Source organism: Pseudopodoces humilis, chromosome 13 (genome assembly GCF_049639895.1).
Source record: "Pseudopodoces humilis isolate 2021_Gansu_Grassland_sample_001 chromosome 13, ASM4963989v1, whole genome shotgun sequence".
NCBI classification, from domain to species: Eukaryota; Metazoa; Chordata; class Aves; order Passeriformes; family Paridae; genus Pseudopodoces; species Pseudopodoces humilis.
The window spans coordinates 10,827,099-10,889,978 of NC_142212.1; the positions used below are offsets into that span (position 1 = coordinate 10,827,099).

At 48.0% G+C, this 62,880-nt stretch overlaps 1 protein-coding gene across 1 annotated transcript; it reads left to right on the forward strand.

Annotated features, from left to right (window-relative positions):
• Positions 1-27,285: 27,285 nt before the first annotated feature.
• On the forward strand, positions 27,286-57,034 carry CHST13 (carbohydrate sulfotransferase 13). Its single transcript, XM_005522065.3, has 3 exons — positions 27,286-27,382; positions 51,512-51,588; positions 54,895-57,034. The coding sequence occupies exons 1-3, from the start codon at positions 27,289-27,291 to the stop codon at positions 55,738-55,740; spliced, it is 1,017 nt and encodes a 338-aa protein (XP_005522122.2). The 5' UTR covers positions 27,286-27,288; the 3' UTR covers positions 55,741-57,034.
• The last annotated feature ends 5,846 nt before the right edge of the window (positions 57,035-62,880 follow it).

The following is a 62,880-nucleotide window of genomic DNA, read 5'->3' on the forward strand; positions in this document are numbered from 1 at the left end:
TCCCAGTGAGGTCGACACCAGACACTCACTGCTGTAACCATGGGTGTTTTCCACAGCAGCCTCTGTTTGCTCTTGTGTAGGATGTGAAAAAGCCCCTGATACCCTCAGCTGGACAACCAAAGAATGTTACTGCTGAAGAAAGCTCCTGAAAGATGATGAAACAGAGAAACTCACTTTAAACTGCTCCTTTCCTAGGATGTGACTCTTGGAATGAAGTCACACTGGAAAGGACTTTAAAAGCTTTGATTTTATAGCTCTTGAAAAAAATCATGTTTGTGTATGTTTTGGGAGTATTTTTGGGGAGTTTTTTGTGTGCGGTGTCTAAAAATGTTTAACATTTTTTTAATGTTAAAAGCAAGTCCTACAGATTTCTTGAAATTGTCCATACTGAGAGAATTCAGAAAATAGGAAACTCCTGAGAAATTCTTGTGATAAGAAGAAAGTTCCTGTGATCCAGATGGACTATTCTATCCTAGAATAGGTACTTTCCACAATTGTTACTCACTCAGTATAACTTACAGGGAATGACACATTAGTCACTGTGCTGGGACTCTAATGACCCTGAGCAGGATAAATTATGCTGTATGCTCACACAATTGTTTCCTTGAATTATGTTTATTTTTCTGTGAATGCAGACTGGGATCACATGATGGTTAGAGGCATCAAGACTGTCTTGTGAGCACATTTAGCTATTCCTGCAGGCAAGGTCAGCTGTCTTTGCCAAATTTACACACAAATTAGTAGAGTTAAGAATTCATTTTCTCATTGCAATTTGTGAGAAAATTAATGAATCATCTCTTGGTAGGTGTTTTAAATGTGAACAAGAAAACTTTTGTAATTAACTCACTATGGAGCCTGTCTACACTGAAGGTCCTAAAATCTAAGGAAGTTATATACCTGGGAAGATGGGCACTGTGTTGTGTGATGGGAAAATCTGAATATTTGCTGGTGTTTTACATCACTTGTGTTCCTTGTCCTCTTTCCTGCCACGAATATTTACTTTGCTCTTCCATTCTTTCCTCTGGATAATTCTTTGCCATCTCCTTCCACTGTCTGTCAGTTTTTCTACAGAGCTCTTTCCCAATGTCACCCCATGCTGAGAGGATCAGGTATCCCACATCAGGAGAATTTGAGCTTCCTCTCCGCTTGTGACACTTTCTGATGACAGCATCATGCTGAGGTACCTTGAAAACCAGATTATAAATAAAATGAAAAAATAAATAGTGCTGCAGATTTGTTAAATCTAGGAACAACAAACAATTTCCTGCAATACTGATCTTTGCAGAGGATGCTTTTGTGTGTATATATATCTTGGTGTGTGTATTCATATGTATATTTTAATATATTTTTTATGCTTTATATACATATTAACTTGTATTTGCAGGTTTAAAATTTATATAAATAAATATATTATGGATTTTTAATATTTTGATGCATAACTATATTATATATATATATTCTCTTTATCCCCTTTTTACTTCCCCACCCAAGAAAGGTCAGTATTTTGAAAAGTCATAGCAGTTGAGGCTCTGTGGCTGAGATCCCGATTTTTCCAGGGGTTCTGGCAGCTGGATCCCCGCAGTGCTGTCCAGCAGCCGGGAGGTGGGGCACGGCCTTTGCTGGCTCCTGCTGGGCACGGGCACAGGACCGATGCTGAACGCCAATCTTAAGGTTTGTAAGGTGCAGAAGAGATAAAGTATCAATAGATTGCCGATTAAAATTGCATAAGTGAAATGGTAGAAAGTGAGAATTTTTAATATCAGCCTCAAAGCTGAAGCTGGTTGGCCATGAGGTCTCTTGGCACTCCTGAAAATGGCAAATCCAGGTGGCAGAGGTAGGGAACAGGGAAAAATAGAAGAGCAGGGAATTGAACAAAGGGAAATATCATGCAGCTCTATTTGCCACCGTTTCTGAAACTGTTTGGGGCAGCAATTAACTAAGATCACTGACTGTACAGATTTCAGCTTAAAATGGTTGCATTTTCTATGTTCACAGCAAGGACCAGGCAAAATCTAATATAAAAGCTGTGTTTGAGTATAAGGCAAAACTTCATTTTCATTTACATTGAGGTAAATTTAGATCAAGCCCACAGAAGTCCTCTAGCAGAGTTGTTAGGAGTTTATTCTGCTGTAATTGTGATCAGAGACATCTCCAGTCTCTGGACAAGCTGTGAGAAACTCAGCCTGAGCTTCATCACATACAGGAGACACAGCAGTACTTGGCAGCTTGCAGGAGCCCTTAGTTCTAGGTTGATAAGCACATAATTGTAATTCAATTAAACTCAGAATAACACTGCATTGATACCCACAAAGATATTTTTCCTTCCCTAAGCTGGTTCCAGCACATCCCTGTTTATGAGCACCTAGTAAAAGGTGCATTCAGATATTTGGAAAATTCCATAACTGCCCAGAAACAGCTGCTCTGAGACAGCATTGCTATTAATTTATCAAGCATATTTATCCACTCTGAATGGACTGAAAGTGCTTATTTTGTAGTTTATAGAGTTGCATCCTCTGGATATACTCCTCAAAATACTCTGCAGGTAAAGAAACACATTGTTAGTACCATGTCCTAAATAACAATGGACTTGGGCTCTTCCCCAGAGGAGGAACTTGACCCCCACCTTGCTACAACCTTCTCAGGGAGTTGCAGGAGCCATAATGTCCCCCTTGAACCTCCTTTTCTCTGGGCTAAACAACCCCAATTCCCTCAGCTGCTCTCACCAGACTTGTGCTCCAGCCCCTTCCCCAGCTCCAGTGCCCTTCTCTGGGCACACTCCAGCACCTCAATGTCTTTTGTGTACTGAGGGGCCCAAATCTGAACCCAGGATTTGAGCTGTGGCCTCAACAGTGCCCAGTGCAGGGGGACAATCGCTGCCCTGGTCCTGCTGGCCACACATTGCTGATACAGCCAGGATGCCACTGGCCTTCTTGGCCACCTGGGCACATCTGGGCTCATGGTCAGCTGCTGTCAACCAACATCCCCAGGTCCTTTTCCACCAGGCAGCTTTCCAGCCACTCTTTCCCAAGCCTGTAGTGCTGCATAGGGTTAATATATAAATGCATTGCACAACTCATAACCTGCTGATAATTTACACAACACTTTTACTTGCCATAATTTGTCCTATTAAAAATTACTCATGCCCTAGAAACTGTCATCTTCCTTCACTCCTCCCATTTTTCTGGTGAAGAAGAGAATGAACATCCCATGTGCAGTTACCTGTGCCACAACACTAGCTCTGACATTGCTGCTGGTGCTATCAAAGCAGGTCAGTCTCCCTCAGCTTTGAGAGCCTAATCTTTGGGAAGACTGAGTAAAAGCACTCCTCTAAGTCAGGTAAGGTCCTTCCTTCTCAGTGCACTGATAATTATAATTGCTACCATCTTCCTTCTTTGTGAGGACTGCAAATCCAGTTGGGTATCTGGAGAGCCATCTCTGACAATATCAGATGTTCTCAGAACTCTTAATCGAAGGCAGCCCATGAAAGCACCCCGGGGAGTGCTTTATTCTCTGTGTTTAAAAGGACATGAAAGTACAATAGTTCTCTTTATATGGGTACAAAGCAGCCAATTGATCTTGTCAGTTTAATAAATAATACAATTGCTTCCATCAGACACTGTTAATAGACTCCTGTCTGGACTAATGTTGTACAGAATTGTACAAGTAGAGAAATGTTATCTTCCTTGGGCTGCCTTGGATTAACCATCTCCCCCTTTATCACCTAGAGGCAAAGCTTCCAGCCGTAGCCCCTGAAGGGCATCAGGTCCCCTGATTTTCTTCTATTTCTTCATTTTAATGTGTGTTCTTGGAAGAGATGAGCTAATTTCCTGATGCATCTGTTGTCTGACTGGATTCAAAGAAGCTTGAGAATGTAAAATATGCAGCAGGTTTAGGGGGTTTCTTTTTGTTTATATTTAACCCACTCACTGTCTGTGAGGTCCCAAGATGCAAAATTTGGATCATGCCCTTCAAACACTGCAAAGGCGTAAGGAAGCTTGGATGCAGCTTCACACCTGGGGCATTATGAACACAGGGAGTGGGCATCAGCAGAATTGATACAAGGCTTTGGTTCAAGAAGCTCACAGCTGTTTGGGATGTTTCTTGTTCAGTGTCAGCACAAGCAGCTCTTGCCCTTCTGTAGATGCCCCACTCAGCATTTTAAGCAGGCCCTGAGTTTTACATTATCAGCATTTCTTTCTAGGTGAGCTTTAGGTGGAATAGACACGCCGGTGTTCACCAGTGAAGTGCTGGTAGCATAAGCAAGGCTTGTTTTTAAACTTCTCATTGTCTTTGGCTTTAAATCTTCCACTGACTGCTTTTCTCTGCCATGACACAAAGTGGTTCTGGGTTTTTCAGCTCACTGATGTGCCAAACAGGGGAAAAGAGAAAGTATTTGTCAGAGAGAATAGGTGTCCAGGGGTTTTGGGATGTTTTGCTTTGTAGATAGTTAATTTTACAGCAGTTATGGATGTTACATTTTTACATCTTTCTGTCAAATACACACCTAAATATATGTTTACGTATGCACAGAAGGTCTGTAAATATAAAACTATAACAATAGAGGTATGGTTTGTATATATGTACGTGTGTATGAGTATGAATCTAGTGTTTGCTGTCAGAGTCCCCGCAGGCATTTTCCCCAGATGATGATTAGGGTGCTTTCTCCCCATGCCCCCCTTAGAGTATCAAAAGAGATACTGTGGTGAGTAAAACAATGGTTGATCCCCTTCTGTGTGTTTGCAAGGAAAACAATTCTGGTTTTAATGCTGGAATCAGTTGTTCAGTTGCTAATATCATTTTGCTTCTCTATAATAACCTGGGTGAATAATGTAGTGACCAATGAGTAAAAACCACTGCTGTTGACCAGGTTTTTAGATTCCCTCTACCTTGGCTTTCCCTGCTGTAAAAGGAAGGTAGCAGCAGTGCCAGAACTTAGAGGGGCATTAGGAGGATAAGTACATGATTTACATTGAGCAGTTCAAGTATTTCAGGTGCTGGGACAATATATGAAGGCAAGGGATTTGCAGCTAAGCAGAAAGATATTCAGGTTGAGCAATGAGGTCCTACAGCATGAGAAGCCACCAGACCTGGAATTCTTATGGATCAGCGGGAAAAGTAATTTCTGGGAATTGAATGCTTCATCCCATAAGTCTTTTCTCTGGATCCCTATGGGATAAAGTCTGTCTTTGCAACAGTATTGTTTTTGAATTGTTTCACTGCTTGCAGAGAAAACACATTGCTGCCTTCCTACTAAAAGATGAATTCAAATGTTTTTACTTTAAATTCAAAACCTATTCAAAATTTAGATTCCTTGGCTAATTTTAGATTTAACTTCAGAAAAAAGGAAAACCAGTACTTCAAATAATAAAATGCTTATGTTGAAAATCAGGGGTTTTTTTATTCCTACATCCATTTTGAACTGAGGTTACTGTGTTTGAAGGGACCAAATAACGCTTCTAAAGTCACAATCGGTGTTTGAAAGGCAGCTCTGTGCCCTCCTTTGAGCGCTATTGATGCTTTCAGCTGGGGCATGAAAGACCTAGAACTCTGATCTCTGGTTTTGGCAAGTCAAGTCATTCAGTTCAATTTCAGAACTGTGCAGCTGTGAAGCTTTACAGTTTTTGATGTTTAAAAAGGTAGGGATTATTTCTGTTCTCTGTGATTTCTGAGAACTGCTGCTTCTGTTAGCAAGCCCAGGAAGAAACCTGTCTGTCTGATGTGCGTGGACTGTAAACTGATACCTGGCAAACACCTGAGCAGATATTACACATCTGGCTGGCATCTCTGAGATCAAAGCACTCCCTGATGCTGTGCTGCCCTTTGAACAGCATTTAATTGGCCATGAGACCACATTTTACGACCTGGGACTGAGCTTTGCCTCTTTGGGTCACGGGATGAATCCAGTTTGGGTCTGCAGGAGCATGGACAGTGTTCTCAGCCTCCTTTCTAGCGCAGAGCAGGCCATGTGCTCAGCTTCTCTCACCTGCAGAGTTTGCAGCCCCTGCTCTGCCCTGGGGGCTTTCTGCTGGAACACATCAGCACAGACTGTTGGGTGGGGATACCCCTGGTGTCCCCTGCAGAGATTTCAGGCAGGTTTGGCTGGCCTTTCTCAGCTTACAAGGCCTGTGCCAAACCCCTCAAAGCCGCATTCCCTGGGGAGCAGAGAGGAGGAGGAGGGATACAGGCAGCAGGTCCAAGGATGAGGCTGTGGCAGGGAAGCAGCACATGGTGGTGGCTCCTGCTGCTCACCCTGCTCAGGCCCACCTTGCTGGTGCATGGTCCCTGATGGGGACCCCCAAACCCAGTTGTCAGAGCCCCAGGACCCAGGTGTGGGCCTGGGGGAGGCAAGCACTGTCCCCTGTGCCCACCATGACCCCTTGGCCCAGGCCCATTGGAGCCAGCAGCCCCACTGACCCAGACAGTGATATGGTGACAGTGATAATGGATGGGTGGCTGTTTCCCCAATCATAATGAACTTTTTCTGCCCCTCAGGGGACCCTCAGCTGGCCCCAATGTGGGGCATGGCCTCTGGTCCCATCCCATGCCATTTAGGGGGTCTCAGGGGCTTGTGCTTGGCTGTGCCAGCAGTTGTGGCCCTCTGTCTGGGATGCTCTAAAGAGTTAAAACCTGCTTTTCTGCAGAAACTTTATTTTGTGCAATTCATCTCTTTCCTCTTTGGTGTCTGGGGAGGCAGGGAAGGGCAGAGGGAATGCCTTTTGTCTGGGATCTGGCAGAGCATTGGCCCTGTTGTTTCCACTCTTTCCTAGAGAAAAAGGATCTGGCATTGTAGAGAGGGCATTTTGAGTGGGGAAGGAAGGACTCTACCCCCACATGATGGATTTATCAGCTAACTGGAGTAGTGTGCACTCCGAGTGAGCAGCTCCCTGGGACTTGTGACAAGGACACGGTGCTCAGGGTACCTGCTGGCTATTTGGTGTCAGAAGGGTCCTTCACAGACAGCTCTGGGACCCAGGACACCTCCATGGTGATTTCCCAGCCAGGACAGATGCTGGGTGGATGCACAGCAGGGAGGTGGGGGCGGCCAGAGCAGCCTGGACTGGTGGTGGGTGTGGGGATGCTGACAGCACCTCCTCACTCCACTGGTGAGCAGGTGAGGGGAGGAGTGTGGGACGTGGGCAGATGTGCACTTGGGGAAGTGTAGAAGAAGGAGACATCAAAGCCATCCTGCAGGATGTTCCTTCTGAGCAGGGGACTGTAGGAGGGCTCGATTCAGCTGTGTGCAGCACTCCTGGTGCCTGCAGCCGAGTCCAAAGGCAATGAGGATACCAGTGCCTCGCAAGATTTAGCTCTTTGATTCCAATCTCTTCAGCTACAAAGCATGTTGTTTTATCTAATGCTTGTCCCTGTCTGTTTTAGGCTGTGGTGCCTGCTGAGAAAAGGTATGCATAATGAAATGATTAAATCATGCGTTTGCAAATAATCAAAGTCATCCTGTTTCAGTTATGCAGAAATCCTGTTCCTCTTATGAGACATCTAGCCAGATTCAGAATTTGTTTTGGATTTTACATTTCTTAGAAGGTCTCAGAATGAAAAAGAGAATCTGTTTAAGGCCAGTTCTGCATTCCTGTATGCCCAGGGCCAGAGATGATGGCATTCATATTCTTCTTGTGTTGCTGCAGAGAGAAAATAACTTTGCAGTCTGATTTTATGCTCTAAAGAAAATCATTCACACTGTGACAGCACTTCAAAATATTTCAATCCTTATTCTGTATAAGCTGCTGGCTATGACTGCAGTGCAGAATAAAAACACTTCACTGATTCAGTACTTATGGGAAGGGGTAAAGTTTCCAAATCGCTCCTTTCCATCTTAATTTTGTAACTAATTCCTCATCCCTGCTGCATCTCCAGTTTGAGATGTCTCCCCTGTAACTGCACAGCTCCCAGCTTTGGCATCCCTGACACACTTGGTTGCTCAACGCTGCTTGAATATTGTGCAGGGTAAGGTCAGATGGTGCCATGTGGGCTGCTGCATATGGAATCACTCCTGGCTGGGGGAATCTCCCCAGGGAAATGTGCCCTGGAGTGGGTGGTGAAGGAAGCGATTCACAAAGACACTTATGGTGCAAGTACAGTGCGTCCTACCCATCCACCAAGGTAAGGTTTCTTTTAGAAAGGATACTGTTCAGGTTTTCTTACCTAAAATAAAACTTTGTGTGCTATTTTGAGTGATGGTGGTATGTGTTCCCATAATATACTGTTTGGGGTCACTTAGAGGAGCTCGTGAGAAAGCAGCTGGAAACAAACAGGAAAGTTGTTATCAAGGAGGACATTGACTTGCCAAGGCCAGGGAAGTGACTGAACTGATGGACATTAATGGACTTCTTTTAATGAAACAAAATTATTTTTTATTATTTAAATAAAAATAACATTATTTAAATAAGATTAAATCTATCATTATTATTTATAATTATGAGGTAGCACAGCACATATAAAGCAGCTGCACTATAAGTCTTACTTGTAGGTTAATTTTTGCAGGTCCTAAATAGAGCCTCAGGGAAAAGAGCAGTGAACAAGTCCCTTCCTACCTCAGTGTGCCACATTTATGAAATTGAGTAACAACAGCAGTCTGTCTAAGAAGGCAGAGATATTTAATCAAAAAACAAAATATCAGATGCAGACTTCAAACAGAGAAATGGTATTTTCTGGGGCCAAGGGGAAGAGTTTAATTTTGACGAAATAATTTGTAAGAACCCATCTACTTTACCATAATGAAAACTGCCACCACCAGTCTTGTTTTTATTACAGAAGTGTCGTTCCAAAAGACTCCAGATCCACATGTGCAATTCTCCATCTGAAACTCAAAACAGCACAGGCCAAGTTACACCTGCAGCTCCAGAGAGCCCCAGGGAAAGAGCCAGTGGTTCTGTGGCTGCACTACTGGGATGCCAGCCTTGCTCTGCAGCTCAGATGATGGGGACATCATGGTGATAAGACAGAAGGCATTGCTCCAGCAGGAAGTGTTAATCAGGGACAATGGAAATGCCAGAGTAGCTATATGCAGGCAGCAGATGGAGATGGAATAAAAGGAAATAATCAAATTGTGCATTAAGACCGAGCTTGCTTAGATGTCTGTTTACATTTGCACTCATCTTGTGAGATGAATTTGCTATTTTCCTCTAGATATAGATTTCCTCAGATGACAAAATTTTTAAAAAAGGCAGAACTCCCAGCTTAGCAGCAGTGCAGAACAAACTCCGAATCTGAAAACAAAGGAGCAATTTCTTGCCCCTGAAAGAACAAAGCTGGATGGCAATGCTGGTTGCCTCCAGCTTTAAAATGCTGCTGCAGAGCAGAACCTGACACTATTTTCTTTTGCTCTGCCTGTGGTGCTCTCTGGGACAGGACATGATGCTCTCACACAGAAACCCACCAGGACAGAAGAGTCTGGCAGGTATTCACAGACCTTCATGTCGAGCTTAAAGCTTTTCCCAGCTAGGAGCTGGTCAACAGTGTCCATATTCAACCTTTCCTTTGTAGAGGTCTGCCTCATCCTCTTGGCTGTTGTACATCCTACTTGAACCTAAAATTCCAACCAGCAGCCAAGAGAAGAGGTGTATGTGGGTTTTAGGGGCTTCAGTGCAATCTATTTGAAAAATGTCTGTTACTAAATGGTGTAAAGCCTTTAGCAGTCAGGAGTAGAACAACTTTTTGTCAAAAACAAATTATACCAGTCCATATTGATTTTTCTTGTCTGAGCAATTCACAGATCAAATGTGCTCTTTCTACAAGTCAAAGGGTGATATTTCTAACTGCAGTCACTCCAAACTCTGAAGAGCTAAACCCCAAGTTTTTCTTTCTGTGCTCCATCATTGCTGTAAATAAAAACTCTACAGTGAAGACTCACCATTTTGCTGCTGATCCATAAAGCTTACTTTTTAAACAAGGAAAAAGCTTCCCAGCTCCATAAACTGGACATGGCTGTGAAGAGCAGTTGCACATAAAAGACACAGTTGTGAGCAGCTTTTATGCTCCCAAACACCCCAAGTGCTCTGATGTATCCTGCCCCCTGCTCCCACTGTCTGACCTACGTGCTCAGCTTCCAGAGGACAGGAGAGCTCGGAGTCTGAATTCTTCTCACCAAGTTCCCTCTGCTTGAATCTGACAGGAGCAACTTGTGCACACAACAAGGACAAGAAAGAGCAGAGTGAAGCAAGGGATGAAAATGCCCAAGCTCTTGGCATCAGATGAGATTGGCACCTCAGTTCCTTGCAGTGTTTACATTTAACTCCTGTCCTCCTCCTCCTCCTCTTTGATGTTTGCCAAGGAGATTCTGTTTTTGCCAAGTGATCAGTGATGCTGATCTGATTTGAGATCTGGCAGAGCTGACAGCAGCAATACCTTCAGCTCTCCCCAGGGGTGCTGGCTGAGAGCAGGCCTGGAGTGAGCCCCACACACCCCTCCATTAGTGCCGCCCCAAATGAGATTACAAAGCCAAGATGATGGATTTTAGGAAATTAATAAATCAACATTTATTCATGAGTGGACACTGGGAGGATCCTTAAAATCCATTTCACTAACAACAACAATAAAATTGGAATTTCAAAAACCAGAAAATACGTCAAATACCAAAGGGACATCTTATTGAAGGAGAGGAAATCAAGTTGGCTTGACTCCAGAAACAAAACCTGAATACTTTGAATATTTCTCTGTGTACAACTGATACAATGACTTTTGTTTTTCCAAACAAAAACTACACTTCCATTTTTTTTGTCTTTTTTAAAAAATAAATATTAGTCCAATATATTTGTCACGAAGGTGGAGTGAATGGTGCTGGCTTTCATTCTTGGACCCTCCTGAGGAAACAAACTTATCAACAAAGAGGTGATGGTGACCAGATCCAGACCAACACAGCTCTCATAACACATTGTTTGAACCTATATCAGAGCACAGCCACCTTTTCTGTCTGACCTCAGCCTCCAGTCCCTGTCCCAGGGTGGTGGCACAGCTCTGTGGTCCCCAGGCTGCCATCAAGAGCAGAGTTGTTGATCAGACTCAAGTGTGCAGGCCCCAGAGCAGAATCATCCTGAAGCCCTTCAACTGGCAACGAAAGCCCTTTTGAGCACACCCTCTGTAAACAGCACACATTGCTGCTCTGTGGGCTTTTTTGGTGTCTGGCACAGGCTTTTTTTGTCACCCCAATGATTCTTCCTTCAGCCTTCTCCTGTTCCAGATCTCCCTACATATGTTTCTGCACGTACTCTTCTCCTTTGATCTCCTTCCTTCCCAGCCGGAACTGGCAGGGCTTGCATCCTTTTTCTCCTGATTATTGTCAGTATGACAGATGTCCTAAATACCAGGTTAAAGCTGAATACCAGACATTTTACATCTGCAGGAGAAAGGGCACTGCACGGTTATTTCCCATCTCCATTAAGTGTGCGGTGTCCTTCGCATTCAAACAGAGCACTCGATCTTTCTTGGACAATTTATCTCTCTCATTCTTTTCTCTTATGGTCTCCCACAGCAAGGTCCCCAAAGTTATTTAATAAACATAGATGTTATGACATCCACCCACAATAATTCTAAATTTCATACAGGAAACATCGCCTAATAAATGATATAATTACTGTGAAGAAGGAAACCAGCACTCCTGAAAATTCACTGCTCTTTATCTTGTTGTAGAAATTGTTTCCATTTCTTTTCCTGAGTGTGTTTTTTTGTCCTGCTTTGCTTTTCAAACTCCTCTTTTGCCTCAATGCTTGTGATCGTGTGCAAGAAATGTATATCTCCAGGCACAGAAATACAAAGTGCAGTCATTCTGAACTGGCACGGGAATACAGGTCCACCCAGTTAATTTTTTCCTATTGTACTGGGTGGAGTAGCTCTGCAGAACCACTCATATACACACCCTTTCTTTTTTGGTATTGTTAATTATTTTAAACTGCTGTTCAGGTTGGTAGCATAGCTTATTACTAGAGAAAATGGGCAGTTTCTCTCCTTCTGTGGTGACTTGCAAGTTATGAAAAGCTTTTTAGCTTGATTTATTCTGAATTCTGACGTGTCTTGCTGATTTATCTATTATGCTCTAAAATAAGGCCAATTAAGCCCAGCAGTTAAGCCAGACAAAGAGAAAGACATGCATTTCCCTACCCAAAAGGTACTTTTGAAACAAAAAGACAGTGCTTTAAGGCAGTAAATGGTATCTTTTGCTTTGAACTAAGGACAGCACCATAGGATTATCACTGACTCTGTTGTCATGGGCACCTCACATTATTACTCCACTTTGCTTTGCTACCACATTCAGTCAAAGCAGTGACACACAAAGGAGAAGGCAGCGCTGTCAAGTGCTCCAAGGACGGCATTGCTGAATGCTGTATTTTAATAATCTGACTTGTTCACATGAGCCACGCCAGTCTCAGCCAACAGGAGCTGTTGTTGGCCAACCAAAACACAGCTGTTGTAGCTCATTTTGAAGCCTACCAGCCTTTCTGCTGTCCCCTTTCAGAGATTAAGCTTAATCTTCTGTATGTGAGGCTTATGTCACCTTATTCAGGAAGGGTTTCACTGACAGCCTTGGCATTTTTTTCCTCTTCCCCTCATCCTTTGTGGTTCTGGCAGGGAAGAAGATTTAATTTTTTGTAAAAAGCAAAACAGTGTGAATGCCATGGGTTCTGCCTCACAGCCAGCCCGTGGCTGTGCAAGGGCCCAGGGAAACACAAGGTTTTTGGGAAAAGTGTGAGCTGTATTTTAGAATGTTCTCCATACTGGGGGAAGCCAACCCTCTAGTGTGGCTTAAGCCAGTGGGCACATACCCAAAACAGAAGCTGTGTTTTAAGTTGAATTTTCTTCTTTTTTTTTTTTCTTATTTTTTTTAGCTTTCCCTGAAACCCAAGTGAAATTAAAGTGTGGGAGGGGAGGCAGTTGTCTAATCTGTATGGATCAGAATTTCATAAAATCTTGAGTAGCAGCAAAACAAGGCAGCTGAGCCTCCTCAGCCCGCCGTCCTCTCCCCATGGCCTCATCTGTGCTGTGCAAAAGCCAAATCAGAGCTATAAGTGACTCTGCTCCACTGCCAAGGACTCATCACATCGGTTTGTGCAGAAGGGCTTCTGCACCAAAGATAGCCTCAGACATGTGGGTTACATTTCAGGTCTGCTTTTAGAAGAGGGCTGTTCCCAGGGAAGCTGAATGTTGCTCTTCAGACCCATGATTGTTATAAAAGCCTAGGTTTGAGCTTTTTTTTACTGCCTGAGTCGCAGTGCTCCTCTAATGACCACTGGTTGTTGCCACATTTGAATAAGTTTCCCAGATTAACCAGCAAAAAGAGAAACCCTCCACCCTTGGTTCTTTTTTTTTTTCATTTTACAATTATCTGCTGTTTCTCTACACTTGCTCTTTTATCCTTACGTTTTGCTCCTGCCTGGATGTGCCCAGCACCTTGCAATTAAAACGGAGCTGCTCTATACAGTTCACAGTCTAAGATCACATGCTGCCAACCCTTGCTCATTAGAGCAGTCCCACCGGAGAGAATAAGGCTGTTTCACACCAGGCCTGCCTGCTTGGTGTGGTTAAGTTCTGACCTTAAGTTAGGTATTTTAAGACATCAGCAAAACGTTCTCTGACTCACTGCTAATAATATAGCTGCTAATGCGATGAATCTCTAAAAAATACATCCAAATATTTTTATATAATAATCAGAAAACTTTCATTCCCAAAGGGAAGGAACGGTTGCACTTTCAACATCTCTTGTGTTTTGGCCTGGAGGCGTCCTACATGCTGTGCCAAAAAGTAATAATTAAAGGGACACAGTCAACATAAAACTAAGTTTATTGAAATTCCTAACCTGTGCTCCTTGGCAATGCAGTAGGGCGTTCAGAGTGAAGAGTTTTTTAGTATAAGTTTGTTTTGCACCACTCAGGTTCTTTGTTCTTTCTGCAGTGCTCAGTTTTAAGTATAAAATCTGTTTTTTCTGGTTTTGCTTCTAGTTTGTGTTCGATCACTCAGTGTTTCTGTGCTGTATGTGTTCTGAATTTAAAAGACATCTGCTTCACTTCAGCTGGATCCCCTACTGTCAGTCTTTGCTTCCTCCTGTTATGTGCCTGTTAAAATATCACTGGCATGAATATGCAAGGAAACTAAATGCAAAGCCAGCACCACAAATAATTGCTGATCCTTTTAAAGTGTCCAAGCCTCTCATGAGGTCTTTGATGCAGAAGCTGTTAAGCAAGACAAAGATTTGGACTGCTCTCTTTGCAAGCAGTAAGAGTGAGCATCTGCAATTACTTTATGAAAGAAACCGCTGGTGAGAATTACAAATCAATACAATGCAATGTGCCTGGTGTATTTTATTTTAATGAAAGCCTGCTTCACACAGTGTTTGGAGTTTCTCAGCTGCCTTGTTCATCCCTGGCATCCAGGCAGGGTGGTAAAGGAGTGAGCCACCCCCTCCCCAGCTGGGGTCATGCGGCAGATGCTACAAGAGACCCCACAAACTTTGCTGATTTCTTTTTTTTTGGTGGGGTTTCCCCTGACTGGATGGTGTTGCAATTAATTCACTGTAAATCACAATTCGCTTGGTTGCCAAGGGTTTGCAAAATTGCAAGAGATTGGAATGAAAAGCAAACAAGAAGTATAAAAATGCGTGGCTGCGAGTCCGCGGGCGGGCGTGCCGCCCTCGCCCGTGTCACAAGCAGCCGTGCCAAGCAGACATTCCCCAGCCAGATGTTGGCACCCTGCCCTGCCCAGGGAGTCTCGGGTGGAGAGACAAACTCCCACCCCTGGGTTTGAGTGTAGGGGCTCTGCCCCCCATGCCAGGCTCAGGGCCTCGCTCATGCAGCCCCACAGCTTCTGGCCAGGAGCCACCTGCATCTGGCCAGCAAAAACACTGAGCCAGAGGAACTTGTGTCCATCTGCACCCATGGCCTGTTCCTGCTCAGGGTGCAGCTGGAGGTCAAAGCTAAACCAATCTTGCTTCTAGGAACACTGCCCTGAGCAAGGCCTGTCTGATCCAGAAGATTTGATGTTCTCAAGATGAAAAAGAAAAAAAAAAAAAAAACACAAAAAAAACAACAAAAAGAACAAGAGTCTTTATGTCAAAGCTGTGCCATTATTTCCCCTCTTACAGGGGTCAGAACAAAAGGGTCTGGTGATCTTACAGGGACAATCACAGCCCAAAGGCTGTGCAATAGCCTGCTCTGCCAGTGACTCCTTTTAACATGTCCAGAGATGGGGAAAAAGCTGAAAACAAAAATTCTATCAGAAAGTGCAATGGATAGACCTGAGAAATCCATAGGCTGCCCATCAGGTTTGCTCAAGCTGGAATGGAGGATCTGGATACCACACTCACCTTTGCCTGGGAGAGCCAGCCCTTCCTCTGCAGCAGCAGCAGTAGTGAGGACATGACCCAAACAAGAGACACTGCACATTTCCAAAGATCCAAGAAAGCACTGGGAAATAAGTACTATAAATATTTAGGTTGTGTGAATGCTCAGACAGGTCAAAAAGCCAAGGGGAAGAATGAGAGAGGCTCCCAGCAGAGCAGCACTACTGGGGAGAAACCCTCTTCCTCCCAAGGACTGGGGGCTTTGTTGTGCTGCTGAGCTGCTTCTCTTTGGAATTTTATTTAATTCAAATCTCTTTGGGTCTTGATTTGTAATTCGCCATGAAAACCAGTTGTTTTTTACTTCTAGGGCTCAGTAGCCACTTGGCTCCTTTCCATCAGATGCTCCCCATGCACAGCCAGGGCTGTGTGCTCCTCTGTGCTGCAGCTTTTATTTATATATTCCCTCCCTTGAACGCAATGAAGAGGGGTTTGTCTGCACAGCACCGGGGTGAGAGGGGGAGCCTGCAAAGCCCACAGGGTTCAAGGGTGAATTTAGACAGAATTACAGCCACGTGCAGGGGCTGCTCCCGGGAGCACGTGGGGCCTTTGTGGATGTGAGCAGACTTGGCAGCTCCGGGTGGCTCTGGCACAGCTGCTGGGGGCTCAGCCCTTCTGGATGAACGAGGCACTCCCTGGGACAGGCTCCTGCTGCTCCTGGGGGCCAGGGCACTGCAGAGCACACTCTGCTCCTGGCTGCTCTTGAAAGAGCAGCATAACCTCTCTGCAGAGGGAAGTTGTCTTTGGACCGGGAATAGCATTATTCCCTCTGTCCTTTTGCAGCATCCTGAGCAGGTTTGGGTATAAACACCCAGGCTGAACAGCTTGGCCTTGATCTGCACTCAGCTTGGCCCCCTGCTGCAGTGGGCATCCTGGAGAAAGTTTTGGGCTTCTGGGCTATGAGTGTTCCCAGGATGGGGAGAAAGCTCAGTGCACCCCTTTAAAATGCTGCAGCTCTCCTGGTGAAGGTGTGGCCCCCAGGAAGAAATGCCTCATTTGCTGAAATTCAGATGCTTTCTCAGCCACTTTTGGGATGTCCAAATCCTATCCAGAGAGGCTGGCCCATGTGCTGCAGTGGGGAGATCAATCCCTGTGAGAGCTTGTTGGGACTGCATTGTGCATGTGCACAAGGGAGAACCTGCTGAGATGATAAAAACCTGGGCTATGTCCCCATGCTGGTGTTTGGCTGTGCTGATAATACAACAATTCCTGGGGCAAGCTGGAGCAAAGTGACAGGTTTGCCCTTTACTATGGAAGTGAACTGAAAGTGAAATTATATTCTGAATGTGAAAGTAAAAGGAGTTGAACAAAGAAAACATTGGATTAATACTGAGGGATCACCCAAACAGCCAGGAAAGCCCTCCAGGTCCCTGATACTCAGATGGTGTGGGTGTCCAGTACAAGCCAAGAGCCCTTTGCTTTTGATGGCAGCATTGTGGCATGGAGATTTCCCCATGGGCTCCATTTTGGGGGAGTCCTCTGTGACAACACAGGCTGTACCATGTCTTTTCAACCTTTTGAAACCTCTTCCTGCAGCAGCTGGCCACTGGTGCCCTAACAGTGCAGGACAGGCAAAGATCACCTGACAACTCTCTCAAGAAGTGATAGCTGCTCTTCCTCAGACACTTTCAGCACATGATTTGCTGCCTCACCAGCCCTCACAGAGGCAGGAGAGGGTGTGTAACAAACCTGGATGTCAGAGAAGCTCCTTTAGAGCTACATTAACTTTTTGGAGCAAACTACTGTGAATCAAGTTACCTCAGTTCTGTTTTGCTCTGCCATTGACTTATTCTTCCATCACAGGCAAGTCACTTCATCTTGATATAAGGATTGTAGGAACATATATCCAGGGGAAGTCTGTTCCATGCTTTTCTGGTACTGGCTGTGTTCACTTTCTACTTTGTCCATGTTCAGTTGATCTGGAGATATGCCTTTAAAATTTAGAGGAGGGTAGTATGGATTAGAAGTCTTTGCTAAAGAGCCAAACATGCAACAGATGGTTTAAAATGGTAGTGAAAGTATAATTGGTTAAAGAGTGAGTTAAATGGAAAGGAACTTGTGGTTGGTAGGGCATAGAGCTCCATGTTCTTACCCAATCAGCCCACAAAAACAATTATGGGGCTCCTACAAAGATTTCAAGATTCATTGTACACTTGGCTGCCCGCTTTTTGCCATAAAGAGCTATAAATGTGTCATGCTCCCCACGGCATTAACTTGTCTGGCAACACAGCCCCTTCTGAATGAAGTATTTCTATGGTGGCACCACACAAACAGTGCTGGAGCTTGCTATGAATCATTGAGTATCCCCTTTCCAGAGCAGAAATGTGTGGGGGGGGGGAACTGCTGACACCCCAGGGCCTGTGGACTTTCCTTCTGCCTGTGCTAGCTTTGGGACATTCTGCAGAGCTCTGCATTCCCCAGCTGCTTCCCATTGCTTTTACACAGGACACATGCAGCGTGGTAAACTGGGAACAGAGCTTGTCTTTGGGTGTGGCTTTTGAGGTCTACTTAATGAGACACTTGTGCTCTTTTGCACATCCTTTTGATGTGCTTTAGTACAATTCTGATCCTAAAGGGTATAGCCCAGCAAATATTCATCCCAGAGAGTCTTTGGGGTTCTTTGTGTTTGAACTTTGAAAATTCACCTGTCCTGCTTAGGCAATAGCAAAAATATTCCCCTAGAATCTGGTTGAAGAATTTATGTTCAAGACCCAGGACGCTGTCATTATACTGATCTCGTTATACAACTGCCAATCCAGCTCATAGACTGCTCCTTCTGCACCTCTTACCATCACCTCATTCTTCATCCCCACTCTCCTACGCTCCATATCTTATACAAACTATGCCCACATTTTCACCCCTGAGTTTCCAGTGTAGAGAAGACACAGCACCCATGTCCCTGGGTCCAGCAGGGTCCCCTGTTGCTCCCTCTTCTGGCCCTTGTGCTGGAATGGATAATAAAATGCTTCTCATTTCATCTTTATTAGGCTTTCCAAAAGGCTTTGGGAAATAAGATGTCTGTCTGAGGGGTTCTCAAAATTCACAGGCTCAGTTAACTAGACTAGAAACCACTTGGAGGGCTTTTTAAAAAATTTTTTTGACCTGTGAAAATTTAACTTCAGCAAACAATGTTTCCTCCGAAAGAAAGAATGAAATTACAACCTCTTAACTCCAAGAAAAAAGCTGCTTTTCCTGAATTCCTTAAAATGCTTTAGGTGTTAGTGATTAACAGTGTCAACCTTCATTTCTGTCTTTGCAATACTGAATTTTGTGCATATGGCAAGTGACACAGGTACATCACCTATTGCTAAAATGGACCAGCACTTCCAGCAACAATAATTCATTTCAGCTGCTCATAGTTTTGCCAAATTGCAACTATTTGGGTTGAAACTTCCTAAGCAGAGAATATCTGCTTCATGCTGATTACTTTGCTTTAAATATCAGCAAAAATGTTTCAGCTGTTCTTTGGCCAAGATTAAAAAGATCAATATTGGGCATTGTTCTTACTGCTTTGGTTATGGTGGAGGTTTTTATCCCTTCCATAAAATAAATTCTACCACCCACATGCGTTGTAGTCTAAGCTTGTCATTTCTTGGATGTGATTTCTGGTGTCAGGCAGGGTTGTCTGAGAGCCTCTGTGAAACAAATGGTAAAATCACAGCCGATTTCATTGCCTCCTGTTACATACAGTCTGTCTCCTGGAAAACTTGCCTTCCCTGCTCCTGTCCTCAATCCCACCATCCAAGCTGAGTAGCTCTCTGCTGTGCCCTCTTTCAGTCACGTGCACTTGGGGTTTCACACCTCCTTCCCCTCAGTGTGGCAGAGCTGGGATGTGACCCAGGTGCTCTTTTCCCTCCCTGAAGTCAGCAAACAGACTGATTTTAGTTGGTTCCATGAGTCTGGACATTGTGAACGTTTCCCACTCGATAAAAACTCTCTGCACTTTCTGCACCTGGAGTGTGGACATTCAACACCTGGGAAATGCTCATGTTATGTGACTTTCTTCTGGTTTCTTCAAATTGTTGACTGATTTTACAGCAAATATTCTAATGGGCAGGTTTTTTGGACAAGAAGAAAACCAGATACCTGAAGCTAGTTAAGAAAAGATTCCTCCTCCTCCTGCCCCCTACTTAGTTATTATGATAGTTATGTAATATCACTTAATATGATTTAAAGTTGTCAAGAAAGACTTGCTGTAGGAAAGCAGAAATATTCACATCTGTCACTGTAACTAATGGGGACTTTCTCTAAGCGCAACCCAGAAAGTCAGGTACATTTGTTTTTATTGCTGTTGGATCTTTCACCAAAAGCATTTGGTTCCCCAGCAGGATTCCCTGCTCTGGCTTCCATGAGATTAATTGTTTCAAAAGCTGGAGTGGATGGAAAGTTGTGATGACTAAGTCCATATAGAGCTAGCACTAATTCTCCATGCAGGAAAAACTGATATTTTGATCAATGCCATGTGTTTCTGTGCTGTCATTCAGCTGTTACATATTTTTACTTTATTCAGTCATTACTTAACACACTAAGGAAGGACATGAAGAGGTTCCATGCTGCTGTTGATTGATATCTTTTTCTTTATAGTCTTCTCATAGCAATTTTTTAAGTTTCATTGTCACACTCACAAACATCAACATGCAGTCACAGATGAGACTTCTTCAAATTCAGGGCAGGTGTTTGAGGCCCTGCAATCAAAAGGAGGAGATTTTGGTTTGTGTCACTCACTGCTACTCCTAACTGTGGTCACAAAGAATGGGATTTAGGATTAAGTTTCTCTGTGCAGTCCTGGCTGACTGAAGAACACATTTGAAAGACTTCAGCTGAGAATGGTTTTCTTTTCTTGGCTTCTGCATTGTCCAGTGAAGATTTCATTGGAAAACTAGTTAAGTATATCTCTTCTTCAGCTGAAGCTGTAGCAACCACACAGCCATAAATTCCTGTGTAGCCAGACAGTGGCTCACGAGATCCATGGAGTCATGCCCACTTTGTCAAGCTCTGGACGTCCTGAGAGGAGAATCTGGAAAGTTAGCATTTGCCTTGACTGCATGCTTGGCTGGTTTAACACCATGAGCTCTGCTGGGCTCTGCAGGAATAGTCTGGCTGACTACAAACCAATGATCAGAGAAAGCACAGCCACACAGAATAGGAGAAGACAGTGGTCGTGGTTTAACCCAGCAGGCAGTAAAACACCACACAGCTGCCTGACAGACTCTCAGACACACACACACACACAACTGAGGAGAGAACTGGGAACAAAAAGTACAGGACAACAGTAAAGTCATATATACTGCACTGCAGTGTGGATGATAACTGTCAGAACAGCAGACCTTTACTACATTTTTTCCCCTAATTCCTAATCTTTTCCTAGCATGGAGCCAGAGTTTATATTCTGGGCCAACCCTATTTCTAGATAATGTTTAACCATGATTCCTTCTCACTGATTATCTTACAGCTCAGTTTCAGCTGCTTTGCTGGGCAGCATGAAGCTTTTCCACATGGTCTGTGGACATCACTAAAACGTGACATGAGCCTGGTGCTTTCAGCCTGGAGGGATTTGACCCCCCTTCAGCAGAAGGCTGAGCAGCTCCTGGCTCTCCCCAGGCTCGTGGTGCAAAGAGGAGCACAGGGAGCCTTAACCCACACACTCTGTGCAAGCTTGGGTGAGATCCATGTTGCAGTACAGCATGGATTGATAGTGCATTCAGAGCATGTCCCTCTCTGCCACCCCTGCAATTTGAGCAGCAAGTTTTTAATCTCTCACTAATTATTAGGTATTACTTGCTTTGTTCAAACCAGGAGGTTGGGGATGGCTGTAATCCTCCATCCTGCCTTTGGGAGAGCCCTCTGGAGGATTATAGGACAGAATTGTTGGCCAGGGGCATTTCAGGGCATAAGCCACAGAGAGGCTGACTGAGGCACTTTGTTCAAGATCCTTCACTCCATTAGCTCCAGGATGCCAAATGGAAATAAAACAGAGTAAGCTTCAGTGCAGCTCTCATTGCTTCAGGTTTTAAACATCGCAACATACGCCTGAGCTACCTTGTACTGTCTCCAGCTGGTGCTTTCTGGACATGCCCTCATTGAAAGAGATAATTGTGTTTTGTTTAAATTAATTTCTGAAGTTTAAAAGCCCATTTATATCTGCCCAGTTCAATGAATTGAACCTCTGCACAGTAGCATATTCAGTTTCTGCTGTAACCTGCTACTGCTGCTTTTAGCTGTAGCTGTAACTGCAGAAATAGCAGCCAAAAAAACCCTCAACCAAACAAAAAAAAAAACAAAAACAAAACACAAAAAGCAAAACAAAAAAAAAAAAGCCCCCCCCCAAAAAAGCACCACCACAAACACTCACTTCATTTTTTCTTTTTTTTTTTTTTTTCTTTTTTTTTTTTTCCCAATGACATATGACTCTGCTGTCTTCCTCAGCTGAGAGAGGAACTGGAATTCTCTCTGGCTTTGCTGAAATCACTCCATTGTTGGGAACATCTGTAGAAACGAAGTAGCTTTTTCTGTTCCACTTTCACTGATGACAAACTTCAGAGAAGGTCAGGCTCTTGGGTGTTTGTGTGGATTATTTTCATGACACTGAAAAGGGTAGAGCCTGTCTCACTGCGAGCAGCTGGAAATACAGCAACCTCTTTAAAAAGTACATGATTTAGCTGCCATCAATATATAGATTTGGTATAGCAGCCAGACTGTTCTTCAGCACTGTCAGCAGTACTAACCCAACAAGCCAAGGGCTCTGAGAGGAGGTCTGGCCATGCCCTGAGCAGTGCAGAGCACAGTTTGTGCTTGAAATATTCTAGTTTCTCATTCCCAGCCACCATAATCAGGCTATAAGAACAAGCACTGAGAGTCCCTGCTCTGTGCAAAGCCTCACTCACAGGAGATCTGTGTGACAGCAGAAAAATTCCTTCCCTCCGTCTCCTCCCTCTGAGCTGTGTTCCCTTTCAGGCCAGAGCAGCTGTGCATTGAGCTGCTGTGCTCTGCCACATGTGGGCAATGCCCTGGTGGGGTTTTGCTGCAGAGATTTACTGGGTTTCCTTGGGATACAAGGTCCTTGGTTCCCATCTGAGCCATCTTTGTACAACCTTTGTACATCTTCTCTTTGTACAACCCTGACCACAGAGATACAGAAGTGCAGAGCAGAGCCAACCAGTTGCTTTGGGCAGCATGGAGAAAAGCTGTGGCTGTGTTCCTTGGGTGTGCAAGAAACAGCAGAAAACAGAAATATTCTGCAGAGCAGGAGGCAAACCCTGACCATGCTCCTCATGGGAGCCTTGGCAGGTTTGCTGCTCTTGCTGTCAGAGCAACTGCACAACTCCCATCCTCGTGCCAAGGTCAATTTGCTTTCCAGTGTGTATCTGTAAATCACATCCCTTCCTCAGGTGAGCCCCTCAATCAGACATCAGCAGAAAGCAAACTCCCAGCTGGGAACAGTATATAAACTAATGAAATAGAAATGCCTGGTACAAAAGACAATACAGACCCTACTTGCTACTATTGAATAAAAAGTTTGATGGGAGTTTCCATCCTACCACCAGCATTTCCAGTAGATGCAGGCAGAGGGTTGTCCTTAGAGCCTGTAATTTGGTTTGCTTCCATCACCACTGGTGCTTTTAAAAGAAAAAAGCTGCTGCTTTTTGTTTTATTTTATTTTTAAATTCTGGCAGGAAGAAAGTTAAAGGAATGTTTCCTTGAAATATATTTTGACAGAGGCCATCATGTTAAAAATCAGAAGAGACAGCCCAGTTTTTAGTTCCTTGGTCTTTAGGAAGATTTCAGAGGAGATGAGGACATAATTGGAAAATGATTCCTGGGAAGTCATTAGCTTTTTCTTTTTTATGTGGTCAGGGGGTAACAGAAAGTTTGACAAGCTGTGGAATTAGCCAGGTTGCAATATTGACTACTCAGGATCAAATGCTACATGCACTATTCTAACCCTTAGCACTTTTTTTCTCATGAGGCATAAGAGCCTGATTAATTTTAGGCAAGGTACACTCTCATACCCACCAAACCCGTGGGATTCCTCGGGATGCAGAATGTCTTTGCAATTGGCTGCTGTTGTTTCCCAGCCCCGTCCTTCTGATGGTGATTTTCAAGGTGATTTCTCAAGGCATCAGTGCTACTTTGTATGAACACATGGCAAAATCTGGCCCCAGATTTTAAAAAGATACAGGAAGCATCTTGTTATAATCTATGTAAATAGCAATCCTCTATTGTTGGATATGCTGACCTTGCCAATATTTATCCAGCACCCAATGGTGAATAGTCCACCATTGTTCTCTGCTGCTGTGAAATAAGGCTCTTGTATCAGTGCAAAGTGAGCATAAACACTAGTGCATTTATGAAATAATATTTGAAAAGTCACATTCCGCAGGTGCAAAGGGCTACAGGAAATGATGGAAAATCAATGCACTGCTTGAGAAAGCAAGTATTCCAGCTCGGTGCTCTCAGCAGCAGTGACCTTTCCTTTTAATACAAGAAAGTGGCAGAACCTGGCACCCTATCTTTCAGGGCAAAATGTCACAGGTCCCCATTTTGACAAGGATGGCTCAGATAAGGTGTTAGGAAAACTTTTTGAGAGTTTGTAAATCTGGAAAGGATTGCTTGGCAAGATCTTAGGTGTCCATCTTGGGGAAACTTGCAGAACAGCCTCAAGCAGGGGATAGGCTGAGGCTTTGCAAGGTTCCTCTCAGCCAGCACGCAACAGTGATGCCATAAAATTTAAAACCCAGCACTGAGTATCAGGATACGCAGAGGTCCATGGAAATCCCAGAGGTAGGGTGACATCTAATGCAGCTGGTAGGAAGCAGAGAGGAGATGACCCACAAGATGATCACAAGCACCAGTGTCATTCCCCCATCTCCTCCCAAGCCTTTCCTCGGTGACCCCGGGGCAGTGGCAGCGCTGTCAGTGCACCCGGGCCACCAGCAGATGGGAGCCTCACCGGCAGGAGGCCAGGGAAAACTGCTTCTGCTGCTCCAGAATTAAACAACTGGGTGCAAAGGCAAAATATCCTCTAGAAAGGCTCTTTTTCACAGTGGCCGGACAACCAGGCCTCAGGGAGGAGTACAACAGATTCCAGCAGAAACTAGACACTGTTTAATTTCTATTCAACGTGGTCATCAGACCAAAGCTTGGGGTTAATCTCACTCAGTGGCACCAAGGTCCTGGGAAAAAGCAAAGCATGTGGCAGAAACCTGCTGAGAAGACAGTAACGAGCACTACTAATGAGAGAGGGAATCAAGCATGCACTGCATCAAAGGCACAGCACTTCCTCTTCACCTACAAGTCAGCTGCAGTTCAGACCTTGGCAGTAACGAATAATTTCCCTCTGCAGTGTGTTTTTAGCACCTTTTGATCATTATTTTTATTTACCAATATTGTTTTAACAGCCATAAATAGCCCCAGCCGTGGTCTGAAGCCCATGGTGGGAGGCACTGTGCATACAGGGAACGGGGTGTCCTTTCCACGAGGAGTCCACAGCCGGTCAGGGAAGGAGCCATTGCCATTCTACAGCAAATACTCATTTCTCAGTCTTTCCAATGAACCTGGCAAAGCAACAATTAAGACACCAGGGATGAGTGCTTGCCACACTCATTTCATGTGTGCTGCTGATCAGTTGTATTTTCATGTGTGTTTTGTGCATCTGCTGCTCTCCAGCCACCAGTGGTGCCTGGGGAGGTAGAGAAGGACTTCTCCAAAGCAGACTGAATCTGATGGTTCATTAGAAATAGGCTTGGGATCATAATCTGAGACTCTGACAGCTCCCTTTTTGTGCCCTTCTGTGTGTCTGCAGCGATCTTCTCTTCTGTCTTAATGGGCTGGGGTTTCTCTTTTCTGAATGGTGGGGCTGCAGGGGAAGGGGGATGTTACAAGAGAGCAGCATGTGTGACCAGGGAGGTCTGTCACACACTCAGAAATAGGCAACAGCAAAGGCCTAACCTCCCAGCAGCTGGTGTCATAGCCAGAAGTCAGCTCTTACCATAATATATCCCTTCTTCCCCCTGGAAAATGGGTTTGTCCTTCTAAAAGAGGTTTTCTCCTTCTAAAAGGGGTTTGTCCTTTGAAATGGGGAGCATTTGCAGCTGAGTCCACATAAGAATCCTATTCAATCCTCATGATGGGCTTGTTTTTAGCCCCGTGGATCTGAACAGCACGTTCACCTCCAGCTGCTGAAGACCAGCCCTGCATATGTGATGTGCTCACAGATGGCCCTGGCCCTGGCCCCAGGGATGAAATACAGACAGCAGGCAGCAGGACTCGACAGGTCCTGCTCCATGCCTGAGTTTCCACTGAGATGTTTTACTGTATTTTCTTTAAAGGGAATTTCCAACTATGGGTGAAGTTTGGTTATTTCTACTGTTTTTATTCATCCTGCTGAACCCAGGGAAGCTGGGCTAAAGGGGTGATTATTTTCCCTAGCTTCTCTGGGAGCCTTGGGCTAGATTTTCTGGTGTTTCAGTACTGGGAGATGCAAATAATGAAAAATTCACCAACAGTCTTGAGCATACCTTCCAGCTCCTGAAAAGCTACTCCGAGGGGGTTCCCACTGCACAGGCTGGATATACCTTCAGTCATTGAAGATGACATTGAAGATGACATTGAAGAGACATTCAGTCTCTGTGGCCTCAAGGACAGCAGTATCAGACATCCCATTTTGCTGACCCTGAGCATCTTTACGTGTGAGGCAGACCCTAAGTCTTTCCAAACTCATCAAGGGGCCAAAATTACTACACCACTTGCAACAGAGAGGCTGCAAATCTGCAGAGCCATTGCCAACCACAGCGCTCCCCCAGCATCATCTCTTGCTCCCTAGTGCTTGGGGTCACAGTTGTATCACAGTTTGGATGTATCAGACACAGGGCTTTGCTGCTGAGCCTCTCTCCAGCTGCACACACTGCTGTGCCCTTGCAAGGAGGGATATCAGGGTCTCATTCCTATTGTCCCTCTCTAGACCATCCAATAGGGACATCAAAGAGCTGTATGGTCATAGCCCAACACAGCCTGCAAGAAGCTGTTTGTGTTCTTATTTCATTCCAGCTTCCTTCCCAACATGAGATTCTCCTCCTGGTTTCCCCTGCCCTAAATGAGGGCAGAATGAAGCCCAGCATGTGCACATACCCAGACTTTCTTTGTCATTCCCAGTGGCTCCTCCTTGAGCTGTCCTTCTTTTCTTAAAACTAAAGCGTGTTGGGGCTGAAGAGAAGCAGTGAATGAGTGTTGTCTGTGGAATCCAGCTCTTGGCCTGGCTAATTTGGCAGGTGGCCTTTGAGCAGATCTCGCATGTTTTACAGAGCTGGGTGAAAAGCATTGCTGCTATTTCAAAACTGGGGCAACAGAAGCTCTGGGCTGGTTCTGCCTGTGATTACGGAGCCTGAGGGATAGAGGATGCAGTAAGAGAACTTTGCACTCTCACTTTCCAAAAGCATGCCGAGAGTAATAGAAAATTATGTCCTCCTACAGAAATGTATTGCTTGAGGTGGAATTAGTCAGAAGCATTATTGCTTTCAGTAAAAGACTGCAGGGCCGGGGGTAGCCAAAAGAATATTAAAAGAAAAAAAAACAAAAAAAGAAAAGAAGAAAAAAAAAGAAGAGGTGTATTTTAAGGCCATGCGTATTTTAAGACCACGAAACTTTGTGACGCTGCCGAAGTACTGACCGTGCAAAGTCATCAGGAAACTCCCGATCCTGCCAGCACATCGGCGACTCCCTTTTCCCCTCGGGGAGTCCCCGAGCGGTGCCGGGAGCCGGGCAGGGCAGCGCTCAGCGCGGACACGGCACCGGCCGAGGACAGCCCCCGCCCCCGGCCGGCCCGAGCCGCCGCCGGCGCCGCGGGGCTCTCGGGGGGCCAAGTTCCCGTCCCGTGTCACTTCCTGCGGGGCCGCGGGGCCGCGGGCGCGGGGCGGGGCGGCGGCGCCCGCCGGGGCTCGGGGCCGGGGCCGAGGATGCGGCGGAGCCGGGCGCCGCGGCTGGCGCTGGCCGCCGGCCTCGGCTCGCTCCTGCTCGTCCTCTTCTACTTCCAGAGCAGCCTCAGCCCAGGTGGGTCGGCGGGCGCCGCGCTCTCCGAGGGTCCCCCGGCGGTCGCGGGCGGGCGGAGAGGGGAGCGGGGCACTGCGGGCAGCCCCTTGGTGGCTCCTGGAGCCCCTCGGGTGTCGGGCGGTCCCCGGGGAGCCGAGGCTGGGTCAGCCGGTGAGGTGCCGGCGGTGGCGCATCCCGCTCAACTTGGCGGCGGCGGTCCCGTCCCGGCGCCGCAGGGACACCCGCGCCTCCCTCCTAAAGACACCTTCTTCTCTCGGCTCTCCGTCCTGCCCCGCGTCCCTGCGGGACGGGAAACCCTGGCCAGCTTTGTGCCATCGTGGAACCGTGCACAGCTTCGTGCAGCCCTCCCGTGTTCGGGACGGGAAAAGGGAGCTGCTCCGTCCCGCAAGTGCCCATTTACGCCCGCGGTCACTCAGATCCCTGGGACTCTGTTTGAATGGCTCAAGGGACTTCTCTACTGTGTGCTCTTAGAAATTTCTTTGAAGTTGGGAAACAATCCTGAACTAAAATCTGAACCGTTTTGTACTGGGGGGATAATTTATTTCCCTGCCTTTTTCTGCTCCTTTGGGGAAATTCGTTCCTCTTTCCCAAGAGACGTTATTGGGAAATTCCTGCCGTTTTAACAATGTACTAATGTTTTCTGAGTACAGCAGCAATCCATCAATGGGGCCTTTCGAGTTACATCTTAAAATTCAGAAGACTGACTTGACTGAAATGCTAATAGAATTTTATCAGTGTAGACTAAATGAAATGTGATTTTCCTTTTATAGGGGCTTCTCCATCACTTTAATGTTTTTTTTCCCTAAAAATAAAAAAAAGGCGTAACTTGTTGGGTGAGTAAGATTGAAAAGGAGTTGGGTTTCAGCAAGCATTTGTTATTTCTAGATGAGCATGTGAAGCTTGTCAGATGAATTCAGAAATCCCAGAAGACCATAATCAGTATTGTATTCCTTAGTAATTTCTTCTTTTCTTAAAGAAATGATTAACGCATCTTATTTTAGTGTGGGGACTGCTCAGTAAAAACTGCAGCACTGAATCAGCTTTAATCTCCAGGGGCGCTAACGAAGAGATGATTGTGTTTTACACTGGATACGCTTTCTAGCATCTGACTAGAAAACATGTCTCTTTCCAGGGCTCGGGTTTTCAAAAAAAAAAGATTCTGTTGGTCTGAGTCAGCAGAACTTTCTGTGCTTAGTTGACTTTAATTCCTTACCTGATCTCAGCCCAGTTTCACAGAGTTCCCGTGAGGTCAGAGCAAGCCAGGTGATGGTAATGTAATGGTGGTGGTGTCTCACGAGGCGCTGGAGGGAATTTGGGTCTGGAATGCTGCCTTGAGAAGTGCTGGCCAGCTGATGCCTTGGGGAATGCAATGCCCTGCAAATCTACTCTTTCACGTGGGGCAAGTGTGATTTTTGGAAGTTCCCACAGATGGTGATAGGTCTGAGGTAGGAGTCTCCAGCTGCTGGAACCGAGTCACGTTTGTCACTCAGTGGGAACCCGTTTGTGAGGGTGTGGATGCCCTCTGCAGATTTGCCCCATTAGGTTCCAAAAAGAGGTGAGTTAAAGCAATATTCATGTTCTCTACCAGCTTATTTTCTAGCCACACAGTTGTCTCCCTGGGTCCAGCTTTCATTTTTGTGCCATTTCTTTCTCTTATTATTTTTTCAGTTTATAGTTTTTCCTTTTCTCTTCAGATCAGTGAGAAACTCACACTAGCTAGCAGAGGAAAGGTCATTACCATATACAGAAAAGAAGCAAGCTAAAGATTGCTTCATTTTTTATCCCAATGAAAAACAAACTGAGGCCAATTACTTGAATTTTAGAAGTTACAAGTTACAATAATAGGTAAACAATTTGCAAAAGAAAGTGTCATCTTTAATGTGATGGCTGCCTGGGGTTTTTTGGAGTTCTAGTTGTCTGGTGTCATTTGGTTTTTGTATAATAATGAATAAAAATGCTAGGAAAAAAAGAAGCAATGGTATGAATTTCCCCCAAGAGCGGTCAGATCCTTTCTCCATCGTTAGCAGGATTGAGCAGGTTGCCTTCCCTGGGCCACCCACAGTCAATTACATGGAACAAGCTGAATTAATCCTTGCTAATGGCACATAGAGACCCCACTTTCCTGTGACCAGGACAAGGAATGGGAAGAAGGATGATATAGCCAGAAACCTTTAAGCTTGAGAGTGCTAAGGGCTCACTCAGCTCAGGGAGCAGGAATTAACTGCTGTGTTTGCACGACTCACTCACAGCTCCATCCGGACAGTTGTGTGCCGGAGTGGTTTGTGCTGAGCTCCATGGCTGTGCTGGAATAAGGGTTTCTTGTTCTGCCTCAGGAACACCCACACACCAGCCTGTGCTGAAATAACTCTGCTCCTGAATGCCGCTGAGTTGGTTATTTTGGTGGTGGGCTGAATTAGTCTGTACTGATGTCAGTGGCAGAATTCCCTGTTGTACCTCCTGGAGGCAGGAATGAGCTCAGTGTTTGCCAGAGGGGTGGTTCAGGTCTTGGTGCTCCACAGGGAGGTGGGCTTGTGTGCTTGAGTGTGCCCTGACTTTGTGAACCCTGGTGATTTTTTGCTGCCTTTCCTTCCTGCTGGCTGTACTAGTGAGCAGACACGGTGGCTGTAGGCTCGGCTTTCCCCTGGGGTGGAGCTGTGCCATCACTGTCCCCTGCTCGCGTCAAGTCAATGCTGACCTGTCTGTCCTGTTGGCCATCAGCTGTCCTGCCCCAGGCTCACAGATACGTGGCCAAGGGCAGGATGTCTGTGTTGCAGGAAGGTGTTGAGGTGGTGCAAAGACCTTCCACACCATACCACAGTGGGTAGTTCCATGGTTTACCTGGAGCAGTCACCTTTCAACACCTCCTGCACCTTGGCTGGTGGCGTGGGCAAGTGTGCTCAGCTCCCAGGCAAAGCTCATGCCATCTCAGCTGGGCTCAGGGGGTGATGAGGGCCACCAGGAGTCCTTGGCTGTTCTGGTGTAACCCCACAGGCATCCAGGAGATCCTGTCTGGCCTCATCATGATTGTCATCCATCTTCTGAGCTGATGTTCCTCTACCGTTCCCAGCAGGAATAGCGCACTGCTAGCTGTGCTGACTTGTGCACGCTGTACATTTTCTGCATAGAGGTGAGAATACACAGCAGGACTCCCAGGCTGGTATTTCATCTCACTCTGCTGGCAGCACATCTAGGCTGGCACAGCAGGAGATACTGGAGGCTGCCATTCCTTGTCTACATCAGCGCTTTGGTCACTGCTGTTCTCAGGGGGACCACACTGATTTTCGCAACAGTGGGGGATGTGGGATGACTCTGGTAGTACAGATGTGGGATAGAGGGAACAGGGAACGTTTGAAGGAGGTTGAGGGAGGTGAGTGGCAGGTCCTAAGGCCCTGTGTTCATCTGGTCTGAGGTTTCTGCAGGGCAGTGCTGTGTGGCTGTGTCTTTGGGGCAGCTGTGAGTAGGCAAACTGTATTGACATCTGGAGAGCTGGCAGATTTTCTCCAATAAGAAAGAAGGAAAAGCTCTCAATCTCAAAGTGGTCCCTTATTTCTGCCCTGGTTCTGTCCATTTGCAGTGTCCAGCTATTGTTTCTTAGGTCTTTCTAGCAGCACTTGCTCAGTGCTGGCTTTGGCACTCCCCATGTTGTTTCACAACCTGCTGTCAGCACGAGCTCTTGGACCTCACGGGGCTTTGCAGGTGAGATATACTCAGCCTTTGGTCTGACTCTTTCACAGCAAGAGATATCAGAAGTGCCAGGGTTGTGATACTATTTTAGAAAGCTTTCCAAGTGAGAAAGCAGCAAGAGCCCTCTCTCCATCCTTATCTGCTCCTGTATCAACCAGCTGGATCTCCTCTGGGCTCTGATAGAGCAAAGCCTTCTCCAACCCTTTCACCAGCCTGAGAAGGGTGTTGCTTCTCATTGTTCCAAATTTATTGATCCCAGTCAGCTCCATCTCTGTGCCTAAAGATTGGTCCCTTCAGGAGGATACAAACTATTATAGAGATTATAGATTTGATAAGTGATTTGACCCACAGAGCTCAAGTCCCTGAATCTAGAACTGCACCTAGACCTGGCATGAATGAAGATAAATACACACTTAAATATTAGCAGACCTTTGGAAGCCAGGGATTTTATTTTTATTTTTTTTCCAGAACAGGAAAGAGCCTATTTTAGGTCTCAGTTCCTCCCCATTGTTTAAAGGTATTTGGAGGCTGAAATTCAGCCCCTGCCTTGGGACGTGCGTGTGGTTCGGCCAGCGAATGCTCTGAGCCTGGGTCATGCCTGCAGCTGGCTGACACATGTCCTCAGCCTTCCAGATAAGGAGGGAGATGCTGCTTTTACCCTGGCTAAGGCTGCAAGCACAGGCAGGGATGACAAATCTAAGCCACCCTCAGATGATACTGATTTCTCTTCTCTTCTCTTCTCTTCTCTTCTCTTCTCTTCTCTTCTCTTCTCTTCTCTTCTCTTCTCTTCTCTTCTCTTCTCTTCTCTTCTCTTCTCTTCTCTTCTCTTCTCTTCTCTTCTCTTCTCTTCTCTTCTCTTCTCTTCTCTTCTCTTCTGTTCTCTTCTCTTCTCTTCTCTTCTCTTCTCTTCTCTTCTCTTCTCTACTCTTCTCTTCTCTTCTCTTCTCTTCTCTTCTCTTCTCTTCTCTTCTCTTCTCTTCTCTTCTCTTCTCTTCTCTTCTCTATTTTGTTTTGTCATGGGGCAGTTTTGCCCAGCTCATTTTCCTAGTCTTACTATCATGATGCCCAGGATGCAGCCCCTTCCTTTTGAGGAGCCAGTACTCGAAGTACAACATTTGTCAGCCAAGATGTTGTTAAACACAGGCTGGAAGCCCTCAGATATGCCACCTTTGGAAAAGACGTGAAGCGCTACCTGTTGGGGTAGAAAAATCCACCCAGTTCAGTGCTGAGAGCAGGACAGTAATGAAGCCCATCTGCTCCTGAGGGCCAGGCTTTTCGTGAGGAATGCTTTCTCTAGTCCTTCTTGGCTTTATACAGTTTCCTGAGAATCTCTGATGCAAGAGGTTTTGGAGGGGAAAGGAGTGGGCTTAGCACACACGGAGTTAACTCTGTCCCTGCAGGAGAAATTTGTGTGCTGGTGGCTCTGCTGGCTGGCTTCAGCCTCTCCTGGCTCCACATTCCTCTGGCATCTCAGCATGGCTGTTTCTCTCTGGCAGCACCTGTATGCACCTCTGGATGCACCTGCATTTTGTTCCCACACACAAAACTCCAATATCCTGCAATAAGAACTCCACAAAAACAGCACCAGCAGGACTTTTGCCCGTGTTGGTGCAGGTTGGTGAGGTCCAAGGCTGGGAGATGAGTGCTTGTGCAGCGGCCAGGGCTCTTCTGAGGATATTTGGATTTGTTATGTGCTTTGTGTGTTGTTATTTGTTATGTGGGATATATTATGTTTGACCAAGTTTATTTCTTGGTCTTGGTTTCCCACAAGCATCTGAATGGAGAGCATGACAAACCCTCCATCTTAATTCCAGTGCAAACACAGCTGTCTTTCCCAGGACTCCATATCAGAAGCCAGGAAACTACAAAGGCATTAGGCACTTAACTCCCAGTACTGCCCCTTGGAGCTGCATGCCCAAAGAAGAGCTTAACTCCCCAAATACTTCTGAGGGGCCAAGGGGAGATGTTTCACTTTGAGCCTTTGAGGTACAGCTGGGCAAAAGCCCAACACTTTCCTTGTTCAAAGGCAGTTAAGGATTGCTAGCAGTCTGACAATGGGGAAACATCTCACTGAGGAGCTCCTGTGGCCTGAAAGGCCTGGGTTTAACACCGTTGTGCCTTGGTCCTGCCTGCACGGCACAGTTTGCACTGAGAGTGAAAACAGGGACAAATGGACCTACCCTAGGAGCTGGAGGTACTTTTTTCCCCCAGTAAAATTCGTCATGGATGGAGGGGAGTCAATGGGGAGTTGAACCCCACATTCCCAGGCTTTGCTTCCCAGTTTAGACCAGTCTGCTCTGTCCCATACATACACCTGTACCTGCAGAGCTTGCAGTGCTGTAAACTGGGACACACTGTCTCCTGTCTGGATCTGCAGCTGTGGGACAGGTCTGTATTCAGCCACAAGCTCCCTGCAATTTCCCCACTGATTCATATGCATCTTTTAATTTTTCCCTTCTTCAAATGGAACTCCCTCCTTGGCAGTAAAATGTTCCCAGCGAGGCTGGATGGTGGTAGATATTACTAAATGCCTCCTGTATATGCTGCTGCCCTGTGAGGTTGTCCCTCATCCCTGATGCTCATGTCCAGATGCTGAGATCCTTGCTTCATGGCTGGCTGTTGTGATTTATTCTGGCTATGCCAGTTTTTGCTGTTGGAGGTTTGTACCCCATGTCTTTCTAGTTATTAAATTACCCATTAAAGTCATATGTAGAGCTCTGATAAATAGGGTTCAACCCCCAAATGTCTCTTCTTGCTCTGTTCCCCATTTCCCGATTGCCTGTGGCTTCTACTGGGAAGCCAAAATTTCAGTCTAAGTCAAAGGTCTGCTGGGCAAAGGTGAGAAGAAAGAGTTTTTTTGTATCCCCAGGAGCTGGGTGGCTGCTGCTTGGGCTCATGCTGTCAGGAGCTGTGGTGTGCTGGCTGCTCAGCAAACAGGGGCTGCAGCAGCAGCCAGGCACTGGCACCTCTGCAGTTTCTGCAGGAGGCAGCAGGGGTGGTTCCAGCAGCCAGCAGCGCCAGTTCCCCTCTGCATGGAGCCCAGCAAGCCCAGGACACCCAGTAGCCTGAGGAACCTGCAGTGGCCAACATCCAGAAGTGTCACTCCACCACTTCACAGCCCACAGATCTCTGCTCCCCTCTTGGTGGGCTGAATCTGTCAGAGCTCAGGAGTGCCCTGAGTGTGTTTTCAGTCTGAGCCCCTCAGACAGGTCAGTGATTGCAAAAGGCAAATACACACACACTGCCTTGTGCACACACACTCCCCTGCCACTGGCAAATTGATTTCTGCATCAGCCCCACGCATTGCTGTGACTCACTGCCTGAAATATGGATTTTCAGTCTGAAAAGCTGATGAAAGGCTGTGTGAGGGCACCACATGGGATCAGGACCACAGTCATGGCAACAGATCTCCATCTTGCACCTGGTGCTGTCCTTCTGACCTGCCACCTTGTTGATGTGGGGACATCTTTATGCTGGCTTCTGGTGGACAGGGAGAGGGTAAGTGGGAGGGAAACTGAGCTCTCTTTCAGAATTTCTTTTGAATGCTATTGAGCAAGTTTCATTTTTTCCCAGACCCTTTGCAGCAGGCCTTACTGGGACGTCTGGGGTCTGCAGGCTTTTTGAAAGGCCCTGCCTTGTAACCTTTTCCACCTCTCACATTTTGAAGTCTCAGAGGCAAAGATCTGCCTCAATTTTGTTTCTAGGCTTGGTGATCCTTGCCTCAGAGATCCTTGCACAAGTCCACTCCCTTTAGCTTGCTGGCATGGCACTGAACACATTTAGCTTCAGGGTGTGGAGGTGTCCAGCCTTGAACCAGGCAGTGGGGAATTCCTGCAGCCTGTTGGAGGAACAGGCTGGCTGCTCTGCCTGCCCCTGTTTTCCCCATAGTGCCCCTGAGCTCTTAATATCTGGATGAGCTTTGACTAAATAAATAGTTGTAAATTTATGGGCAGGCAGGCTGATGGGAATTTGGCTGGGAAGGGCTTGGAGTTAGGCTTTCCTGGGAGAAGAAAGCAGGGTTTTTCCTCTTTGGTTAGGAATGTAGCAGCTCCACCACCTTGGGTTCAGCAGCTACATGCTCAGCTGAGGTGGCTCGTCACTGTCTGCCAGTGCAGGAAGGCCTGGCCACATAACCCACATCCTGTGGCAGCTCTGTGCCGAGAGGAGAATCACCATTGGGTGTAGAAAATGGTTGAGGACCTGGTTTTGAAGGTGTGAGTGTGTGTGGATTCGGTGTCTGCCGATTCTTCTGTCCCAGTTGAACGTGCTGTCCTGTGCCACCTCAGGTCCTTCCCTGTGCTGTGACGAGAACTTCCTGACCTACAGCGGGGCTCTCCAAGCACCAGCCATCCCCAGCCCTGTAGGCAGCCCTGGCTCCCTGTCTCTTGGCATGTCCTTCCTACCTCCCGTCCACCTTACCAGGGATCCCTGATGCACTGGAGCAATGATGGCAAAGGCATTCAGTGCTCCCAGCACTGAGCCCTGGGGGTGCTGTCACACTGTGCAGCTGCTCTGGCAGCTGTGAGATGCTGCAAACCACAATGCCCTGGGTTTGTGCTCCGGTGAGGCTGTTACATGGCCGTGTACACAAACCATGCTGAGCACAGGTGCTGAGACCTGCTGGGCTGAAGAAGCACTTGATCCTGGTGGGACACAGCTTTTTCATAATTGGACTTAATTTTCATAGACTACCTCAGTGTAGCATCCAGCTGGACTTGAAGCTGTTTTCTCCCAAAGAGTGTCTCTGAAGGTGTGAAGCCTCTGCAGTGGCTCGAGTGACAGATGAGGAAGCCTCCAGCCTGGCCATGGCAGATGGGCAGGTGCTGGAGTCTCTACCCATGGTACTTGTGCAGGGAGATGTGCCATTAAATGTTTTGGATCTTCACAGCAGTGCACAGGGCCCGTAGGTCCTTCCCATCAGCTTTCAGCTGTGATGTGGGGGGATGCTGAGGCCCTGAGTCCTGGCCCCCAGTCACAATGTGCTCACAGCTTTTCCTTCTCCATGTAAATGCCACTTGATTTATAGCCCTCCATCTCCTGGCTGCTTTCTTCCAGGGAGGGAGCAGCAGCAGGTTTGAGCCTTCCTTTGAGAGAGAGGGAGAGAGTGCTCTTTCTTCCTATGAATTTGCAGCCTCCCTGCTAATGTGGAACCCAACCCAAGCCTGCTCTCTGGCCAGATGTTGCTTCACTGACCTTGCAGAAGGATGGGTAATATTGACATGAGGTTCAAAGGTGCTGTTTGCTTGGAGCTGCCATGTGTGGGTGTCTCTGGGGCTGCCTTGCCTGTTCTAGAGAGGGTTTCTGTTCTAGGCAGGTTTTTTCTTCAAAGCAGGGACAAGCTGAGAAATCAGCACAAACTAATTGGAGGTCAGAAGCTTCTCAGGAGCTCCCCACCCCCATTTGTACTGTGCTGCCCTGTGAGAGTGTGGCTCTGCCTGCCACAATCTCTGCACATGCAGATTTCCCCACAGCAGGAGAGGCAGCGAGTTCAGTCCTGCACATATCTACAGAGCCAGGCCCTTCCTTTTGGCAGGGGTGCAGGAGCAGCATATTCACAGCTGGGTCTCTTCCAAGTTTACTCCTGGCAGTATAAGGGAGATTGATTTCCCTTTAGCTTAATAGGATCAGCAGGCACAGGCACTGTGAGACCCAAACAAGGCTGAATTGATGCTGGTGCAGTTTTGCATCAGTAGCCCACAGCTGCTGGGTGGTGTAGACACCAAACCTCGCAGTTCCCTTCTTCCTGAGGTCCCCAGCAGGACGGGTTAAGTCCAGCAGCCACTCAGACGAGCAGCTACCAGTGATGCTGGATATGTTGTGCCCCAGAGTTGCAATGGCACTGGAGGTGTTTGTGTCCTCTGCTGAACATGCTGGCTGGGGAGACAGGGCTCTTCAGTGGTCATTATTAAATGCAGGAGAAGTAGGCACAAGGGGCCATGTGGTGGGACCGTATGTGCTGGAGAGGGTTCTCAGAGATGGTTCTCCCTAGTCTCCAGCAGGCTGTAATTCACTCCTCCTCTGCGAGCTCATGCACCTCTTAAAGCCTCTCGTTGTGTATCTTGTGACAGAGAGTCTCACCAGCTAATGACCTGTGTCATTTAGAAGGGCAGGACACAGCCCCTCAGCTGGGAGCAGAGGGATGAGAGCCATGAAGCAGAGCCAGGGAGGGGTGGCCGTGTGCAAGATGCTGCACTGGAGTTTGCTGAGTGTGCATTTCTTCTCAGATCAGCTGGTTGAGGCTTTCATCAATCCCAGATGCACAGAGCTGAGAAGACGGCTTGAAACATATTCAAGTGGCAAGTTGAGCCATCTGACATTGGAGAGACTCCTCTTTGTTGTACCTGTGCAGGTGGCCCGTGTGCGGAGGGCACAAACAGCATCTGCCCAAACCAGACCTGAGCGCGGGCAGGTTTCGAGCAAGCCCAGCCTGGTCCCCTGTGTGCTGGCCTGCCGTGGCCTCAGCAGCTGAGCAGGAGGCAGCAGGCTGGTGCAGATGGTCTCTTGGCTTGGCAGCTCCGTGGTGCTGTGTGAGCAGCTGTGGGCTGCCTGAGCCTGCCCAGAGATGGGGTCCTGCAGGGGTATGGACACCACACGGGTGGGATTTTAGGGAGAGGTGGATCTCTGGTGCAGCCTTGCCCAGGGAAAATCAGCCCCTGTCCATCCTGGCAAGGATCCCTGCCTTGGCTCTGCTGGTGCAAGCTCTTCTTCTGCAGTTCCTTCGGGCAGCAGGCTGCAAAGGAGGAGTTTATTGACAAGGAATGGGAATGCTGGCAGTTCAGGCTTGTATTATAAATGCAAGCAGCCAACTGGGGCCAGGAGAATGACAGGCATAATGAGGAAGAGAAATTGCTCTTGGAAAGCTTCTAGCTTGGCTTATAGGAGGAATTAACCATTTGGAAACAGAAGATTGCATGGTACTTACACACAAATACTTTATTTGCTCACAGAGGCCGTCTTCCTGCTGGATATTGTTAATTTTCTGTTTCCTATAAAGATCTTAATTGCAGTCCTTGTGACAGTAGAGACCTACTGCCCCAGCAAAATACATCCCTCCAGCCAAAATGCCTGTGATCTTTCTATTAAACCTTCCTGGCATCTGCCTCAGGCTGGTACCAGGTGACCAGAGCCTCCTGCTGCTGAGGAGACATGAAGGTTTAGGAAGAACCCCTGCAGTGAATGGGACAGAGTGTCCAGACCAGCTGCCATTGGCTCTGTTCCTAATATGATCCCCACAGACGATACTGGGGCATTTGGCAAGCTCCTTGAAGCAGCTGGATTCCTTCCTTCCCTTTCTGCATGATTTATTGTGAGCTAATCCTATAACTGTCACCATTTTCCATCACTTGATTAGAGTTTCCCTGGCTGATCTTTGACTCAACTTGACTAGATGGGAATAAGAAGGCCTTCCTTGAAAAACAGAGCCTGAGCTATGCCCACCTCTGGGGAGGAGGGAGCCACATGGCCAAGGCCCAGCTGTGCCAGCCCCTGAGCCTGGGTATGGCTGGTGGCACTGTGATAGTCCAAGAGGTGTCATCGGTGAGAAATGAAGAAAAATTATCTTTAGAAACATAAAGGCAAAGTAAACTGTGCAAGAAAGCTGGAGCCAAAAGAGGAAAGAGCTTTTGTGAAGCTTTATAGAAAACAAGGAGGTTCTTTATGTAATTTTGATATCTTCCTAATGGCAATAACTTTTTCCTAAGTAAACCTTCCAGAATCTTGAACATCAAGAGTAAATCACAGGTGGTTTTAAAGCATGTCCAGAAAACAGATCTCTGAATCACAGTCACTTCTGCAACCACTGGCAGCCAGTCCCTGCACTGGCTTGGATACAGCCAGCACTCCCTAACAGTAGACATCTGGCTGAAGCCTGGGCAGACCAGGGATTTCACATTTCAGAGGATTCTTCCAGGCAGTTAAAAGATGAGCAGCCTCCTGTTAGGGGAAAGAAAAAGGCAAAAAAGTGAAGTTAGAAAGATAATTATTTTCCTGCCCAATGTGTGTGACATGCAGTAGAAATCCAAAGTAGTGCAGGATGTTCTGACCCCATCTCACGTCAGGAGTTTAATGTTCTTTTTGCAGCAGCTTAAAAAAGCATCCATCTCATGACACCCCCTCAAACCTCGCAGCCACCCTCTGTGGCTGCTGCCTGAGCTTTGTGTGCAGCAGATGGGAGGCAGAGCTGGCTGCAAACCCCCCGGCACTGGGTCATCCCTCAGCCTGGGTTAGCTCAGAGTGCTGAGTGTGCACTGCAAATGTGAGCCTCTGTGGGCTGCGTTTGTCAGCCAGGCACGAGGAGCAAAACACACACGGGTCCATTGTCTCTTTTGCCAGGCAAGTGCTCCAGCAGCCTGCTGGGAAGTGCCCCTCCAAGGGGTGCTGGTGGGGGCTGCACACAGGGTCACACTGGCTTTGCTCATCTGGGAGTTCTTGCATGCCTTGGATAGTGGAAAGTCAGCTCCGAGCTTTCCAGTTTCTGCTAAACCTGTAAGAGCATTAATAGAAATGGACAGTGGAGATTACACAGTCAGCAGTGCTTGCTGTGTTTCTTTGGAGCACTTTCAGCAGAGATCCCTCTTTTTTAGTGGTTTGGAGCAAAACCCAAATAGCTCTGAGCACTGGACTGCTGCCTCCTCCCTCCCATTCCACATCCCACATGGTGCTGAGCAGGGGCTGATCTCACCCAGCCACCCAGCATCCTGGTCCCAGCCATCAACTCTGCCAAAGGCACAGCAGATCCTGGGGAGTGGAATGGAGAAATTGCCCCTTGGAGAGGCAGTTTCTGGATCCTTTCAGTGGAGGAAGGAGTGGTGATGTGAAATAAGGTCTGGTTGTAACATTTCTGTCGTGATGGCAGTGCCAGCCCCATGTGTGACCTGTCAGAAGGCTCCCTTCAGGTGTGACTGACTCCTGACAAGGAACATGGCTGGGACATGTTCAAGCTAAGAGAGAAGATACTGAAATTTGGTGGCAGGGGGGACAGCCATGAGGAGGCTGGGAAGGCGGTCAGGTCAGCTGTGGGGCTGTCACAGCACCCGCTCAGGAGGTGTCTGTGCTGTTCTTGGCACATGGGCATTGCCTGCCCCACAAAGGCTGCCACAGTGCTTGAGAGGATGGGCTGAGGAGGCATTTTCCAGTGAATGTCAATGTGTCTGTCTTGAACTGGATCCAGATGGAGAAACCTGAAGTCTGGTGGCACATGGGGCCAGTGGCACCTTATGCTGCTGGCCCCTGCCCTGTGTTTGCTGTCTGTGGTTTTATTGCAGCTGGCAAGAGTCACTGAGCGTGGAAATGTTTGTGGGTAGGTGACAGTCGTGAGCATGGGGCACTGCAACCCCAGACTGAGGAAGCAGGGAGCATCCATCTGCCTCTTGCAGGCTGGAAACCATGTCAGTGCATTTAATGTGGGGTTTCTGTGCTGTCCCTATGCCTGTCAGCCCTCAGATTTCTGTGAGAGAGTCTGCACTGTGAGTAATTTGCTCTGCCACCTCTCCATCACCCAGTGCAGCATGCCAGAGGCACTCCAGTCCCACGAGCCCCATTTACAGGGATGCTGCCTGCAGATGACTGTACACAGATATCAGGGATCTTGGGCACAAGTGGAGGCAGGTGTGCTTGGATTTTTGGTCCCACTTCAGTTCCCTGAGGCTGTGTGTTTCCACCCCCAGACATTCACCCTAACCACTGCTGCTCCTGGCAGGCCTGGCAGTTCCCTGTCTGGTTGGAATGAGAACAGGACATGTACTCATCCCTCTGCGTGGTTCTTCCCATCCATCACTTCCCAGAGAGAATAGCTTAGAACCTTCTTCCACACCCTCATTAACATTTCCTGAAGGCAGCACACCCCTTGTCCCTCTGCTGTCTGTGGACTACTGCATTTCAGCCAGCAGGCCACATCCCAGGAGGAGTGAATGACTTTTCCTGTTAAAGACGGTGCAGTCCATGGAGTTATCCCATGTAAAACAGTGACTCATTGTCCCCTCTTTGCAGTGTTTCTTGGCTGGAGGAAGGCTGTCAGTGCCAGGCAGCCTGGCTGCCATTACCACCCAGTTGTGCCACACATCCCTGGCACTCTGGAGAAGCTGCAAGGGGTGATTGCTGAAAACAGGGTATTATTTTTAGGGGGTGACACCTCCTTTCATCTCCTTCCCAAAGGAAGCAATCTTGGACATCTTGCCTATGTACACCTGGTTATGGTGAGGCCCAGGGATCCTCAATACCTTCATATCTGTCTGTGTGCTTTTTGTCTGTGTGGTTTGGGACAGAAAATGCTGCAGAAGGGTTTGTCCCTTGGGCTTATGCGTTTGGTGGAAGGAGTTTGGAAAATGCTCCTTTCCCTCTTGGCTGAGAGGTTTGTACTGCTGTGCCTCCTCAGAAGTGAGCTGTGTCACCTCAGTTCAGTGCCTGTGGAGCCTCCTCTGAGGGCTGGGGCTGAGAAGGGGGTACTGGGGTGCTTCAGCAGCAGAGACATGGGATGAAAATGGGGCCTGGGGATGGAGTGCCCCATCACCCTTCGGGAGCCATCTATGACTACTTGGAGTTTGCCTTAAGTAGCTTCCCAAGAAAACAAGAGAGTCATTTGTGCAAAAAGGGGAGATTTCTGGGCAGGAAGGTCTGCGTGATAGGGACTGATAGGGGCCCTCCCTTGGCTCCACAGGAATGTGCTGTGTTATAGCCAGGTACTGGAGAAGAGGAAGAAGATGGACCATTGTTCAGCTTCCATCCCTCTTCTGCACCCTACTATGGATGTTAAAGATGATCAAAAGCAGGGAACACAGTGCCTGTGGAAAAGTAGGCCACATAACTTTCTCAGTCTCGCCTGAGAAAGTGGCCTGGGAAATCATAAGGAGGAATTAAAACAATCCTCAGAGACAGAAGACAGCCTTGCAGGTGCTGTTTGTCAGTTTCTTGTTTTCTTGCAAGAGAAGGTCGAGGGGTGGTGTGCCCCACTGACCAATGATGGTGATGTGTTAATTCACTAGCCAATAAGAGTTTCACCTTCCTGTACTTTCACGTATTGGTCTATAAAAGAAGATCTGAGGTAATAAACCTCACTCTCCTGTTCAATGCACAAGAGAGTCTGTGTCGCGCTTCTCGCTATTCCCAATAGAGCAACACCCTACCCCTCATCTTGCCCAAAATGGTACTTTATCACTGTGGCTAAAACATCACTTCTGTGTGACCCCAGTGCCTGTGGAGATGCAAAACTACCCTGTCACATATGCACACATATGTGGGTTCACCCATCCGGGCTGATTGGAGAGAAGATTTTTCACCCCCTGCTGCAGCTCCTTGTACGTGTGCAAGCTCTGTGTAAAGCTACTCATGTGCACGTCCTGTCTTGCCCTGCTCAGGTTTGCCCTGAGCTGCTTTCATTGTGGTTTATCCCTTGGTGTTGTGGGTAACCTCCTCCCAGAGTATCTCTTGTTTCCAAGTGCTGGGAGGTGAGGGGAGGTGGTGGGGTTTAATTTCTTGGTTTGGCTGTTTCAAGAGGACTAGGGGGGATGGGAGAAAATGTGAAGCTCTGGGAAAAAATAAAGCCTGAGATAACCATTCAAGCTTCCCTGTACTGCTGGGACTCTGTTCTGTCTGATCCAGCCAAGTTCAAGTCACTTGGTTTAATTTCTGCTAAATGAAATATCATTAAGTCAGGAGCCACCAAATGGAGCCCCTTTGCCATGGGCATATCCAGGCTGACAACATCTAGACACTGGCTATGCTTCAAAATAGAATTGTATGGCCCAAAACCAAGCTATTTGAGGTGATTTCTGAGCCTGAGAGTTAGGGTGCGGCGCTGGTGAGAGACACTCATCCAGTGGTTTCAGAGGGACAGCTGAGCTTCCTGGTGCCATGCCAGTGCCTGAGGGTTGTGGCTCAACTGGTGACATGGAGGAATGCCACTGAATCATCTGATGGCTTTGCAGGGCACAGGGATGTGCCTGCCTGCTGATCTGCTCAGGGAGGCAGAATCACAAAGGTCCTGCCCTTCTCATATGCTACATTAGCCTGGCTGGGCTGTCTGGGAAGGACCTGCTCCAGGACCCTTGCAGGGATACAACAGTCCTGGCCCTTGGCTCTGCTCTAATGTCTGAAAATGCTCTGGAGCAAGCATGGGGAAGGTTCTGCTGCTCCCCAGGATGCTGCAGGCTGTCAGTCTGCTGTAGGGAGCAGGAGGGGAGCTGGCAGGGGAAGGTCTGATGGAGAATTATTCCCATTCCCGATCAAGTGAGCTGAGACAGACATCTCCAACAGACTCTCTGCCGCCTGTACCTCAGCAGAGAGACATGCAGAGCAGCCAGCCCTTCCCAAGGCTTGGCCCACAGAGCCAAGGGCAGGCTGTCAGGAATTACTTGGGTAATACATCACTGGCTTGTTCATCAGCAAGGATAACGCTGGACGAGGCTGGTGGTGGGTCTGCCTGTGACCACACTGCATGTGTCTGTGTGAGCTGGCAACCTGTTACCTGTGTCAGTGCTGAGCCTCTGCAAAAGGACATTGTCATGAGGCAGAACAGGCTGAACAAGGCATAACTGGGGAAAAGCACCATGAAAAGAGAAGCAACGGTGGGAAGGGCCACGGGGGCATTTCCTGAGCTACAGAGGAAGTTGGTCTGGAACAAGAAATGCATGTTTGTATTGTAAATATTAGAGTTACAGAGTCTACGAGTTGATGCCAGCTCCCCTCCATCACTCCTGCTCACCACTCGCTGGCACAGCCCCAGGATGAACAAAAGAGGTCAGGTACAGCCTTTGCTCCACAGGGATCTGTTCGCTGCCACGTGGAACCTGTGCAAGGTGCAGACTGTTGGTATCTGAGCTCTCCTTGGGGAGAGGTGCTGTGCCTGGGACACCCAGGGAAAAGACCAGAAATCATCTCTTCTGGTAATTCTCTATGGGGCTGGTTGCTTTTTTGCCATTACTTGTGCTTGTCTGAGTATTGTTGTGACATGTTCTCTCTCCCCAAAATTCTTTCTTGTGTATGTGCTCTGCTGCCTGTTACCTGCCAGAATGGGGCATGGATGCTGCCCACTCCCTCTGAGTGTTCTGGGTGCAGACATCTGGATGAGCCCTTTCACCTCCTTCCACTTGCAGTTCCCCAGCAGAGGTGATTGTGTCTGAATTCACAAAGATGAAGGATGTATTTAAGCAAATCAGTCATGTGGCTCTATTAGATTTCTTTTCCTAAGCTTTTTAATTAAGTCTCTGTTGTCTATATCCTTGATTTTCTAGATGCAGTAAAAATGAGCAGTCACAAGAATCCAAGGAGATTTGATTGCCTCTTTGAAGCCAAAAATTTGATTTGCTTTTGGAGCCAAAAAATTCCTATTCCCAAATCAAAACCTTTCAGTAAGAAGTAAAATAAAAAATAATTCCCAAAGGTCCTTCCTTAGCTCTGTGAACACCAGAACTGCCACATTGTTCTTCGCAGCCAAGAGTATGATGCGAGAAAGCAAATGGTCACTTATTTTGTCATCTTGTCCATCAAAGAGAGGTCACTGCCTTCCACAACATTAAGGCAGTAAATGAGTCTGGAGTTCGCTGTGGGATCCTGGTGTTGGATTCTCACATCACCGTAGTTTTGAAAAATATCTGTATTTAAAACCAAATGAAAACAACAAACAACAATCAGCCTTTGTGCTTAGACAGAAATTAAGGAAACATGTTTTCCACCAGTAGGAGCCCAAGCATAAAAGCCAGAGGTTCCTAGAATTAAACTACTTTTTGGAGAGAACACTTTTTGACCCTAGAGCTCTGATCCTTCCAGTCAGGGCTCTTCACATGGACCACTGAACACTGCCAGGGGTTCAACTGGTGCTTCCATGTGGGATTTCTTGGCCTCCATGTCCTCATACATCCTTATGCAGTCTTTGTGTCTAGCTGCATGTCTCAGTGTTTGCTATCAAACCAGGAGGGAAAGCTGAGCTCAGACTGCAAGAACTGGCTGGATCCATCACTGCTGCTGCCAAGCTCTATTTTCTTTTTTACTTTCCCCCCCCCTTTTTTTTTTTTTTGGTTTTTTTTTTTTTTGTTCTGCTTGGGTGTTAAAATCGAAAATTGGACAGATTTAACAGCCAGTGGCTGCAGTTAGAGTTTGGCTTTGACTGGCACAGTTACAATACCCTCTCAGAAATTCTATGGCAGGATCCTCCTCTGTCTCTTGGGTGCATTATTTCAGTAGTGAGGAGCCTGTCTTTGTGGAGTGGCATCTTTGTGGTCAGGGGTGAGTGAGCCGTGACTGCTGAGGCTGAAGCACTCACTCATTGCCCCTGGCAGGTACTGGAGAGGAGTCATCAAGGTCTGGAGAAGCTCATTGCTGTGCCCACAAAGAGATCCAGGTCCAAATTTCTGGCTCTTCCAGTGACTGACTTAAACCAAGTGCTAACCCCTGTACACCTCAGAGCTCTGGTTGTTGTTCACCCTTCTGGTAGTACAGTTATTTGTTTCCCACTGTATTTTCTTCCTTCTCCCATCAGTTCAGCTGCACACATGCCGTGTGTGCCAAGCAGAGAGCTCCTGTCACTGGTCCTTTTTCCTTTGTTCAAATCAGAATCCATTGAAAATATCACCTTTAATTTCAGAACAACTTCTTTGTTGTGAGGAAGAGCATTCCCTTCTCTTCTCTGAGGGGTCTGCCCTCAGAGAGGACTCTTCCTACGGAACAAAGGAGCACCTCTCCCACTGCCCTGCTGGCATTTGCAGGCTGTAATTTACACTGATCATTTCAGGCACCGCAATTATTTTTTTTCTCTTTTTTTAGGTTTTGCACAGACACAACAGGAAGCAAAGCTGGGGCTGTGAGACGGCAGCAGGGAGGCAGTGGTGGGGTCAGGATTAGCTCCTCAGGGCCTCTGGGGTGCCTGCTCATGTGCAAGTACATGTGTTGTCTCTTCACTTCCCTTGGCTGGAGACCACTGGATCTCCTCCAGGTGTTAACCCTCTCCAGTGTTTCATATTGGAGATCACATGTGGAGTTTTTGACTTCTTGTGGCTGCAGGATCCAGCCTGGAAAATATCTGACAGCATCATCCTCAACTCAAAATGAGTTGGGGTTCCTCCTGTTGCATCCCAGCCACTCACTCCCACTGATCCGGGGTTTCCAAACCTCTTCCTATCTGGCACCTGAGCAAGTGGGTGTGAAGATGTCCTGCATGTGAAACACCTGCCATCCCTCTCTGCTGGTCTGTTCCCAGAGGGTGATCATATCCCAGCTCAGCCCATACCCACATCCAGCCCCTGGCACCTCCCATGGCACAGCAAGTCCTGGAATCACCTGGCAGCCCTTCTCAGCAGCTCTGGATCTGCCTTGGTCCCAGGAGAGCAGAGCTGTCAGTGCTGCAGATGACAGTCACCAATGCTGTGGATAATAGCATATGGATAATGCTGGTTTTTGCTGTGATGGCAGATATCTCACCTGATTTGTTTCAGGGCTTCATTTACCTTTTTTTATGACTATCACACTGGCAGCTGATGGACCAGAACTAATGTATCTGGGACCTCCTGCCACTTCCAGCAGCAAAGTAGCAGAAACTGCTGAATTCCAATATTGTGAAATTAAATCCTGTTAAATTTCACTCCCCTCATCCAGGATGAACTTCAGTTTCCCTGTTGGTGTTTGTCTTTCCCTGCCATGGCATCCTTTCTCAAGTCTTTGGCCATCATCAGTATCTTTCTGTTTTTACGGCAACTCCTCCAAGTATTAATCCCAAAGCTAATCTGGGAGGTATTTTTCTAGAAATCTGCCCTCTGCCCAGTATTTCTCATTTAAGTGCCACCTGCTTTCTTGTTGCTTATGACCTTCACAGTTCACCTAATAAACTTCATCCTCTCTGACTGAAGTCCTTATTCCCTGTGTTGTCTCTGATGCACTGTGTGTATCTGGGTGAGGATCTACCACATAGGCTTGATCTACAGAAACAGCTTATTTTATTTACAGACAAGTTTGCATGGCTGTGAGCCTGTGTCTGGTAAGTGCCATGTTGATTTTCATTCTTAGTTATTTATTATCCAGTTGCACCCACATCTTTTAATTGCTTTCTTTTCTCCAGACTGTTTTCTAAAGCCTGGGTAATGCTGATGTCAGCCTAGCAGGCTTGTTGCTGCCTGAATCCTGTCTCTAAGCCAAACTCTTCAATTCACACACTGGATTTGCTGTTGTGGTTGCAGAGAACCTCCCTCCCTTTTTAAGGGTCTCTGCAGCCAAAACAGCATATTCTTTCACTGCTGCTTCCAGAAGTCTGGAATAGGTATGATCCAGTCTTTCCCTCACCTCACACATGTCTGGCTGTCTTTGCAATCATCTAGTACACCTAAATATTCACAGCTTTAAAGTCTATTCCCTTTTCCAAGGACAGCTGGTAAGACACTGAAACCCCAGGTCCTGCTGCAGTGTTTATGTCACACTGTGAGAGAGTAGCTTAGCTGTGATGGGACAGCACTGAAATCTGGGGTACAGGAGGAGAGAAAGGAGGAAGTGTGATGTCTTCTTAAGCTCCAAAAGAGTGCCTGAAGCCCTGGTAGCACAGGAGACTCAAAAATGTGCCTGAGTTTTCTTTCAGGCTCATCTTATCCAGTGATTTCTGGTCAGTGTCTCTGCCTTAGCACAGCGGTTTTGGTCTCCTGCTCCACATCACTCCTATTCCCTTGCCTCATCGTTCGAAGATTCAGAGAACAAATGTGGTACTTCCTTCTGCCTGTGTGAGTGAAAAACACTTCAGATTTGGATCACAGACATGCACTGTGTTGATACTTCTCACCCAAATAGTGATCCTGCAGTTGCCAAGGGTTGGTGTTTTTTCCTCTTTAGAAAGTTGATATGCCTTGGCTAAGTGATGTCCCGGCTTTCAGATGCAATTGTGGCAATGCTAAATTTCCAGGGATTACCACTGCATGTGGTGGAATCTGGGAACCTCAGTCACAAGCTATAAAGTCAGGAGAAAAACCAAGATTCAAAGGACTTGGCAGCTGCTCCATGATGGAATATCCTGCTGTACTCAGGGCCATGGTGCCAAATTGCAACACAAACCATTAATTCACTCACATGATACTCCCTCCTCAACACTGTCATTTATTTTAGTATTCCTTGGCCTTCTCAAACTTTTTGGGAGTCCCAGGGGTATTCCAGAGATTGGTAAACCAATGATACAGGGAATGGTTTGCTCTTGCTCTCAGCATGAATGAGTGGAATGGTAGGGATGTGTAAATTCCAGCCATCTGGCAACAGGGAGGGCTGGGACAGGAGTGTGTGAGCAGTGATGCTGCAGGTGCTGGGGCTGCTGAACAGGGGGTGGCCACAGCCTGGGCTCATGGGGCAGGGCTGTGTCGGGTGTCCAAGGCTGATCTTAGTGGGGTGGACTCCATTAAATCACTGTCTCCAGCCTGTTGCTGGCTCAGGCGGCTTGCAGCAGCCCTGGCCTGCTTACCACTGTGACAGCCAGGTGATCCCAGATGTTTTGGGGATGCTTTGGGCACAGACAGCCTGGACTTGTCTCTGTTCACACAGCTGCAGCCTCTCTGACCAGCGTTATGGAGCATGGACACTCCATCCCATGGGACACAGCGGATGCTGCCCTCCTCCTGCACGGTGCCTCATGGAGGTGTGCAGGGCCACAGCTGCATCTGCCACAGGGCTCCACCCTGGCTCCAAAAGTCACCATCGTGGCCCAGCCGGGATCCCGGCTGCTTTTCTCCTCGGGATGCCGTGCAGACAATTTCTGAGCGGAGAGACTTCCTGCAGCGGAGCCGTGTAAAAACCAAAAACCTGCTGCCAGGCCGGGCCTTGCTGTGAGGGGTTTGGCAGCGCCTGGGGCAGGGATGGTGTCATCGCTTTGGAGCCGTCAGGATGCAGCCAGTGCCGAGTGCCGGTGTCTTCCCCTGCCAGCTCAGCACTCCCGGCCTCCTCCAGCTGCACGGGAGCAGCCTGGCAGGGATATTTTTTTTCCATTTTTTTTTATGTCTTCCCCATTTTTTCTGGAACTCTGTACAGCAAGAGCATAGCAGGGATCCCAGGGGGTTTGCTGCTATCCAGAGAAAATGCCTTGTTCTCTGCCAGATCTTGTGCTGGGGAAGCGCTGGAGGAAATCTGTTTTGCAACGTTTCTGCTGGGGCTGTTGGCAAGAGCCCTGCAAAGTGCAGCAGCCACTGGCCAGTCTGGTCCCTCTGAAGAAAAGAGGACTGAAGAGGTCAGAGCATGGCTGTGACCTGCCTGACCTTTGCTCCTTCCCCTTTTTACTGCAGGTTTGCCTTTTGTTGAGCCCAGAGAGCCTCCTGCCAAGCCAGTGTTCCTCTGGGGCCATGACCTGATGCTGCAACAGGCACCGAAGCCTTTCCCTGGGCCGTTTCCATGCTGCCCTGTGCAGCACCAGCATGAGCTATTTGCATTTCTAACAGCCTTATGTCAGCCTGAACCACCTGGGGTTTGCTTCTGTCCTGGTGAGAAAGGTTCTGGCTGATGCACATGTTAATCACAAAAAACAAACGCCTCCACGTTGTTTTACTAAATATAGGAGCAGTGTCTGCTGCAAGGCACTGCCGGCAGCCCTCAGCGGGGTCACAAACCTACATCCAACACGAGTTTATCAGCCCCAGAGGGGAAAGGGGCTCAGGTTTTGTGCTCTCTTCAGAAGTGAGCTGCAGTGAGTCAAGTTTTCAAGGTCAATCTTGTTCCCTGTCATTTGCAGAGGTCTGAGCCTGGAAATGTGAAACAGGGCTCCTCTGGGATGAGCATCTCAGCCCAGCACTGCATGTTGGATTTTCTGCTTTTCTCCCACTGGCACAGATGCTATTTCACCCTCCTGTGGGGTAACTGATGTAGAGGATTGAGGAAGAAAGTGTACCTTCTCGTTGAGTCACATCTTGATCAATCCAGTGCTGCAGGATGTGTCATTTCCCACAGACGCGCAAGCGTACAGGCACTGCTGATGAAATCTGGTGAGGTCAGGCAGTCATTTCCTCCTAACTGCAGCTCCAGGAATGAATAATGTTTAGCTGAGACCCTGGTGACTTTGTGCTTTGGAGCACTTTTCATTTAAGCAAAATACAAGCATGTTAAAATGAACTCAGGATCTGGATTTTTCCTTCTGGTTATTTTGGTTGTACAGATGCCTGGGACACGTATAACAAATTTGGGGTTGTTCGGTGACGGTCAGTGAATGAAAAGATCCAGAGCCCCAAACTGTCATGCAAAAAGCTTCTGTTAGAAACCTTCACATTGCCAGAAATCTCTTGTGGCAGATGCTTTTTCCAGGAACTTGGAGGACTGGAAGAGCCTCCCAGGCCACAGTCTCCTGAACAATGTGTCCTATCTTCCCCTTCAGAAAAAACACAGTTCCCCATTTTAAAACTCATGATGTGATTCCTTCTGTGGAAGCCAACTCCAGGGCTGCACAGCCCCCATGGTTACAAACCTTGTCACGTGGAAACTGTCGTGGCATCCTCTGCCAATGGAGAGAGTCAGAGCCAAGAAGCAGAGGGTGGGTGAGTGGTGGGAGAGCTGCTTGAAGTTGCTGCAAGTGAGAGCCTGTGCCCCTGCCATGGCTGGCTCCATGCGTTGGCTTTGGGATATCCAGGCCACATGGTTTGTCTCCACTCTGCTGGAAACAGGTCCCTGAGGGGACCTCAGGGGCTCAGGAATGGCAGCTGAAGCAGATGCTTCCTAGCCTGGAAGGTGGTTGCGTCCCCAAATAATTTATGAGCATGAGAACTTGAGCAGCTGTCACTGATTTGGTTTCTGGTGCCACATCCAGCCTTGGGTTTGGTGCTGCTGCAAATGGACCTCGAAAACAAAACAGCTGATGTGCAGGGCAGGGAGGGGGCAAGGACTGCCTGGGCTGCTGTCTTCAGCTTCCAACACCAGAGGAGATGCTGCTGGTTTAGAAGGGAAGAAAAAAAAATACAAATAGCAAATAAGAACTTCAATTGATTTACCAGTCAGACAAAGCACGTGACCAATTTGTGTGCTCCTGTCTGTGTCTCTGAGCCTGGAAGTGCAAACTCCGAGCCTGTGGGAGCTCAGCACAGAGCTGCCAGTGCTGGATCTGCCCCTTATCTCTGCCAAGCACAGAGGCTATCTCACCCCTCACAGGGCTGTGGCAATGCTGGTCAGGGTCCTGTCTCCTCTGGGTCATTCCCTTGAACATACAGCCTGGACAAAGTGGCATTTCCCAAAACCATATGGATCAAACTTTTCCTAGGAGCTCTGGGAATTGTAATTGTTACCTTTATTTACGGTGTTTTATTTGTTAAAAAATAGGTCTGAACCTTTAGAGTCCTAACTGCAGATTTTGTTATAAAGTAAAGGGGAGGGAAGAGCATTGCTTGAGAATCACTTCCAGTGCAAAATGGGTTTGCCTCTTCTTGGGAGAGGTTGTCTTATCCCAGCTTGGGCATCTCAAGAGAAGGTGAGGGAAGCAAACCCTTCCAACCCCTCTGATTTTCCTCACTCCTTTTTCAGCCTCCGAAGAGATGAGATCCACATGGCAAGGCAAGGCTGGTCGCAGCCCACTCCAGGCCCTGTATGAGAGCGACCAGGTAAGGGGACAGGGACAGAGAAGTGCTGGGATGAAGATCGAGTGGAGCACTGAGTTCTGACCCTTTCTTCCTCTCCTCTGGTGTGTGGGACACTGTGCCAGGTCCAGCCACTCCCAGGATCCTTGCAGCTGAACCTCTGGCTGTGTCTAAAAGACAATACCACACTGCAGGGAGGAGTAACTTGATAAAAACTGCTTATGGCCCTTGCTGGTACTTGGGCAAACATTTTAATTACTAGTGGGCTGAGCCCTTGCTAGGCAAATCTGGGAGACTTTGCCATCTGAACATTTCAGAGCCAGCTCTGGGCCATCATAGCAGGGCAAGAGCTTCATTGCTGCCCTTTTTGAGCTAATAAATGACAGATGTTTCTGTGCTAACTGCTACATATATATGCATGCACATAGGTATGTGCACATATCTATGTTTACATAGATATAACTGGACTCAGCCATGGGGGATTTATAATCCTGGAACATCTCAGGCCTCTCCATCACTCTGAGCTGGGACAGCTATTCCTGCTGAGAAATGAGCAACCAGGCACAGCTTTGGCAAAGAATCACTCCCCTCCAGGTGGGCTTAGTGGGTCCCTCCCTGTGCAGGAATCAGGGAAGGTGTCCCACTTGTTCTTCACAGCAGGACATGTGGTCAGAGCCGTAAAAAGTGTTTGTTTCTTTCTGCTGCATTTCCCCCTGGGCAGTTTTCCCCTCATTCAGCCACACTTGCCTTTGCAGAGGGATCTTCACCCACAACTTCCCTGCAGGAAGCCCTGTGGGAAGCCACCCTGCAACGAGTGCCATGCCACATGCCCCAGCCACCAAATGTGCCCTGCACCTCCCCTGTCCATGGGGCTGGCAGCTGTTGCACCCCCAAGAGCAGAGGGAGATGCTGGTGGCCCCTCAGTGGGCTGCCATCCCTGCTGCCTCCCCACTGCCTGTAGGCAGTGCCCAATGCAGCCAGAGTCAAATCTTTTCATATCTGTTGCTTTGTGTTATTGTCTAGGTTGATGCTCTGATGTCTGTAAGCAACCAAAGTACGTTTGCTCTCTGAAAAATGGCAAATATGGACTCCCTTGGCCATGATGCCAGCAAACCCTGATGCTGCTGGAATGTCATGGTGTTATTTCCTTAAAAGTGATACTTAATTTCCCTGGCTTTTAAAGAGAAGGAAATGAAGGGAGCAATTTTGGTCTGAAATAACTGCAAGACATGCATTTATTCCAGTGGGCGGCTGCTGAAAAGTAGTCACATTTATTTGTTGCCATGCCTGCAGACAGTGTCTGTCTGTCTGTCTCTCTGGTCCAATAGTTTTGAATTATGCCAGTGCAGGGAAAAACACCTGAAAAAAAATCACATTATTAAAATGCCTCTTTTTCTAAACCCTTGCAAAAAGGTTTTCCAATTCTAAAAGCTGACGGGGAGGCTCCAAACAAAAGAAATTGCTACTGAAAGGTTTGGCTGTGCTGCAAGGCAGCATGAGAATACTTCTTCAGCTGTGGTTATCACCTCCCTAGGTGCTGTATTTTCTTTGTAGCCTAGTAGCCAACAATGTCAGAGTCATACCTTGCTGGCAGTTAGCATCTGTTCACCTGAATTTCCTTCATTTTTGCATTTTCCCTTATCATGTTCCTGTTGGAAGGAGTAAGGATAGGATACTTCTGTCCTCGTCTCAGATTCCTGCCCATGCAGGTTCCTGGAGAAACTGGTCACTAAGGTGACTTGGACTAGGTTATTTCTTTTGTGGAAACAAGATCCAGAAGAGTCTGAGTGTGGTCCATCCCTTGCAGAAGGAGCGGTTTGCTCAGATGTTAGTGTCTCTCTGAAGATGACAGGTCTGCTGGATCATCCACAGGATGGACAGTTTGTGTTAGTATCCCAGCTCCTGGCAGGAGCTTTACAAGCCCTTATAATTGTCTCTGGAAACACCTCACTAGCCCCCAGGGAGCAGTGAGGGAGCACCTGAAGCCTGGCAAAGGGTGTCCTTTAGCAGGCCTGGGCAGTGACAGCTCTCAGCAGCCATGTAGGCAGCAAGGCCTGCCCTTGCCCTTCATCTGGAGGTTGCCACATCTGTGCAGGTGCAGAGCTGTTTGCTGTGGCACCCTCTGACACTGGGAGGATTGTCTTTACAGCCCCAAAGTGGGAGCCACCGTGATGTTGGGAGATGGTGGTCTCTGTATGGCATTAAAGCCACAGCCTTGTGGGGTCAGGGCCACCCTGGGTTAGCGGCTGCTTGGTGATGCTGTTTCCAGACGAGGCTGTTGGATGTTCCCAGTGGATGAAATTTCCCAACCCTTGTGAGCAAAACAGGGACATGGTGGGCAGGAGGAGGAGGGGACATTCCCCTTCTGACTGCCTGGAAATGGTTTCCTGTCCCAGATGTTCTAATGACATTTTGGGATTTCTGACAAAAACCATGACATGAAAGGTCGTGTCCCCAGATCTGCAAGGGGGTTTCAGCTGGGTCAGGGTTTAAGGGACTCTGGGCTTCTGGTAAGCCAGTGCAGCAGCTGCCAGTTCTTGATGTGACAGTCAGAAGGGTTAAAGAACCATGTTCCTTGTCCCTGCAGCCAAAGGAATCTGACCAGAGTTGAGGCGTTGGACTGGGCTGTGTGGAAAAAGTCCCTCAGGAGAAGGAACCCAAAGCCCCCAGGAAGGGCTCCATCACCACCTACTCAGCCCCTTGCTCCTCTCCATCATACCTGCCACCCCACCTCATCTCCAGCTCCTCCCCTGCTCACCAGGGTTTGATCATCAGCATTAGAGACCATTTCCATTAGCCTTTCCTTGGCAGGTTACCCAGGCCGTTTCCGTGCAGCGTGCCCAAATGTGTGTGCCACGTGTCTGCCCTTGGCTGGGGGTTCCCAGCAGGCACACGTGTGTGGGTGTCAGTGCAGGGCAGCGATGCCCCACAGCAGCAGGAGCTGTGCAGGCAAACAGGCTGTGCTTCTGTTCCTGGGGCACGCATCCCCCCACACTGGTGTGAGGGAGAGCGCATTGGCCCAGTGTGTGTGTCTGCTTATAAAAACTGCTGTTATTGACTCTCTCTGCTCTGCCTGTTCTTCACTCACCCCCCTCAAATTTTTCTCCTCATCACATTTTGTCCTTTCTTTTGATGCCAGCCTATCCAAAGATTAAGTGCACCAAATCCAGTTGGGTTCAAAGTGAGTGCTGTCTCCAAAATCCCACATGGGTGACTGACCAACCCAGTAAAGGGGAAGCAGTGGGGACAACTGTGGGCCAAGTGTTGTGTGTAGGCCACAGTCAGCTTGGGCAAGCCAGTGACCATCTCTGTTGGGTTTTTCCTCCCCAGTTTGAGCAGTCGTCCCTGCAGGCGGTTCACCAGCAGAGAAGGGAGATGTTGAGCAATGTCTGCAGCCGTTACACCCGCAAGCGGCGTCTCCTGCAGCAGGATGACTTGCGGCACTTGGTGGTGGATGACACGCATGGGCTGCTCTACTGCTACGTGCCCAAAGTGGCCTGCACTAACTGGAAGCGGGTGATGATGGTCCTGACCGGGCAAGGCAAGTACCAGGACCCGCTGGGAATCCCCGCCCATGAGGCCCACGTCCCCTCCAACCTGCGCACCCTCTCCGAGTACAGCGTTCCCGAGATCAACTACCGCCTGCGTAGCTACCTCAAGTTCGTCTTCGTGCGGGAGCCCTTCGAGCGCCTGGTCTCGGCCTACCGCAACAAGTTCACTCTCAGCTACAACACGGCCTTCCACAAGCGCTACGGGACCAAGATCATCCGGCGGCACCGGCACGAGCCCAGCGAGCGGGCCCTGGAGCGCGGGGACGACGTGCGCTTTGAGGAGTTCGTGTACTACCTGCTGGATCCACGGACGCAGCAGGAGGGGCCTTTCAACGAGCACTGGGAGCGGGTGCACTCGCTCTGCCACCCCTGCATCATCCACTACGACGTGGTGGGCAAGTATGAGACCTTGGCCGAAGATGCCAACTACATCCTGCAGCTGGTGGGGGCCGACACGAGCGTCAAGTTCCCGGCTTCATCCAAGACCACCAGGACGACAGACAACATGACAGCCCAGTTCTTCCAGGACATTAGCCCCTTCTACCAAAGGAGACTCTTTAATTTATACAAAATGGACTATTTGCTATTCAATTACTCCATCCCCTCATACCTCCGCATCCGATGAGGCAGGGGCTGCCAGGGATGAGGTGAGGGAGAGCTGGATAACTCTCACCTTGCCACAATTCCCCTCCTCCTACTTTGTGCTCATCTCTTGGGTGACTTCTTCCCTGTGCCCTTTTATTAGGGTCTGCTCCACCTCCTAATGCCTTGTTCATGCATGATCTGGAGGAAGAACACTTCTCAAAACACGGGCTGGAGCTTTTCCTTCCCTTTCCCTCCCAGCCTTCAGTATCTACAGGGAATGGTGGTGGGACTGGACACTTCTTGCCTTGGTTAGGGACTCTCTTTTAACTAAGAGACTCCTCTGTAGATCCAAATCTTGGGAAGGCTCCTTTTTTGGGCAGGATCCCTTCAGGTCTTTCTCCTCCATACTGGACTGTTTGGGGGCAGACATGGAGTCTCAGGGGTCAGAGTGGAGTGTATCAGAGACTTGCATAGAATCAGAAATAAAGCAATAATTTAATGTATTTTTTTCATTTTATTTAAAATTGCCCACACTTTTTCTTTTTCTCTTGTTCTCTGTCCTCATCCCACTTCCCACGCCATCCCCTACTGAGGGGGATGTAACACACAGAGGTGTGTTACTCTGACCATATTTTTATCCCTGCAGGGATTTTTTTGTTCCTCTCCTTCCACATGTTCTCAGTTGGGGTGCAAAATACTCCAAAGACAGAGAGGAAAGGCTTGCAGCACGTCCTCAGTGCTTTCCCCTGAACTGCCACAGCAGAGCACTCAGTGCCTGTGTGTGCATGTCTCTGGATTTCTGGTCAAATCCATTAAATCCAGGCCCCACACCTCCCATTTTCTAAAAGCAGGTGATAAAGTTGTAAAGCTGTACAGAGAGAATGGGTGCAGGTGTCGGCTCTGATGAATTCACATCATCCACAGTGTCCTGCCCATGGCCCTGCTGGCAGCACTGGCTTCTCTTCCCATGAAAGCATGGGCTGCTCCTGGGTGCAGCCCCTTTATAAAAGTTATAAAGTGTTTGGGGGAGCACAGGGCTGGGATGTGCGAGGTTGCTGTGGTAATGGAGAGATAATGTTGGACTGGACTGAAAAATCTCTGATGTGTGTGTTTGTGTCCCTCTGTGTGTCCCTGTGTGTGAGAAAAACTTGAGGATAAAAACGGGGAGAGAGACACCTAGAGGGAAACAATCCTTTGCCTGGTTGCCTTTGGATAATCATTCCTTGAAGAAAAAACAGGGAGGAGGTGGTGAAACACAAAAGAAAATGACAAACCGAGCCCTAGGATTTTAAATTAAAACCAGTCCATATTTCAGTCTTTCCTCTTTTCTGTTTGGCCTTGGCTTGCTGGCTGCCTTTGTAAATAAACACACTGGTAATAGATGCTGTAGAGTGTGTCTGCTGGCTCGGCTGCAAACACTTGACTTATTAGTGCAATACAATGGGAGGTTTTATAAAACCACAGTGCTCTCAGTATCTGAAAAAAAATGGTGTTTCCATCTAACAACTTTCAGCTGTTATATCTTAACCTTTTCCCTCTCTTCCTCTGACTGGCATCTATATGCTGACACTCCCTCCTTGCTTGCTCCATTGGAGATTGGCTTCAGCAAAGCAATGAAAAAGAAAAGTAAATGGAGCTGCTGGTGATCCTGGAAGTGTGACTGATTCTCCCAGTCTGCACTAGAGATCTTGAAGAAATGGCCTTTCTCATGCTATCTTGGTATCTCCCTGTCTAGCTGAAACACAAAGCACAAAAACAGATTATATGATGCAACAAATTTCATCTGCAGTGTTCGGGCTTGGAGTGCATTCCTCCTGCTTTCTCAGGAGTCTCGTGTTCCCTGCTTAGAGCTGCCTCTGCCTGGAAAAATCATTGTTCAAATCACTGCAACATCTTTTCATCGCTTTTGGTCATGAATCATAATTTGGGGTCACATACAGGGTCATAAAGGGATGGATTTTTGGATGGTTGTTTGTTTTTATTTTTCCTAAATACTGTTCCTTGCCGGTATCTGTAAAGCGCTGATGGCACAGTGAGTGGCAAGGACAGATATACTCACTCCCAGCTGTGCTGTCTGTGGGTGTTTAGACAATATCTGGCTGGCTGGGAGCTGCTTTGGGCTTTCTTTGTGGTGAAAGTGAGGAAATAGAAACCTTGGGGTTTTGTTCTTCAGCCAGGTGGTTTCTAATCTTTCCTGCAACGGTGGCAATGGGGAGGTGGTCCCAGCTGTGAACAGCTGTTTGATTGGCAGCCTGTCCTGGCATCCCCATCAGACCTGACCCACCGACCCAGTCAACAGCCCAGCTACACACAAATGGACCAAATGCAGCCCTGCATCCTTGGCTGTGAGCTTCTGAAGGCAGGAACCTGTAGAGGTGTGTTTTGGGTCATGTATGACCTTTAGAAATACCCACCTTTGGGCTGATTCTATAAAATCCCAACATCCACAATCCATACCATGTAGGTCATACCCTTGGCTTCCTCTCTGCATAAATCCAAAGCTTTCCAAAGGAAAACCTAACTATGCAAACAGAGAAGAGGCACTATGTATTTCTGAAGCTAACACCTTCAACCGGGGCTGGAGCTTTCCAGGACAGGAATCGCTCAGCACATGCCAAAGTCAAATCCCTGGGACCAGGATGCTCCGGGGCCAGCTCTGGAGTCGGGATGCTGCAGGACAGTAATGCTGTGGGTCAGGGATGCTGCAGGGCAGGGATGCTGCGGGGTTAGGATGCTGCAGTGCAGGGATGCTGTGGGTCAGAGATGCTGCAGGGCAGGGATGCTGCGGGGTTAGGATGCTGCGGTGCAGGGATGCTGCGGGGTCGGGATGCTGCGGGTCAAGGATGCTAGGGGTCAGGGATGCTGCAGGGCAGGGATGCTGCGGGATCAGGATGCTGTGGGTCAGGGATGCTGCGGGGTAGGGATGCTGCAGGGCAGGGATGCTGCGGGATCAGGATGCTGTGGGTCAGGGATGCTGCGGGGCAGGGATGCTGCAGGGCAGGGATGCTGCGGGATCAGGATGATGCGGGGCAGGGATGCTGTGGGTCAGGGATGCTGTGGGTCAGGGATGCTGTGGGTCAGGGATGCTGCGGGGCAGGGATGCTGTAGGGCAGGGATGCTGCCGGGCCGGGGCCGGCTCTGGGCAGCCGCCGCCCTCGCCGCAGGCACGGTCCGACCCTTCCCAGTCCGACCGAAAGCGCTGGAGGACGGGAGCAGGACGGAGCTAGGAGGACCCCGTGTGACCGGTGATCCCAACTACAGGCGGTGTAATTCTCTGTACGGGCGCTGGGAACAGTATCTCTGAGGGCTCCTGGTTGGTTGGGCTTTTTAAACTGTTTCACTGCGTCCCTTTTCCTTTTTAGAGGAGAAAATATCGAGGAGGCCTGGGCCATGTCTGAAGTGTAACTGGATTTGGTTTTCTCCTCCACTTGGAAGTGGGAATGTGGCAGTGGCTGATGTTCAGCAAGGGCATGAACAACAAGGGGATGCTGGAATCTGCCCCCCAGGAGCAGGGCAGGGCATCATGCCCTCAGCCCTGTCCGAGCACTCCTCTCTGAGCAGGGAATGTGACCAGCAGAAGGTGCCAGTCCAGCCTCCCTGAAGAGACAGCAGTGGTGGTAACGTGCCCCCAGCCCCCTGAAAGGTTCCCATCCTGGCCTCAGGCTGCAGAGCCTGGGGACAAGAGACTCTAAGTGAGTCTGGTTGATCCTGAAGTCCTGGAGTCTGGCTTAAGGCTTGGGAGCTGCTGAGGAGCTCTCAGAGCACCAGGGACACAAAAACCAAGAACAGCCTCACTTTGGTATGTTCATGTGTGCACAAATATACAAGGAAAATAATGATTCTATTATAATGTATAATAGAATTACTGCTGGGTCAGTCTATGTATTATATATTGAGTATTTACATTTGTACATGGCTATAATACTTAATAGACATTTAGCTTATGTATGTCTACATATGTATGTCTGTGCACCATCCCATTTATTATTTAAATACTCATGTACCCCCCAGCATAAAAGAGAGCAACATTCCCTTGCTGCACTGTTGAGTTTGCCACAGTCCAGCATGGCTCAGGAGTTAATGAAGAGCCAGCCCCTTCCTCCAAGTGCCTCCTGCAGCTCCAGCCTTCCAAGTGTGGTGGGCACTCTGCCTGTGCTGTTGGTTTTCCATGCTGTGGAGCTGCTGGCCCCATCCTCATGGACCATGTGAAGCTGTTGAGTTTCTCCTTCCAGTGGAACAAAACAGAGCTTCAGTGATCAGGAGGTTTCCTTCCAGACTTTCCTGTGCACCACAGATTGGGTTGTTTACCAGTTGGAGGATTAAATAGACATTCATGGAAGAGAAGGAAAAAAAAGTGTGCTCAAGTATGTCTTGGAAGCAGTGTCTCCCTTGAAGGAGGCTTTACAGATTTGCTGTGTTTGCTGGCTGGCACTTCGGTAAGGAAGCTCCATCTCACAGAGAGTTTCTGGAAAATTACTGTGTTAGGATGGAGGCCGTGAGTGGAAGCAGTGTGGGGAGAAAAATAAATTATTTGGCTATCCCTGAAAACAAAACCCTGTTCCCATCTGCATGTCTGCTAACACTCCAAATTTTCCTTTATTCCCACTAAAGTTTACAAGGTAAGCCTTCCACAAGCATCTCACAGCATTGGATGGGTTTATCAGTCCAGGACCAGCACTGAGCCCAGAGGGGCAGATCAGCAGCCAAGGACTAAAGAGCAGCAAGAAAGAAGCTCTCTTCTTCCACCTCCTCCTTTTTTAAGGCTATGGCTTATTTGGGAGCTGTGAGGACTAAATACAAATAAAAGTCACTGTTGGCTGAAACTGAGGAGCTGGTGACTCTGGCAGGGTGGGTCCAGCCCAGTGAAAAGCTGGCACAGTAATTACACACACACACACAGGCACAGAGAAGCCAGGCCCACTGCTGCCAGTGACTTCCCTGCTGGGTTCGATTGAAGACACACATCACTATGAAATGTCCCCACCCTGTCTGGCCTCTGCTACCCACACAAGTCTGCTCTGAAACTGAAACTTGTGGAGGAAAAGGGAGGCAAACAACCCCTCCCCAAATCTCCTCCCTGACCAAATTACTCCAACACAACACCACAGGGAGCATAAAACCAGGTAGGGCCTGCTGTGATGTACTGAAAATTCTTAGAAGCTGAGGAGCCTGCAGATATTTAAGCATCAATTTTCTGCTTTTAAGGGGAGGGAAGGGGGAGGATGTGTGGGCAACTCAGGGGCTTTTGGCCCTGCTGGGATGGCTGGGGCAACTGGTGCCAGGGGACAGAGCAGTGCTGCCCACTCACTGGAAGGGCTGGGGGTGCTGAGGGTTCTTAGAGGAGCAAGTTCAGATGGAGTTACAGGAATGCTCATCCAAGCTGTGCTCCAGGGTTACATGTAAGCTTTGTTAGCAAAGGCCCTATCTCATTTGCACAAAGGAAAAAAGAGGAAAGAGTAAACAGGCTGAGCAGCCACATAACTAGCCTCTCGCTGCCCTTAAAAGAAAGGAGAAAAAAAATCCCCTTTTATTGAAACCATTTCCTTTGGTTATATCATTTCTCTCGAGGCTGGAAGCAATTTTAAGTCTTAAGTGCGTCTCCTGCACTAAGTGCTCACGCACGAGGCTGATGTTTGGCTGCCCACCAAAGGGTGCCCTGGAGAGCAGCACTTCTTGCTGTGCCCTCTTCATTTCCCCACATCACCTCTGAGCCCCAGTGCCTCCTGCAAGGGGGGAAGCCCAAAGCCCAGCAGAGGCAAGGTGCAGCATCGGTCACCTTGGAGCAGCTGAGTCCCACAAGGAGGACACAGATGGCATCCATTACGTGTTCCTATCCCTGTCCTCTGTCAAGTGACAACCAGATTAAGCTGAGTTCTGCCCAGAAATCCCCCAGTGAAGGAACATGCCAGTGCCAGGACTTTGCTGCAAGCACACAGAGAAGCACCCATGCATTGGGCACTGGGATTTGATGCTGGATGGAGGAGTGTGACTGGGGTCCCTTGCACCAGCCACTGGCTCCAGTCTGAGGTCTTTTGCAGACCTGGAGGAAGCAGGGGCAAATCTGTGTTATTAAGAGAAAAGCAGGAGTTTCCATGTTCTGGATCCTGTAGAGGGCTGGGGTATCCCCAGCAGCTTACCTGATTCACAAGAGCAGCAAAAGCACCAAGCTCCAGAGAGGACCTCTCTGAGGCAGTGGGGACGATGCAGCACAGAGGAGCAAACATGGTGTTGAGGCAGGAGGAGCTACTTGCCAAGACTGCTGAAGCCAGTGCCGAATTTGAGCTATTAAAGCTTTACAAAGTAAAGCACTAAGCTCAAGCTATTAAAATACATACATACATATCCTCTAACGCAACCCCTCAAACTGGAACTGGCAATCTGATGCTTTGCTTTCCCCACTGGCCCCTCAGCTGCTGCTGCAATCCTCACCCACGGTGCCCTGGCCAGGCAGAGCTGGCAGCACAGAGGCTGCAGCAGGAGATAAAGCAGTGACCCCCGAGACAGGGCAGGGTGTGCCTCGCCTGCTGACACCTCCCTGCCAGGGAGCTGCCCTGCACAGCCCCTGCTGCTCTGCAGCATCAGGCAACTTGTCCTGCGTGACAAGAAAAAGAAGAGGAAGCTTGGAGAAAGGGGAGGCACCATCTCTTGTTTTTTCAGGGAGTGCTTTTCCCCATGCCTGGCAGCCCAGAGCTGTTCAGCTTTTGCTGTTCGGGACCTTCAGCCATGTGTCAAACCCACGCAGTGGCTCTGGGACACCAGAGCAGAACAGGGAGCAACAAAACACCCAAGGCACCCAACACAGCTGAGATTCAAGTGTTTTAGAGCTGGCAGATCCTTGGATAAGGCATCTGTCTGCCAGCAGACTGGGGGATTGACCTCCTCTTTTCCCTTCTCCAACAAGAAGGCAGATAATTAATAAAGATGAGGCCTAGTGACATTTTTCAAAGGTTTGATCCCTGTCCTCAGCTCCTGACTCTTCAGCATCTTATAATCTGGAGGACTCTATTGCTTCTTCAATTTCAGTGAGAACTGGCTCCTTTCAGCCCCAAAAGCCTCCCTGACATGTCCCTGGTAGCACCAGATTGCCACCCTGGAGCAAGGACGTGAGGAGTCACTGCCACAGCCTTGTGCCTGATTGTCACCCAGACCAACACAGGCAGCTTCTGGACTCATTCCAGAG

Coding starts and splice junctions, on each gene's coding strand:
- CHST13 (XM_005522065.3), top strand. CDS start 27,289: ATGCGGCGGAGCCGGGCGCCGCGGCTGGCGCTGGCCGCCGGCCTCGGC. Junction 27,383..51,511: donor CCAGAGCAGCCTCAGCCCAG/GTGGGTCGGCGG, acceptor CTCCTTTTTCAG/CCTCCGAAGAGATGAGATCC. Junction 51,589..54,894: donor CCCTGTATGAGAGCGACCAG/GTAAGGGGACAG, acceptor TTTCCTCCCCAG/TTTGAGCAGTCGTCCCTGCA.